The sequence below is a fragment of the Rhineura floridana genome, chromosome 1 (assembly GCF_030035675.1).
Source record: "Rhineura floridana isolate rRhiFlo1 chromosome 1, rRhiFlo1.hap2, whole genome shotgun sequence".
Taxonomy (NCBI): Eukaryota; Metazoa; Chordata; class Lepidosauria; order Squamata; family Rhineuridae; genus Rhineura; species Rhineura floridana.
This window is the reverse complement of record NC_084480.1, coordinates 212,625,047-212,697,135: the sequence shown is the minus strand read 5'-3', so window position 1 is coordinate 212,697,135 and position 72,089 is coordinate 212,625,047. Positions and strand designations below refer to the sequence as shown.

Genomic DNA, 72,089 nt, shown 5'->3' with positions numbered 1-72,089 from the left:
AAAGTAGTACATTTAACACACATTTAAAAGACATGGCTTTGCCCATAGAATAAGGGTGCTGGGAATTGTAGCTCTGTAAAAAGTAAAATACAATTTCCAGGATTTGGGAAGAGGATAAGCTATGTGCTTAAGTGTGTGTTAAATATGCTTTACGTGTATGGTATAGATGTGACCTGAGTCTATACCAGCTGATGCTTGCCTGATTGACATGAAAAAGAATATTGAAACAAGTTTGTGAATCTACACTGAGCCCATGTCCTAATCTACTTACTCGCACTGTACTTGTATGAAAGGTAATTCTTCAGAAAGCAGAAACTCAATGCAATGTGGCTGATACTGTCCATCTTCTCTGATAGTGTACAAATACATGGCATAAAGTCCCCACGTTTGGTTTGCATATAGTAAAACCCAAGTTCAAACCTATGCTCAGGTATGAAACTCACTATGTGTCCTGCAAGTGGCTATCTCTCAGCCTATCCTACCTGACTAGATTGTTGAAAGGATGAAATGATGGTCTATGTCTTTTAGAGGAAGCTTGAGATAAAAATGTAATTAATAATCAGGTAAATATTAAAATTCTACTTTGGGCGGGGGGGTCGGCTGTGAGGTTGGAAGAATCATTTAAGCTGTAATGAAACAGAAAAAAAACTCAACTAAAGTGAGGGCCCCATTCTGTAGCAATACCTAAAGTAATGATTAATACAGGCCAGCAGAGAATGTTAACTTTTCAAATGCTATCCAGTGAGACCATAACTGAGATGGATTGAGTGAAATAATTCCTAGCTCAGCACTCCATCCAGTATGCACTCTAGATCTCCATCTACTTTTAATCAATAAAACAGCAGTTAAAAACAAAATCTCTTCCCCCCCAAAAATGTAATTAAAATCATTTGTAATTTAACTGAACAGCAGTTATCACTGGCTATACACTCCTTCTCTCTGTAACTTTGGAAGAAACTCCTCTTTCCCAGAAATAAAGTGCCTCTTTCTCAAAATAAACAAAGGATAGAGATAATTTAAGATGGTGGAAAAGAAAAAGGTCAGAAACTCAACAGCCAAGAAATTGCTATGCAACTGTTGTTCTTGGGAAATCAGTGATGGTCATATGTATTCCTCCAGGCACCTACTTTTAGGAGGCTAGCTCTCTGGAAGATGCATATCAGCAGTTGACTGAGCTCAAAACATCTTTTTTGGGGGTGGGTGGGAATGAAACCAAAGGTTTGCCTAATGGCCCATGGTTCATTTTTCCCTTTGAGAAAAAGGAGACAGGGTGAGAAGGTGGAACAGATTGGGACATAACTATGAAATAGATTTAGCAGTCTCCGAGGAAACAAGTGCAATAAAAAGGGATTTCTTGGAAGGGCAAAAAGCTAGTAAGCTTGGATCTATACAAAGCCTCGGGACATGGTGCTTGCTGCAATATTACATAGTGGCATTTGCAAGCTACCATTTCTAAGGGCTATGTGAAAAAATTGGGTTTGAGTAATTGATCTGAGGCTGGAAGGTCATTTTGCTACATTCCATAAAAATACATTGCCTATTCAAGTTTCACTAGTGACCTTCCTAGAATGTCCTGCCTTGAGTTCACGAATACCAAATCACAACAAAGTTTCATTTTCTTGATTGATTTTCCCCTTCCCTCCCCGAGCACCTAAGGTGGAATGGATTCAGATAATCATTTCATAGTTAAGGACACATTTATGCATTTGCAATACTCCTGCTTTCATATCGAGGTTCCTGAAAATTGTTCTTGGCCTGGTGGCTAGTTGCATTTTTTTACTCCATAACGGCATGTCCTGCACTGGAAGGTGGGTCAGTTTCATAACAGTTTGCCTTTATTTATTGATTTGAAAAAGTTTAACAAATGTGTAACTTCACAAAAGACCTTGCTGTACTTATTACAGAATAGCTGCGACTCTGCATTGTTTACGGCAGCTGTGGGAGCACGGAAGAGAAGTAGTGCAGTGGACTCAGGAAGTTGCCTTACACCCAGTCAGACTTTTGGTCCAGCTAGCTCAATACTGTGTCCACAATGACTAGATGCAGCTCTCCAGGAGCCTTTCAGCCCTACCTGGAGATGCCATGGATTGAACATGGGATCTTCTGCATGCAAAGCATGTGCACTGCTACTGAGTAAATGCATGCACACGAGAGTCAAAATGTATCTGCTCCCCATTACTTGATTTAACTAGAAATGAGTGGCACCCTCTGGTTCAGCTCTGCCAATTTTGGTGGGAGGAGAGTGGAATGAAATCATTCCACTCTGCTGAAATTCTGGAGTGGATCATGGGAAAAGGAATGACTTCTGAAATTTACTCCGTATAACCATCTTGAAGCCTGTGTCTGTGGGCTCTACAATGTGCATTAAATGTACTTTAAATGCATTGTGTGGATGTGGCCTGTGACTGACAGACTGGGAAAAAAAGTGGTCTAGCTGCTCATCCTGGGAGATGTGCTAGACCCTCTGCCATCTTATAGTCTGAGATGTAGGCAGGAGAGCCCCCTCAGGGTGGCCACTTATGCATTGCCAATTAAGAGAAAATACATCACACAAAAAGGAGGGCAAAAGAGGACACAGATTTGCATATACAAATATATATGCATAGATGGAAATTCAGAACATTACTACAATTTAAAAGAAATATAATACATCACCATAACAGTGAAGACTGTAGCCAAGCGACCTGTGTTTGTGCTTAGTCTAGTTGTTAATGGGCAACTTCAAGATTCTTGGCCTCCCTATAGTTCTTTATCTTTAAATCTGACTTGGAATAGACAGCCCTTCAGAGTACTCTCTTCCAGAAAGTAGGACACAGGGCTCATCTACATAGGAGCATTTCTTCATAGCAAATACACCGGTTTTACCTTCACAATTCATTTGTACTGTCTGCAGTTCCTGCTCAATGGTAGCTGCCAATAGCTTTTTCCCATTCACACAAGTAGGCACTCCTCTGGGAAGGATTAGTCTCGCTGTTTCCTTGTGACCCCGCCCTCTAATTATACATTTCCACTTCCTCTGGTTGCTGGGTGACCAAGCATGCTCAGTCTGTTCTACCAGCTGCAGTAGAGTTCTTCAAAAAAAACCCCTGGAAGCACCAATATCTGTGCTTTCCCTGCCTATGGCTGGTAGGATACAGCTGAAATACAAATCTTTGTTTGAGCAGTGTTACGCTTTTGCGCACAAGTTAAGGGAAAAGAAAATAAAGGCACCATTTGTAGCACCATAAAAAAGGCCAGCAGAACAGAGGAGAGCAACCGGAAGTTGCTTGTTAGCTCACAGGAAACAAAATGAAAGAAGGGAGGAGATAGTGGGCATGGAGAGGGGAACGATTGACACACTCTTCTAAAAGCATCAGAGCAAAGTGTCTGCAACCACTAGAGCAGGCTTTCCCAACCAGTGTGCCTCCAGATGTTGTTGGACCACAGCTCCCATCAGCCTCAGCCAGCATTGCCAATGGTCAGGAAAGATGGGAATTGTGGTCCAATAACATCTGGAGGCACACTGGTTGGGAAAGGCTGCACTAGAGAAATGGAGTGGAGACTTTTTTTCCCTTCCCTTTTGGTATTATCAGTGGATTGGGTTATTACAGATTTACAGGGGGGAAACTGTTCGGTATTATAAAAATACACACACAGAAATGGGAACTAATTTGGTTCGGTCCTATTTCTTAGCAGAGTTGTAAAAATACAAGCAGCAGAATGAGAATGTAAACCAGCCCACCTTTCTCTATATAAATAACAACAGACACAATCCTTTAGGTGAAAGAAAAAGAATGTTTACTCACGACCTCATATGTTTAGAAGAACATAGGCTTTAGCTTAGAAGAAAGAAAATATAGGAGTCTCAGTCCATCCTGGTGTTTGGTAATGGATGCTCTCAGAAAGAGAGCATCTTGCCATGCAGCCTCTCTCAAAGGTAGGAAGATCAGCAGAATGGAGATTACTCAAAATCCCCAGGACAAAGGAGAAGGAAGTCAGGTAACTAAACCCCACCCATTAGGAAGTTACATCATGGTAAACAGGTACATGGGATATCCCCAAATATCCCTTAAAGTGACCATGCAATATTAGCCTATTCCAACAGAAAGTGTGATAGCTTCTGTTTGCAGGTAACATCATGTGAACCATGCATATTTAAGTAAGTAAATAAGTAAGTCACACAGTACCTTGAAAAATCATCCACAAAAATTAGAGCATATCTATTCTTCCCAAGTGAGGGTACTTTAAATGGTCCACAGAGGTCACTGTGTATGAGATCTAGCACCTTGGTACTTCTCTTTTCAGTCCTTGGTAGAAATGAGGGCCTAACACCCTTTTCCTCAATGCAATTTACGCACCTGCTTCCTTTATAATGGTTCTGTTGGTTTACCTTGATACCTGTGGCAAGGTTCTGCTTTTGTAGCTGTAGGATCGCCTTTGGATCACGATGTCCCAGTCGCCTGTGCCAAAGTTCTAGGCTGGTCTCTTCCTTGTCCACCATGGCTGTGTTTGCTTGTTCAGCTGTAAGACAGTTCATAAACACCATCGTTTTCATGAGCTAGTGCAAGCAATTCATCATCTTTGGTCACTGTACACTTTCCATCCTGCAAATGTATTGCAAATCCTTTCTTGTCTAAAGCTGAGACGCTCAACAAATTGCAATTTAAGTCTGGGACATATAAAACATGATCTGCCACATTTACTATGGTTTGATCGGATACCTTACACCTAAGAGCAATGGATCCAGATCCATTAATGTCCATACACTGACCATTGGCAGTCTGGATTCTTCCTTCAGTATCACTGTTTATTTCATCAAATAAATCTTCATTATAACAACTGTAGTTTGTACATCCACTGTCTAAAATCCAATTGTTTGATTTTTGTTTGTAATTATTTGCCACAAGACTTTTGTGCGTTAAAAGGAAATTTCTTCCTCTGGATCTCTCTCTCTGAGGTTCCTGCTTATCCTTAGATGAAGCATGCTGCTTTTGTTCTCTTTGTTTAAAATTGGGAGAGCTGCCATTGGCTGTTGAACTTTTGGGTGAGTCACAGTCCCTGGCCAGGTGACCACGCCTCCCACATGAAAAACAGCATTGTGATTGGCTCTTGGGAGGGGCTTTTCCCTTCCCTTTATCCCTGCTAGCCTGGTAATTTGATCCATTATCATTTAAGTCTCTCTGAATCAAACATTCTTCTCCGAGTTTCACAAGAGCTTGTTCAAAAAGAACCTCAGGATCATGGTTTAGAAGAGAAATGAAAGGATCAAATCTCTTTCCAAGGGATCCCAAAAGGAAACCAAGCTCCTGTTGATGGTTAAAATCAAGCCCAGCCAATTTCAATTTGTTAAAAATAAGCAACAAGGAAGTGATATGTTTTTCACAATTTTCCTTTGTCTGCAATTTTAAATTCATTATCTCTTTAATCAACATGGTTTGGCATCTAAAGCTTTGAAATCCAAAAGCTGTTTGAAGTTTCTGTAGCATCTCTTTGGCACTTTTACAGTCATTTAAATAAACAAGTTGTTCATCCTTCAGAGAATCATATATTATAGCTTTTGCAAGAGAATCTTTGTCCTGCCAAGCGCTAGCTTCTTGGTCATTCCCTTCTGGTTTAGGATCTTCAATACAGCAAATAACTTTCTCTGCTGCTAAAATAATCATTATTCTACTCTTCCACTGGTCAAAATTAATAACAGATAGTTCAGGCATTCTTCTTGAAAAAACTCTATTGCATCCGCCGGGACTTAGACTCCCAATTTATAGCAGTTGATCCTAATGAGGTGTCCGGAGCACAGTCTTGTCATGTTTTATTGGATGAGTTCCAGTTGGTTCAGCTCGAGGACGTGGACAAGGTACTTGGACAGGTACGTGCAACCACTTCGATACTGGATCCTTGCCCCTCCTGGCTAATAAAAACTAGCAGGGATGGAACAGTTGGCTGGGCCAAGGAAGTGATAAATGCCTCTTTACAAGAGGGAGTGGTCCCTGGCTGTCTGAAAGAGGCAGTGGTGAGACCACTTCTGAAAAAACCTTCCTTGGACCCAGAAAATTTCAGCAGCTACAGACCAGTAGCGAATGTTCCATTCCTGGGCAAGATCTTGGAATGAGTGGTTGCGGGCCAGCTCCAGGCGCTATTGGATGAAACCGATTATCTAGATCCATTTCAATCGGGTTTTAGGCCTGGTTTTGGCACTGAGATGGCCTTGGTCGCCCGGTTTGATGACCTATGTCGGGAGAGAGACAGAGGGAGTGTAACTCTGTTGATTCTCCTTGATCTCTCAGCGGCTTTTGATACTATCGACCACGGTATCCTTCTGGAGAGGCTTGTGGAGTTGGGAGTTGGAGGTACTGCTTGGCAGTGATTCCACTCCTACTTGGCGGACCGTCTCCAGAAGGTAGTGCTTGGGGAACATTGCTCGACACCATGGGCCCTCCAGTGTGGGGTCCCGCAGGGTTCGGTTTTGTCTCCCATGCTTTTTAACATCTACATGAAGCCGTTGGGAGCGGTCATCAGGAGTTTTGGAGTGTGTTGTCATCAGTACGCTGATGACACGCAGCTCTACTTCTCCTTTTCATCTTCTTCAGGTGAGGCTGTCGATGTGCTGAACCGTTGCCTGGCCGCGACAATGGACTGGATGAGAGCTAACAAACTGAGGCTTAATCCTGACAAGACTGAGATGCTGTTGGTGGATGGTTTCTCTGATCGGATGGTGGATACATACCCTGTCCTGGATGGGGTTACACTCCCCCTAAATGAGCAGGTTCGTAGTCTGGGAGTCTTTTTAGACTCTTCCCTTTCACTTGAGGCTCAAGTAGCCTCGGTGGCATGGAATGCATTCTACCAACTTCGGTTGGTAGCCCAGCTACGTCCCTGCTTGAGTAAGGAGGACCTTACATCAGTTGTTCATGCTCTGGTAACCTCGCGTTTGGACTACTGCAACGCGCTCTACGTAGGGCTGCCTTTGAAGACAGTTCGGAAGCTACAGCTAGTGCAAAATGCGGCGGCCAGATTGTTAACAAGGACCAAGCTGTCCGAGCATATAACACCTGTTCTGGCTCACCTGCACTGGCTCCCAATATGCTTCCGGGCCAGATTCAAAGTGTTGGTATTAACCTATAAAGCCTTATACGGTGCGGGACCACGATACTTGTCAGAACGCCTCTCCCGATACGAACTGGCCCGTACTCTACGTTCTACTACGAAGGCCATCCTCCGGGTTCCGACTCATAGGGAAGCCCGGAGGGTGGTGACAAGATCTAGGGCCTTCTTAGTGGTGGCCCCCGAACTGTGGAATAGTCTCTCCGAGGAGGTGCTCTTGGCGCCAACATTGTTTCCTTTCGGCGCCAAGTTAAAACCTTCCTCTTTTCCGAGGCATACTAATTTAAGTTAACTTAATTTTAAAATCTGCTGTGATTGATTTTAGATTATTTTATTTTATATGTTTTTGTTGTATTATACTATGTGATTTTATTGTATTTCTTGTGTTCACCGCCCAGAGAGCTATTGCCAGTCGGGCGGTATAAAAGTCTAATAAATAAATAATAAATAATAATAAAATAATTGCTTTGCTGATACATTCTTCCTGGTCTGAGAAGAGCTTTTCGTTATGCTAAACAACTCAAGGAAGTAACAGCAGCAAAAATAGTCTCCTTTAAAGTTGGTGCCTGACACAGAGCAAAGGGGGAAACAAAACACACAAAAAATACTTAAAATAAAACCCGAAAAATCTGGTTTAATTCTCAACTATTTCTGGGCAACATAACCTGTTAGGTATTATAAAAATACACACACAGAAAATGGGAACTAATTTGGTTCGGTCCTATTTCTTAGCTGAGTTGTAAAAATACAAGCAGCGGAATGAGAATGTAAACCAGCCCACCTTTCTCTATATAAATAACAACAGACACAATCCTTTAGGTGAAAGAAAAAGAATGTTTACTCACGACCTCATATGTTTAGAAGAACATAGGCTTTAGCTTAGAAGAAAGAAAATATAGGAGTCTCAGTCCATCTTGGTGTTTGGTAATGGATGCTCTCAGAAAGCGAGCATCTTGCCATGCAGCCTCTCTCAAAGGTAGGAAGATCAGCAGAATGGAGATTACTCAAAATCCCCAGGACAAAGGAGAAGGAAGTCAGGTAACTAAACCCCACCCATTAGGAAGTTACATCATGGTAAACAGGTACATGGGATATTCCCAAATATCCCTTAAAGTGACCATGCAATATTAGCCTATTCCAACAGAAACTGTGTGATAGCTTCTGTTTGCAGGTAACATCATGTGAACCATGCAAATTTAAAGGAGATGCGAGTAGCATCAATCACACAGTAAACCACCATGTAGATGAGCCCACACTGTTACCTTAATCTCTCCCCTTCTGCCCGCAAATCAGTTATCTACAGTTGCATTATGATGAGGGAGTAAGTAACCTCCTACCCCAGTGGTGGGGAAGCTTTGGCCCTGTGGGCCTAATTAGGTCCTCCAGGCTTCCCCATTTGTATGTTTCACCTAAGCCATGCCCACTTGCCCTACATTGGCATCATATATAACATCAGATGTGTGGCCAGTAAAGATGTGGTTTCTTTGAAAGGGTGCTTGCAGGCACCAATAATTTGATGGGGGTGTGTGTGTGCCACAGTACTGTGCAAAGTGCTGTGCACCTGGCTTCTCAAGCCCTGACATTTAGCTGATTGTTTTGTCTTGCAAAGTCCAGTGTACAGCACTTTGCAAGTCCGAATGACCAGAAACCACAGCTTTAGTATAGATTCCGGTGGGGACAAAATTTACCTTATCTTTTGACTTGACTTTCCAATGCCATGCAAAGATCTATCTCTCCCCCCCCCCCGGCCTTTTAATTGTTTTCAGTGTTTTAGGGCCCCTCCTAAATTATGTTTTATTGTGGGTGTATTCTGCAACATGTTCTGGACACAATAATAGTGCATTAATGGTGAAATTATTCTGGTTTATCAAGAGGCCATAGCGCAACCATAGCTGAACAACAACAAAAAAGAGAGAACATTTGGGGTATTAAAAGTTGTGGGATTTCAGCAGGAAATTACAGGATGATTGGAAATGAAATAGCTTGACAACCCCAAAACTGTTGCAGGTGCAAAGAGCAGTGAAAGCGGGATTGGGTATGACCATCCTGATATCTTCATGAGCACAAATAACCATGAATGTGCAATAAAAAGGATGTCTGGGGGGACTCCTGGTAGGTTTAACAGGCATTAGCAGTCAACGTTTTAATATTATTTATTGTGGATGTTAAATCTAGGTGGGGACTTGTGTTGTATTTTATATCTGTGTTTGAAGAGGAGATTTTGCTGATTTCTGAATATTAGCTATGTATTTAGTTATGTTGGAGAGCCAGTGTGGTGTAGTGGTTAGGGTGCTGAGTTATGACCTGGGAGACCAGGGTTCAAATCCTCACTCAGCCATGAAGCTCAGTGGGCGACCTTAGGACAGTCACTGTCTCTCAGCCTAACCTACCTCACAGGACAGTTGTTGTTAATCTGGTCAAAGCTGGGTCCGTATATGGCCTGTGTAAGATCTATATATGGTAGTCAAATTAAAAGTGGATGCACAGACTACAGCAATGCTGAAGCCATGATGAACCAAGATGGATGACACTTTTGCTGTGTGTGTCATTTTTGGTTGGAAAACTGCTTGGATGTCTGCAAAGCGTTGTCACTTTCTACTGCCAGAGAAGGGCTTCTGATAAGTTGCTGGTATAGAGTTGCCTGATAGACAAAACAATATCTAAGTGAAAGAATAACATATATAGTGTGCCAAGATAACGTTATGCAAAATGGCACTGCTTGGAAAATCACCCATGAAGAGGCCTCAGATGCTCCTCTTTGTCCTCCCAGGTGGATTGCAATAATTCATAGTCTATACATGGACTATGTATTATGGGGGTCCACCCATAATTATTAAAATTAATATAAATTTGTTGGATAATTCCAACTTCCTGATCCAGTTTGCTGGTCAGTATAAAAGATGTATTCAGATTTTGGCGAGTTAGATGTTCTTCGGGTGGGGGGGATTTGCTTTTGGATTACTTTTTTCTTCTTTTATTGCTGCTATATGCTCTGCACTGCTTTTGCATGCTTTGCCCAAGTTGAAAGCTTCAGGCCCACCCACTATGCCTTTCTTTAATATTCTAGAAAATTTAGACCTGAAATACAAAAGAAGTGGGACTGGAGGGAGTTTAGAGGAAAATACACGGTTTATACTGTTAGTTCATATTTTTATTGTTTTAATGAATAAACTTATACAAATATATATCACATTGCTTTAAGATATTTTCCAAGGTACTTTAAGTTGCTGTAATGTCAAAGTCTTACCTTTGTTTTATTTTCTATCAACCCCATAATGCCATTAAGATTTGTGCATCAATAAACCAGAGCATTCATGTCAGTTACGTTTGTGAGTCTGTGGTTCTCAGTCATGGATTGTGTCCTCCTCCCTGTTCTACTGGGTTGCTTCTGAACAAATAAAACCAGGATGAAAAATCCAGTGAAGGTTGCTGCATAGTCCAGAATTTGGCATGTTATGTGTTGTCCCTGATTGGATCCGCTAAGTGACATTTAGCAGAAAATTAACAGTTGTGAGGATAAAATGGAGAGGGGAGAACCATATACACCACCTTCAGCTCCTTGGGGGAAAGGCAGCATATAAATGAAATAAATAAAAATATTTTCAGGTTTGCATTTATTGTATATTGTTTATTTTGTTTTAAATTGTAAGCTGCCTAGAGGTCTTTTGCATAGGCATCTCAAAAAACAACAAAATATGGAGGAGGGGAAGATATAGAATTTCTTCAGACAAAACAACTCCATAGGGATCATGATCAGAGAGTGGTTTACAAAAATCACTGAGCAGTGGGGAAGTAGCACTAGGCACCTGAATGTCCATTCTGCTTACAGTATTTTTTTTTAGAGGCTTTGTGGTGACAGGGAGAAAAATTGCCCCAATCTGCCTGGCAGCCTACCAGATGTAAACGGCTTGCTGTGTGGAGAGTGAGACAGCTGATCTGGAGAGCTATTTGTATTGGACTCCTCCTGGGTTTGGTATAGAGAATTTATCTGGCAAGATATCATCTGGACATTTTTATTTTAAATTCAGCGAGGAGCTGCTGAGTTATGGCAATTAAAAAAGCATTTTAGATTTTGTTCCTGGTTGTGCTTTAGTTGTTCAGGTTTTAATTTGCTTTTGACTTCTTGTATTTTGCTATGTTTATATGTTGGTTTTCAATTGTATGCATGTATTGTGTGTGTGATTTAGTTTTTATTCATGCTTTTGCACAACACCCAGGAATCTTCTGATGAAGGCCAGGATAAAAAAAAATTAAATAATGTTAAAAGAATTGTTAATTAAATATTCAAATGAATAAATGCATATTTTAAGTAAATAAAAAATAATCTTTGGTCTACCCAAACCATACTTTCACTTTCTCCTTTTTTTGGTTTAGATTATATCAAATATTCAATATTGCAGTAAACCCTTTCACTGATTTGGTAAAAATCCAGTGTAAAGTGGAGCAGATTAAGTTACAATTTTGACCCTTTGTTTTTTTGGTGCATGAGTGGATTTGTAAGCACTTGAACTCTTCTCTTAAAACTGAAATTTGCTTGTTTTGTATACCTTAGAATCTTATATGCAAGAACAATCAGAAGTATGGGACATCACAGTTAAGGAGCACCTTTTTGTATTGGCCTTTTGTATTCCTGCTGGGCTTCATTCAAAGATTTAGATATATTACCCTCTATGCTGCTTTGTATGGGTACAATAACGAAGACAGAAAGCAAGCACTGCTCATAAACTTTTCCCTGTCTAGCTGAAGTGCTTTGATTCTCTAGGCATGCTTATTCCAAAGAACTAACATTGCTGATTCATTAGGTGGCAGTGAAGTTCTTTCTTGCTGCAAGAAATGCTGTGGATAAAGATCTTTTATAGGCCTTCCTAGGTCATTAAGAACCTAGGTCATTTACCTCCACCCCCAAGCACAATGCTGTTTGGTAATTATAGACTCTGGATTTTATGGTGTAACGTGCCCTTCCCTTTTTTAGATGGCAATTTGTATTACTTCACTTATTCAAAATATGTCAAGCCAGTCCTGCTGTGCTGGGGTGGGTGGGGCTCCTGCTCATTCTACTGAGTAGGGCCGTGGACCTCTGCCCCACAGTCCTGTGCCCTGAGTGCACCAGTGCACCCAAGTCTAATCTAGCACTAGTAGCACCCTCTTCTAACCCTATGCAATGCTGATGGAAGGGAAGCGTACCTTGCTTCAGGGGTTATCATATCAAGGCTGCTACTCGCCATGCATTTAAAGTATATCTACATCCCCCCCAAGGATCCTGGGAACTGTGGTTTGCCCCTCACAGAGCTACAATTCCTAACACCCTTAACAAACTACAGTTCCCAGGGTTCTTTGGAGGGGGATGTGTGTATAGTGTATACACAGCCTCTGATGCATTTTTAAAAACCAGATGAGTCTTAGGGTCCAGTTCTGGAGAGGAAACACAGGGTGCAATTGTAAACACACTGATTAGGGGAGAAACCTCATTGGTGTTTCTTCTGAGTCAACATGCATAGCACTGTGCTAGCAGTCTCCAGAGAACTTTAATAAAAGCAACATACACAAGGTTAATGAAAAGGAAGAGCACTCTGTTAAGGGAGAGCATAGGCTCGCTGATAAATTATACTTTATTATTTTCTCTTTTAAAGAGCTACAAAAGCATTTGTGTATTTGAGTGGTAAAGTGGAAGACTGCTCAGCTTCATTATTGTTGTAGTTGTTAATAACAATATAACAATAATAGCTTTAGTTAAAAAAAAGGTCACAAAATGGTGCATACCTGATGCATTAGGAAGTTAGAGGTCTGTGACAGTAACAAAGCCATGTTTCACAAAGAGCACACAATCACAAAAACGCACTAGATGAGATGGATGGGAAGTACGATATCTCCACCCACCCAAGTAGAGGACTTACACAAGTATGTTTCTATGACTCAAAGTTGATGACATCAGAGACCTTGCTTATACCATTTCAAATGAATACTCTGCTAATGAGAGATTTGTTGCGGTTGTCAGGTGTAGTTCTCAGAGCTACACAAAGTCTGCCACAGGGTTTATTCTAAACTTTTTTTCCTACTGCACAAGCAGCCAGCATACTGCCCACCTCGCAAACTTTCCAAGTAATGCCCCATAATATACTATTAGCAGGGCTTTTTTGTGACAGTACTTATCAATATGGAGTACCGGCATCTCTTTGTTTTGGTTTATTTTTGTTGCCTATGGTAACCATTTTGCTCTGGCACCCTCAGTACTTTTATAAAGAACTGAGTACCGGCACCTCATTTTTTTTTTTTACCAAAAAAGCACTGACTAGTAGTATAAGGTTATGAAGATTTGAAAGGAACCAGTATTTATCTTCATTTTCTATTTCTTTTTATCTTTTCTCATCTATTTCATGTTTAGAAACCACCTAACTCCTTATTAAATCCCCCCCTCGCTGGATTGTCACCTTGCAGTGGTGAGTGGGCTTGTGTGTTCCAATGTATCCTGTGAGCGATGCCGTCGGGAGTCATGTACTCCCAGCAGGGTCACCCATGGTGGTAAGGTCAAGGGAGAGGAACCAGACAAAGAATGATCCAAGAAAGTCCTCAACGGCAGAACAGGCAGAGGATAACAATGTGTATGTTACAACGGCTATGAAGACTGATGAAAGCTGCAGCAGATAAAAGACTTCCAATCGTCGTGGTATCCATGCCATTGGATCAAAGCCTTTTTCTGTCAAGACTGTGTGTTGATCATCGTGCACCAATCTCCCCACATAAAACAAATTCACGCATGCATCTTCCAAGCAAACCAAACCAAACCAAAAGTCTCATGGCGATTGGCGAATGGCGACGGGGGTGGAAATCTGAAAGCCCCTAGTCATGGACTGGCACATGGGTGGTGGATACAGACTCAGTTGTCCTGGCTCAAGGACCGAGGCAGTTGAGTAGTTTGGCAGCTATATCCACGACTGAGCACTCCTATTCAGGATCCACTCTGTTCACCCCATATGGAGAGGGTGTCCTAGAAAAGGTGTCCTAAACATAGTCCGCCTCATCTCTCTCCCTGACTGGATTACCGCGTCCAGTGGGGTCACCACTTAGTGGTTGCAAAAGACAATTGAATTTTGGAACATGGAATATACGGACATTGCTGGACAATACAGATAGTGAACGTCCTGAATGCAGGACTGCCATCATCGCAAGGGAGCTGAGACGTTTTAATATTGACATAGCAGCACTCCAAGAAACTCAAAGAGCAGGAGAAGGACAACTGAAGGAAGAAAAAGGAGGTTATACCTTCTTCTGGAAAGGACTGCCTGAACAAGAACGACGAATACATGGAGTAGGCTTTGCTATTAAAAATAATCTTGTGAGGCTCATATCAGAAGTTCCTATTGGTATTAATGACCGACTCTCAAATTTCCAGTTAAAACTTGCCAAAAACCAGCAGGCAACTATTGTAAGTGCTTATGTACCAACATTAGATGCTGATGAAGACATCAAGGAAAATATTTATAACCAGCTGGACACCATCTTATCAGAGATGCCTAAGGAGGATAAAATTATACTCTTGGGTGATTTCAATGCAAGAGTTGGGCATGATTTTGATTTATGGACAGAAACCATTTGGAAAGAAGGATTTGGCAATAGCAACCTGAAGGGCATTCTACTTCTGACTAAATGTGCAGAGCACAATCTTGTTATTACAAACACACTCTTTTGTCAGAAAAATAAATTTAAAACATCATGGAAGCACCCTCGGTCAAAACACTGGCATCTCTTGGATTACGTAATTGTCCATGCCAGAGATTGTCGTGATGTACTCCTCACTAGGGCCATGACGAGTGCTGATGACTGCTGGACAGATCACCGATTAATTCGATCCACTATGGCCATTAATATTGTTCCTCAACGTAGGCTCCAAGGAAGAAAACTAAGGCGTAAAATGAACATCCATGCCCTTCAAGATCCTATTAAGTGAGCCTGCTTTCAAACAACTCTCAAGAAACATCTACCGATGGAACTCCCTGAAAACGTCGAGGAACACTGGATTAAACTGAAGACATCCATTATTGCAGCATGTGAACAAACTATTGGATACCAAACTAAGAAACATCAGGATTGGTTTGATGGGAATGATAGTGAGATCGAACATATCGACAAGAAAAGGAAAGCCTTCCAGATATGGCAGAAAGACATTAAAAGTGCTGCTAAGAAAAAAATCTATGCCAGTGCAAAGGCTGAGGTCCAAAGAAGAACTAGAGAACTTAAGAATGCCTGGTGGATAAAGAAAGCTCAAGAAATCCAGCATTTTGCAGATGCTCACGATGCACGGGGCTTTTTTACTGCCACAAAGGCCTTCTATGGACCAAAAAATTACGGTACAAATCCCTTACATTCAATGGATGGTAGCAAACTTCTTAATGATAAAGAGTCTATTGCACTGCGCTGGAAAGAACATTACCATGACCCCCTTAATTGTAACTCTATTGTGGCTGATGAGGTCTTCTCGCAAATTCCACAACAACAAACTAGAGACGAGCTTGCAGTATCCCCTAATTTGGATGAAGTCAGTAAAGACATCAATCAAATGAAGAACAACATTGCTAGTGGACCTGATGGGATTCCTGCTGAAGACTTTAAAGAAGGTGGGCCTGAACTTACACAACAACTTCATAAGCTCATCGAAAATATCTGGATGAGGGAGGAGATCCTGGAAGACTTCAGGCAACCCATAATTATCACCCTTTTTAAAAGGGTGATAGAACAGATTGCGGGAACTATCAAGGTACCTCTCTTCTTGCTATTGCAGGTAAAATCCTTGCAAGGATCCTCGCAAATTGCCTCCTGCTGATGTCAGAGGATGTCCTCCCCGAATCTCAAAATGGTTTCCGCCCTTCTGCCCTTCCAGGGGGACAGTGCACAACAGCTTCAAGAAAAATGCCGGGAGCAGAATCAACGTTTATTGATCTGATCAAGGCCTTTGACACTGTGAATTGAACCGCTCTCTGGACCATCCTTCTGAAAACTGCATGCCCTGATAAAGTTGTGAATATTTTGTGACTCCTTCATGACAACATGACAGCAACAATTTTGGACAACAACGGCTTTCAGGGTGAACCATTCAGAGTCAGATCAGGCGTAAAACAGGGATGCGTCATTGCTCCGACCTTATTTGCTATCTTCATTGCTATGATTCTACACCTTATTGAGGGGAAACTTCCTACTGGCGTGAACATCATATATCAAACAGATGGAAAGCTTTTTAACCTCAGTAGGCTGAAAGCAAAAAGTAAGGTAATGTCAACCTCTGTCATAGAACTTCAATATGCCGATGATAATGTAGTCTCTGCACATTCAGAGAAAGATCTTCAAACTATCCTAAATGTCTTCGCAGAAGCATATGGAAAGCTTGGGTTCTCACTTAATATTAAAAAAACCAAAGTGCTTCATCAACAGGTGTGAACTAGTTCCTCTGAAGCACCATCAATCCAGCTTAATGGTGTGATGTCAGAGAATATTGATCACTTCCCCTATCTCGGCAGCCATCTCTCTGTAAAAGCTGACATTGATGCTGAAATTCAACATCATCTGAGCTCTGCGAGTGCCGCATTCTCCCGAATGAAGCGTAGAGTGTTTGAGGATTGGGATATTTGCAGGGAGACCAAAATGATTATTTACAAAGCCATTGTACTATCGACCTTACCGTACACCTGTGAAACATGGACCATTTATAAACGCCACTCCCAACTTCTTGAAAGATTCCACCAACGCTGCCTCCGGAAAATTCTGCAAATTACTTGGGAAGACAGATGGACTAATGTTAGCATTTTGGAAGAAGCAAAGACTACCAGTGTTGAAACAATAATCCTTCAACATCAACTTTGCTGGAACGGCCATGTTGTTCGAATGCCTAATCATCATCTTCCAAAGCAGCTACTTTACTCCCAACTTAAGGATGGAAAATGGAATATCGGTGGACAGCAAAAGAGGTTTAAAGATGTTCTTAAAGCGAATCTAAAAAAATGTAACATGAACATCAAGAACTGGGAAGTCTCGGTCCATGAACATCCGAAATGGAGGTCGGCTATTATCAAAGGTGCTGTGGACTTTGAAGAAGCACGAATACAGGATGAACGGGACGAACGAGCCAAGCGGAAGGCAAGTCAAACAAATCCTCATCGCGACCATCTTCCACCTGGAAACCTGTGTCCTCACTGTGGGAGGCTGTGTGGATCCAGAATTGGCCTCCACAGTCACTTATGGACCCACTGTTAAAGACCTTATCTTGGAAGACAATCTTACTCTGCCATGAGTGATCGCCAATAATATTAAATCCCATGTGCTCATTTGCACAAACACTTATTTCACACTATACAAATTTTTTGACACTGCACACAATATGTCTAGCTACACCTTAGAACAAACTTTGGTCTGCCATACAGCTGTCTCACTGTCCCTAGAAAGCCTACTCCATCATTTTAATAGTGACTAGTACCAAATGTCCTAGGGACGACACAAAGGTGCATATATGTAGAATTTCCAAAGGAAACATTTTTGCCGTGTTTAACCTACTTTTGGAGGTGTTGGGGGCATTTTGTGGGAAGTAGGGATGGAAAGATCTGTTAATTTTGGTTCTCTCAGTTTCTCATTTTTCTAATCTTAAATTCAGTTCACATTTCTGCAGCAATTTGCAAATATTCTTTTAATCCTCATGAAAATTCTTCTACAATTTAGTGTGATTTTCTCCTAATAAACACATTTTTGTAGGCAGTTGTGACTAATGTACACATTTTTTACAAAGAAGGTCTTGCCATATAATGCAATTTTGTATGTTATTTTCACTTATATGTTCATTTTTATGCACACTTTACCCTAACATATTTGTAAACATTGTTTGGTTGGCGAACTGCATTGCAAAATTCAAATAAGTGTGAATTTCAAAGGAAAGCTGTGTTTCTGTTCTCATATTGTTTCAAAAACTGTAAATTTGACAGATTTGATCTGAAATGCAAACTGAATTGAAATTCTCCCCTATCTCTAGTAAGAAGACACAATATCAAACAAAAGGTGTTTGGAACATGGGCTAACTTCAGAGATGGGACTATGCTGGACACAAGGGATACCAGTTTGTCAGCACAGTTGCAGATGGACACAAACCTCACATTAACAATGCTTCTGAGAAAATGAGAATGTATGGATGTGAAAGTTGGACAGTGAAAAAAGCTGATAAGAGAAAAATCAACTCATTTGAAATGTGGTATTGGTGGAGAGCTTTGCCAGTACCATGGAACGCAAAAAAGACAAATAATTGGGTGTTAGAACAAATTAAACCAGAACTATCACTAAAAATTAAAATTATGAAACTGAGGTTATCATACTCTGGACACATAATGAGAAGACATGATTCACTAGAAAAGACAATAATGCTGCGAATAACAGAAGGGAGTAGAAAAAGAGGAAGGCCAAACAAGAGATGGATTGATTCCATAAAGGAAGCCACAAACCTGAACTTACAAGAACTGAACAGAATGGTTTATAACAGATGCTGTTGGAGGTCACTGATTCATAGGGTCGCCACAAGTCATAGTTGATTTGAAGGCTCATAACAACAACAAAGGGAAATCATAAAGTAGGGTTTGTCAACCTGGCAACTGTGGGCACTGTCGCACCCATGAAGGCCTGCACTGCTGTTCCTAGGCAGGGGCTCCAGACTCTGAGCTTTTGTTTCTTTAAAAAGTAAGTCTTCAGTCCTCCTAGAAAGTAAGTTATGAAGCAAAATGTGCAGGCATCCTTCTAAGTGATTTCTGTGAAATGAGCCAGGCTGGCAACTCCCACCTGTCAATGTTTTTAGACTATGAGGGAAGTCAGAGCTGTGACTGATAAGTGAGTTGTTTGGGCACCAGATGGGGATCCTTGGGGTCCTAAAGAGCTTCGGCTAACTGCCTTCCCTTTAGTGCACTTTTCCTGCTTCTGTCTTATTGTCTAGTAGTCCTTGGCATCTCTGTAGTTTTTTTTGCCCTTAGCAACCAGGATGCATCTTTCCTGTATAGGCCGTCTGAGATCAGATACTCCCTAGAGTATTTCTGCAATACCACTATCCTGTAAGTGTACATGTATAGGATTGCACTCTACCAGGGTCTTGGGGGGTCTTAGACTCCTTATCTTTTGGGGGAGCAGGGTCCCTATATCTTCAGCACCCTATGAATCAATCAGCATGAAAGGGGAGCGTGTTAGCCACTGAGAAGAATCTTCTAACATGCTTCCACTCCTTTATTGCTAATTGGAACAAATCAGAGTGAAAGGAGGTGAGTCAGCCACTGAGAAGACTCTTCAGAGCTAACACTCACCCCTTTCATGCTAAATGGCTCCTTGGGGCAGTTGTTGTTGTGTGAGAAGGCACTAACAAGGATCTCATTCTCAACCCAGCATCAAAAAAGAAAACAAACAAACAGGGATGGGGTGTGGCTATGGGTGTGACTATCATAAAAGAAGCCTGCACTTCTGGGTTTGCCACTACATTACTGAAAGAGGTTTAGGTGTGTCTAATGCTGTGAATGACCTAAAGCCAGACACTCATTAAGAATTCACAGTACCATGGTATACATGTCTACTAGAAGAAAGTCTTTGTGTTTAATGGAGCTTACTCGCAGTTAAGTGGGTACAGGATGGTAGCCTAGGCTTTGGTTCAGGACTGGCATTGGAGGAAAAAAGGAGTCTTGTGCCATTAACAGCTGTATCTGCACAATCAGGACCAGCGGAACATGGCTGCCATTTTGTGACTGGCACCCACAAAACCATCAAAATTTGAAATGTGCCCCCGATCCAAAAAGGCTAGCGAGCCCTGCCATAAAGAAACAGCATTGAGACCTATAGGCCAGTAATACAGGGCTGCTGCATCAGTTAAAATAGATCCAGTAAAGAGGAATGACAGAACCATGTCCAGCAGAAGAGGGAAAAGGTAGAAAGTGCCATGATAAGAAGCATTTTCTAGCAGTATGCAGGTGGCCAAGAATGGTGGAAGCAATTCAGGAAGAAAGAGAATGAAGACTTCCTGTTTTAGTGAACAACAGCCCAGTACAGTAGGACCCCGCTTTTTGGTGGCCCGCTTTTTGGCATTCCGCTAATACGGCAGTTTTCAATTAGAGTAAGGCCCCACTCACGCAGCTCTTGTTCTACTTTTACTGCGTTTTTCAGGCTCCAAGAGGTCTTCTGTATCTTTAAAAGTTGTGCAGGGGGAAGGGAGAATTCCACCTTGTGGTTTTTCCCATTACAGGATTGCAAGAACACCTGCACTTGGCTGATTTTCTCTTCTCCTAAAGATACAGGATCAATCTCAGGCCCTGAGCCTGGCAACCCTAGCGACGGCCCTAGTGGGGCAGTTAGTAAGATATGACTTTATAGAAAGACCTCCAGCCAAGCCTAAACAGCCAGATTCAGACTCTAACAGAGCACTGTGAAGTAGGTAATGAAAAGTTCATCTCTAGTACCTCTACTTACCACCATATTGCCAGACAGATCACAGCAACATGTAGAAGGGATTTATTTTCTGGAAAGGTCATACAAATGTGTTACTTTTCTAGATACACAGAACTAGTCCTGATGCAGGAGACTCATATAGGTCATTCAGAACTTGTAGAGCAAGTTTGCTGCTAAACTCAGGCTTGTTGTTTATTGAGATCAGCTGAGAGCAAAAGGCTTAAGTGGAGTGCTTGAACAAGTGAAGGGACAGGTTTTAATCAGAAAGAACATGGGAGAATTCAGAACTGCTCAGCAAAATATTGATTTGCTAGTCCTGAACAACCTTTCTCCTTTGATGATTAATTCAGTGAATAAAAATCTATATCAACAGCCTGAATTTGCTGCTGAGACAGAATGTGATTAAGAAATCTAGGAATCCTTGAATACTGCACAGAACTCAGAATTCTTTGCTGGGAAATGAAAAGAAAATGAAAAAACTCTTTCAAAAAACTGGTCTCATTGCAATATCAAATGATTACATCGCCAACAACTAGGGCTGCAATCCAATACATACCTAGGAGTAAGTTCCATTGAAACCAACGGAGCTTACTTCTGAGTAAATATGTATTGGCTTGCAGCTTAAAGCTGCCAACTGGCCATTTAAGAACTGTGGAAATCAAAAGGCCAAGTGCCTTAATATCTGCACATCTTGCTAAAGACAAAGAAGTAGAGGCTATAAAGAGGTTGGCAACCTCTCCAGCAGTGCAGTGAAGTGCTGAAATAGAATGAAATTGTATGATTCATTCATTGTGGAATCTTATGTTGTAAAGGACTCAATGCTGAAATGAAAACATAGGACTCATTCTTCCATGTAACAGAACTGGCTATATTTAGACTTCACGTTGCTTCAATATAAGACAAGTTTTAAAATAACTCTCTATACAGCTTCCCCCACAGACTTGGGTCATATTATGATAAGTCTAATGATAGTACTAACCAGCTTCCGAAAACAGGGCAACAGCCCTTAAACAATGGAATGCATGGACCAGATTAGACTATACTGGATAGATATTGCTGCCCTGGGCAGCTTTGGGGAAGAAGGGCAGGATAGAAATGTCATAAATAAAAAAGTAATATTGCATTTGAGAATGGATTGGAAGGTGCTGTATTCCACTTGAGCATGGGGAAACATAATACATAAGTCAAGCAGATTACATCTAGTGGTTGTTGAGTGGTGTTTAAATGTTTCTGTTTTCAGCTTCCATTACAGGCATTTGAAATGTTTAGAGAAGGTATGCAGAGTTTATAGCTTTGGTAAGAAGGAGAGCTGAAGGGACTCCAAGGATCTAATTCCATGTCCTGATACCTAAAGGAGTATTGTACCTAAAGGAGTGCCAACAGGTAGATGGCCAGGCAGTCTTGTCTTGAAGTCTTCCAAGGAAGGAGATCGGACAGCCTCCTTAAGCAGCATGTTCTACTAATGAATGGTCTTAGAGCCAGATTTTCTTCACTTAGCAGAAGCCACCACTTTACCGTTCACGTTCAGGTATGAAGTCTACTCGATACACCCCTGTATTTCATGCAAGGGGATTTCCAAGCTCACCATCCACCTTTATAAGAGCTGTGCTGGATCCACGTAACCCAAGGGTAGCCAGTGTGGTGCCCTCTAGATGTCGTTGGACTCCAGCTCCTATCAGTCCTAGCCAGCATAACCATTGGTCAGATATACTGGGAGCAGGAGTCCAGTAACATAAGAGGGCACCACACTGGCCATTCCAATCTAGTCCAACATCCTATTTCCAGCATTGACTGGTTAGATGCCTATGGGAAGTCCACAAGCAGGAAAGAAAGGCTATATCCCTCCTCTTCTGTTAAACTCCAGCAACTGTTCACATTGCTTCTGAACATCTGTATTGCTACAAGCATAATCCTCTTTTATCTTTTTTCTCTGCCAACAAACAATGGAGGTAATATCCCTTCTCTTAGGTTGCCCTCCCCCCACAACTGTTCATAGGCATACTGCCACTAAACACAGAGACCTTAGATGAAATGACTAATAAACTGATTTATGTAGCTACACACATAAACCTGAATCTCTACCACAGCCTTTTTCTACCTTCTCTCTTCCATGGCCTCCAATGGTTGCATTATGAGCCACAGCTCTACCACCTTTCATTTCACAATTGTTTTAAGGGTTTTCAAGTGTGTGTGTGTATTACATAAGCATACAATCAAAAGTTAAAGGTGGGCCACATATCCCTTAAGGGATGCATCCCAGGTCTGAAAAGTCTGAAGACTTCTGGTCTAGGTTAACTGACTGGTATTCATGGTGCATGTGACAATTTTCTTTATATATCAGAACGTATTTAAAACTTAGTCTGCAAGGGTTCAATTTCAACTTGGGGCTTTTACATTACTAGTCTCTGAAAGGGAAGACAACATAGCAGCAGCGAGTCCAAGAGGGAGCTTTGGTCAGTGGTTGGTCCCCAAATTTGTCATGGAGCCACAGTCACAGACATATCCTAAGCATGTGAATTTCAAGAGATTTGCTTGGCTTGTTGCAATCTGACCCAATTCCACAAAGCATATCAGTTGCTCAAGAGAAGACAAAACAACAAATGTAGGAATACAAGTGAAAACAGGTGTGGGATCATCTTCCAGGCTGAACTCTAATCAACCTTACCAAATATTTGCAAGAAAGGAACTTGGAACCAATTTTGTAAATACATTAAGTGGTGAAGGCAATACAAAATGGGTAGCTGTTTTGCATAGAAGCAGCCAGTCAGTCAGTCAGTTTATTGCCGGACCATAGGTCATCGCAACAGTTATAAAAGTTTTATACATTCAAATACAAACACTGTAAGTAAAACATTAAAATTTTAAAATCTCTATTAACCCTAAAACCCCAGATCCGTTAGTTGCTTGGCCCTCAACTTTTGTGCGGCTAGGGCAAAGAGGGCCACCCTATATGTGACTCTATAATCGCTATCAGCTAGGAGGAATGAGATTATTTGTTCTACCCAACAAGGTCCTTGACACTTAATTATGGTGTCAAGGAATTTAGTTCTAGGATGAGCATAAAGTGGGCAATCAAGTAAATAATGGGGTAGATCTTCCACCTTTCCTGATTGGCATATGCACAACCGCTGACTCCACGGAATCTGATGATGACGACCTGACATGATGGGAGTTGGCATTGTCTGACATCTAAGCATGTCTTAGATGGACAGGTAGAGAGTGAGACAAATAGTTTGCCCTTAGGTGATCGGATTTGAACATGCCATACTACCTAGAGAACTTAGAGTTAGAGATTGCTAATCTGTCCATCCATACACAATGTCGCTCTAACTGTTCTCGGATTTGGGATCTATTCAGCGAGGGAGCAGGTTGAGTTGTGATATGGTAAAGATGGTATATTGTCAAGAATTTGGAATTCCAAGAACTATCTGTCATGGCCTTATCGAAACAGGCCTTCACCAATATCTTTGCTGGGGCATTTGATAGCGAGGCCCAATATGTCAACATGGAGTTATGAATTTGAGCGCTAACAGGGAGAAGACCAGAGTCAGCTCTCAAAAACGCGGCAGGGGTACCAGGTGGTAACCGCATAAGTTGTCTGAGGAAGTTGTTTTGAACAGCTTCTAAAGAGGGAAAAGAAGAAGCCTCCCATCCCCAAATGGCTGCCCCATAGAGGATCTGCGGTATGACCTTGTTCTGGAAAAATTTTAGGGCAGGGGCCACAAGATGGCCCCCTGCAGTCCTATAAAATTTAAGGATTGCCCCTGCAGACCTAGTAGCTATAAGTTTGATGGTAGCGATTTGTTTTTTCCAAGAAAGGGTATCTTGGAACTGGATCCCTAGATATTTATACGAACAACATTGTTCTATTAATTGTTTTCCGATGGTCCATTTATGGTTACAATGTCTTCTCCCAAAAACCATTGTCTTAGTTTTCTGGTAGTTTATTTGTAGTTGTTCCTTTTTGCAGTACACATCTAGGTTTGCCAGTAATCTCCTTAAACCTATGCCTAGTGAGAGATAAGAGAATCATGTCGTCCGCGTATAATAGCATAGAGACCTTCCTGTTTCCTACTGAGGGGGGAAAGAATTTTGGGCCCGCCAATTCAGCAACGATGTCATTTAGGTAGAGGTTAAATAAAATTGGTGCTAAAAGGCAGACTTGTTTTACACCCTTGTTTGTTAAAATAGGTTCTGTTAGATTGTTTCCTACTCTTATTCTCATGCTGTTGTTGGAATACAATTCCCTAATTAAATATAAGAGACGTTTATCGATGTTGGTGCAAGCAAGCTTGGCCCACAAACGTTTTCTATCGATAGAGTCGAAGGCAGCCACCAGATCGACAAAGGCGACATAAAGATGCTTTGTGGGTCCCATCATCGAATTTCTAACTAGGAAGTGAAGAGTGGCACAATGATCAATAGTACTCTGGCCTTTCCAAAATCCTGCTTGCTCCGGGTATATAACCGCATTAGCTGCTTCTCACTCTTCCAATTTAAGCAGAAGAGATTTACTATATAACTTAGCTCCCACATCTAGGAGGCTGATGGGCCGATAGTTATTTGAGTCATGTTTCTCTCCTTTTTTAAAAATAGGGACAACAATACTCTGCTTCCATCCCTCCGGCATAGTACCCGTGGAATTAATCTTAGTGAACAGTTTAGCCAGAATGGGTGCCCACCAATCTATAAAGTTAGTAAAAAGTTCAGATGGTATCATATCTTCCCCCGGCGCCTTACCCCTTTTTAATGAAGAGATAAGGGCCTCAATTTGTGATTCCGTAACCGGGGGCCAGTTGGGAAGGTCCGCCTCCTTAAAGAGCAAGGGAGAAACAGTGATGGAAACCGGAACTGAATACCACTTGGTAAAGTGATCATGCCACTCAGAAGCGGGGATTTGTCCAATTATGAGCTGTCTAAATGCTCCGGTTCCCCGTTACCATATCCCAAAACAAGCGCTCATTGCCATCCAGCATCGCTTGGTTAAGCTGTTGCCATTGTGCTCTTATTAAATAGGGCCCTTTTTTGTCTTAGTAAGGCCCTGTATGAGGAGCGGAGGTGGACAAGATGGTCATGACTGAAAGTAATTGGGTCCCTTATTGTTCTTCTTGCATAATTAGCTAACTGGCGTTTGGCAGTTTTACATTCGTGGTCAAACCATCTCGTACTCACAGGTCGAACAGCCCTGTGGGAAACCTTTTGAGTCAACAGAGGTTTGAGAAGGAGAATAATACGCTGGTAAGAGTTGTGGGCATCAATCTCCATGTCCCTAATTCCTTGCCTGAGTGAGAGCAAAGTATTGCTAACCAGGAGTTGCAAAGCAGAAGTATACAGGTTGGGGGACCATCGTACTCTGCGATCAGCTATTTGAAAGCCCTCCAAATTTGGTAAGACAGGGGGTGGCAGAGGTTGGCATAAACTCAAAGCTGTTAGAGTAGGGAAATGATCACTTTCGATTCTGTCAAGCACTGCAAACTTGCAAACTTCTGGGACTAACGCCCTTGAGACAAACGTAAAATCTATTGCGCTAGCTCCCCTGGGTGAGAAGTATGTCAATGCTCCATTGGTCAAGTCCACAACAGAACCATGTAAACACTCCATATGATGTACTTGGATGAGTTCTGCTAGCCTCAAGCCTTGTTTATTAACTAATTGGTCTTGAGAGACCCTAGCATTCAGGGGAATGGTGATCGGACCTTGGTTTGATGAGGGTCCCTCAATCCACCCGGGTCCCAACCTAGCATTAAAGTCTCCACAGAGTATTACCCTATAAGAGGGGAATTGGCAATCCAGGAATGAAAGAAACTCTGATAATTGGTCCCATATACAACCAGGTGCTAGCTTTTTGGCTGCGGTAGGGGGGAAATAGGCGTTTACGATAATTAAGGCACCAGTAAAAGGGCCTGTTATCCTCACATCTTGGACATAATGTGCACATTTTGGATCTAGGGTTTGAATGTCTGCTGATAAATCTGCAGAAATAAAAATGCAGAGGCCCCCACTACCTCTGCCTTTGGAATTGTATTTAATCGCGGGGAGAGTAAAAGCTCGGAAACCATTTAAAAACACAGGTAAATCTGATGTCGCCCAAGTTTCCTGGAGACAAATGATTTTAAAATTAGACAGAAAAGGGGTTAGATCTGCCTCTTTGAATTTGTTAGTCCATCCCATTATGTTCCAGGAGAGAATCGTAAAGTGTCAATCTGAATTAATTACGTCCACCATTGAAGTTAAGCTGTTACTACCATCCTTTACTCGGACGGTGGAAGACAGTATCAGGGGGGAACTAGCTCGATGTGATGGAGGCTGAGGAAGTGGCCCTGTTTGCGATGGGGGGATCCCCTATTGTCTGTTCATGGATAGCAGATAGACGCAGAATGAGTTGGACAAGTCTATCTAAAATACCGTCCCGTTCGTTCGCAGGCAGATGGCTAAATGACTGGAGTAAAGCTTGTTCCTCTTTCTCCTTAAAGTCGTCTAATCACCCTTCCCGATGGGTTACCTCACGAGTTGATATTTGTTCGTGGTCCAAGGACAATACACAGGCCGTTTCTCCTCCCCCAATTACTGCCTCCGGATAATTCAAATTAGTCGACCCGTTAAAGTTCAACGGAACTGTCATCCAGGAGTCATTGTTCGAAGTGGAGGTGCAAGCCCCCAAATCCTTACCCTGAGCCGCACTTTCCGGAGCTATGATAGTTTCCTCCTTTCCTCCAGCTTAATCCCAACAGTCCAGGTCAATCAACAGGCTAGGGTTAGTCCGGGCCGGAGGATACGTTCTTCTTTGGGGTAAGTAGAGATGAGTAGTTAGTCCCATAGGAGGTGCTAAATTTTCAAAAAAAATTGAAGTTACTATATCCACCTTAGACAATGATTCCTTTCTGAGCCATATTTGATTAGCTACCTCCTGGGAAGTAAAAGCAACCACCGCCCTAGCCCTGGTATCATTATAGTAGAAGTATTCTATCTGCGTGATATCATTTATTTTTAAGGGCAATGACGTCACTTTACTTATAATATCTATAAAATAGCGTCTTCTATTATCAGGCGAAGTATAACCCCACGGCTTAGGGTAATTACCAAAAACCAATTTGCGTCTATTCAGAACAAGATTCCATCGAGGCGTTGATATTGCTGGCTCTGAATTCTGTTTTGTCTGCCCGTCCTCTAGTACTTCTTGCCAAGGGTCCTGGAAGGGAGTAAAGCGAGTTAGACTCGGGATAGGGTCAATACTTAATTCTTTTGTAGTTGGCAGCAGAGGAGGGGGGTCAGGTCCTCCTACAATGGGGACCAAAGAACAGTCCTTGGAGGGATGTTTGTCCTGTATCAATCTTGACCTTGTTCGATCCTCTTCTGTGAGATTATTCAACAAGCTGAAAAGTCGTTTAAAATTCATCCTATTACTCCTTGGTATTTTATATGACTTTATATTTTTGCTCTTTTTTATAGAAGGCACTGGTCGCCTTTTTTTAGTCCGAGTAGACTTTTGGCAGGGTAGCTCTACAGATACAACGGGGTTTGCCGATTGAGCATGCACAGTAGTCGAATAAGGGGGATGAGATTTTCGTTGCAAAGAGACTAAAGTTGTCAAAAGTGAATTGCATTCATTCAAGTATGATTTAACATGCTCCAAATCTGATGTCAACATAAGCATCCAGTCTCTTAGGGACGGGCCTTGTCTGGAAAGATCGTCTCTCAAAGAGGGGTTGTCAACATGGTCTAGGGGCCGTCTGGGGAAAAAGCCCACCCCCTTATGATGAAATATACAGGCGCTCTGCTTTATGGAGGATGTATGTGGCAAGTCAGTGGCATCCTGTGAGGAATTATCAGTAGGCTGTTCGCAAACGTTTTATAGGCATTACGTAGCTGGCCTCTTTTGGAGAAATTCCATTTGTTAAATTCTGGCTTTCAGCCAACTCTATTTCATCAGCTAAGTTCACTGCAGGTGGATCCCTCCATGAGCTGTGAGAAAAGCGCTTAAGGGGAAGAGACCAGTCTGAGGGAGTGGCTGCAACCTGCCAGCTATCCCATTCAGTACAATACTGTGGCTTGTTTGGAAAAAAGTTCATGATTTTTTGCTGTCCCCTTAGTTCTTTAATTGGGTTATTAGCCAGCCTTGGAGATGAAGATGAAAATGATTTATCCTGAACCTTTTCCTGTTTCTTCTTTTTCTTTTCCTTTCCTGGCAAGCTTTCAAGGAGAGGGGGAAATCCGAGAGCTTTTCTCTCTTTCCTTGCTAGCACCATTATCTGGCTATAAATTCCCGATGAAGTATAAAGGATTAAAATGTAGTTCTTTGCTGTCTGGTATCTGATGGTGTGTAGAGTTTCAAGGACGCCAATTAATTAACAACCCCGCATGTTTCTTCAACCAGTTAAGTTGATATATTAATAAATTAGGAGTTGAAAGGCATTAAGTTATCATAAAGTCTCTCGATTTAAGCCAGGGTGAGATAGTTGTTTAGGGAAACTAAAACTAGCAAAAGCTAGAGACGAGGAGAAAAAGCTCACCCGACACCGTCAACTGGAACCGGATGGGTCCATAGAAGCAGCCATGATAACCACAATGCAATTTTTTAAAAAAAATCATCCTAAATGATTTAATAGATAAAAGATGTAATAATAACATTTGTTAGTTTGTAGCCCTCAGGGCCAAAAAGGTTGCCCACGCATGTTTTAAAGCATTTAATTGATTAAAAAATCAATTAATTGTTTTATTCAGTAACAGAAATGCAAGGTCCATTTTGTTAAAAAAATGTATGGATGAACTTCTATCTATCATTGCATGAGGTAACATGAGATGTAAATAGTCCATTTACAAGTTTAGTCTCCGTATGCATAGTCTTCATTTGCACAACCACGTCCTCCTTTTCAGAACTGTGCTCATGTAGCCCAACATGTAGAGCATTTACGGCACACATTCTGTGTGTGGAGAAAAAGAACACACACACTTCACCACCACACAAAAGGGACCTTTGACTACTATTTGAGTAATTGTGATTAATTGTCCAAAGGGATGCTTCAGCTTCACTGACCAACTAACTGCAATCTTATATAAACAGATCTGAGAATTTGAGTACTAGGAAAGTGTAAGACCATATTGTAAAACAATACACACTTAACACAGTGGGACTTACTTCTGAGTAAACATGCATAGGATTGTGCTGTAACCCACTCATGAGGGCACCAAAATGGTTAACAGTTCTGTAACAATAAAAAGTCAAATCACCCAAGACACCTTGATTACCAGAAACATCTGGAAATGAGTTGTTTTTATGCTATAAGAATGTAAGCCCTGCTGGATCAGCCCATTGGCTCATCTTGTCCAGCATCCTGTTCACAGTGGCCAACCAGCTGCCTATGGGAAGCCTGCAAGCAGAACATGAGCACAACAGCACTCTCCTTGTTTGCAATTCAGAGGGATACACTGGAGGTAGATCATGGCTAGCAGCCATTGATAGTCCTACCCTCCAGGTATTTGTCTAATTCTCATTTAAAGCCGTTTGAATTGGTGGCCATCACTACATCCTGTGGCAGCAATTTCCAGTTTTACTATACATTATATGAATAAGTGTTGCCTTTTATCTGCCCTGAATCTTCCAATATACTCTCATTGGGGTTGTACTATTATGAGAGGGAGAAAATCTCTCTCTCCCCACACCATTCATAATTGTATATGCCTCTCTCACGGCCCCCTTACTCACCTTTCTCCCAAATAGAAAGCCCCAAATGTTGTCACCTTTCCACATAGAGGAACTGCTCTAGATACTTAATGGGGTGAGTTTGCCCCTGAAGGACCAGGTCCGCAGTCTCGGGGTCATTTTGGACTCCCAGCTGTCTATGGAGGCTCAGGTTTCTGCAGTGAGCCGGGCAGCTTGGTACCAACTTCATCTAGTACAGAGGCTGCGACCCTATCTTCCCATACATCTGCTCCCACGAGTGATACATGCCCTGATCTCCTCTCGATTAGACTACTGTAATGCGCTCTACGTGGGGTTACCCTTGAAGACGGTCCGGAAACTCCAGCTGGTACAAAACGCGGCGGCACGCTTAATAAAGCAGACCCGCCGCCGCGATCACATCACCCCAGTGTTGATTGAATTACACTGGTTGCCAGTTGTATACCGGGCCCAATTCAAGGTGTTGGTTTTAACCTTTAAAACTCTATACGGTTCCGGCCCAGTTTATCTGAAGGAGCGCCTCCAGCATCACCAAATATGCCGCCAAACAAGATCAGCCTCACAGGACCTTCTCTCGGTCCCACCGACTAAGACAGCTAGGTTGGTGCGGACCAGGGAGAGGGCTTTTTCGATCATGGCCCCCACCCTCTGGAACTTACTTCCCTTTGACCTTCGGCATGCCCCCTCCCTACTGACTTTTCGCCGAGCCTTGAAGACCTGGCTCTTCAGGCAGGCCTATGGGATCTCTGGGGTGGGTTAGGTTTTACATTGTATTAATGTAAGATGGTCTTCAGATGAGATGTTATGATATTAATAATGTGATGATTATGTATATGAGTAGATTGTATTTTATATTGTAAGTCGCCCAGAGTGTCCGTTCAGTCGGACAGATGGGCGTCTGCTAAATAAAATTTTATTATTATTATTATTATAGATCCTTCATCCTTTTGATTGTCCTTTTCTGCACTTTATTCAGCAACACAGTATCCTTTTTTGTGGTGTGGTGATCAGAACTGTACACAGTATTCTAAGTGTGGGCACACCATAGATTTGTAAAATGGCATTATAATATTGGCAGTTTTATTTTCAATCTCTTTCCTATTGGTCCCTAACATGGAATTTGCCCTTTTCACAGCAGCCACTGGGCTAACATTTTTATAAGATCTCATTGCCCATCAGTCATGGCCAGTTCAGACCACATCAGCATATATGTGAAGGTAGGGGGGAAATTGTTTACACTGAAGTGGATTTGCTATTTTAACGCACATTCATCCAATTTAGAGGAATCCTTCTGGAGGTCCTTGCAATCTCTTTTTATTTTTACCACCCTGAACCATTTGATGTCATCAGCAAACCTGCTCACCCCCAACTCCAGATTGTTTATGAACAAGTTACAAAGCACCTCTTCCCTAATATAGATTCCTGGGGAACCCCACTTCTTAATCACTCCATTGTGAGAACTGTCAGTTTATTCCCACTCCCTGCTTCTTGTTCTTTTATTTATTTGATTTATAGCCCACCCTTCCTCCGAGTAGGAGCCCAGGGCTGTTCTTTAACCAGGTCCTGATCCTGAAGAGGTCCTCTCCTCTTATTCCATGGTTGCTAAGCTTACTCTGAACTCTTTGATGAGAGACAAAATCAAAAGCTTTTTGAAAGTCCAAGTACACAGTGTTTACTGCATTACCCTTATTCACATGCATACTGGCACATTCAAAGAAGTCTAAAATGTTAAGACAGGACATGCCATTTGCTTGCAACTCTGTACATAAAGTGTGCTTCACAACATCCAGCACTTTAGCAGACAGCAAACCAAGCTACTTGTGGACATAACGGGGGTCAGTCTGTGGGAGTTTTTTCTTTCATTTTCCCGTAACCAGTGGAGGGTGGGTGGGCACTGGGCAGAGAGGAAACCCCTTTCCTTTCCAAAAGGAAAACATTGTGAACAGTATCATTGCTTTTCAGGGTTTCCCCCACCTTATTATTCTAGAGCAGGCGCATGTAGTCTCTCACCCAAATTTAAACCAAAGCTGTTCCTGGCCACATCCACACCAGACCTTTATTTCACTTTAGACAGTCATGGCTTCTCTCAAAGAATCCTGGGAAGTGTAGTTAGTGAAGGGTGCTGAGAGTTGCTAGGAGATGCCCTGTTCCCCTCACAGACCTTCAATCAGAGCAGCTGACTGTTAAAGTCTCTGGCCACTGGAGCTCTCAGGGAAATAGGAGTCTCCTCTCAGCACAAACTACACTTCCCAGGTTTCTTTGGGGGAAGCCATGACTGTCTCAAGTGAAATCAAGATCTGGCTTGGGCGGGGCTCCAATTAGGGAAGCCAAACAGCTGAGAGTCTGGCTTTTAGAACATTGACAGTTGGTTCTTACTGAGCATGCCCACCATTATCATTGAGTTCAATGTAAAATTTCTTAAATTAATTAAAAATCAGGCAGGCATTTTTTAAACTTTTAAACTGCAGAAGATGAAGGTCAGAGTATGGGGCAAGGTCAGTAATAGGATTACAGGTACTTGGTGAACATGGCTGATTTTTAATTAATTTCAACAAATTATGAGAACTCTGACAGAAAAAAGTCCAGAAGGGGTCTGGGTTTTTCTTTCTCTTTTTACGCTTTGAACTCTTTGTTCTCTCTGTTTTGTGTTTCACCATGAAAATTTTGAGGGTTGTTAAACAAGTGCTTCTGAGTTCAGGAATGTAAATTTTGTAAGGTTTTGTTTTGAAATGAGCTTATGGGAAGCATCAGAATGGCATGGGGGTATTTTTGATTTAACATTATGGAATGCGAAAAATCCATGCTGGCAAAAATATACAGCCACTCTTGTGGCTGTATAATCTTTGCAGAAACCTAGCTCTGTCTACAAGTTATGCATATAAAAACCTGACACTTGGTACATTCATAGCATGTGCTCCATACTAAATAACCTCTGAAGCTAGGACTTTTTATAATACTAATCTCATACTCTGGGCACCCTCATAACTGCAGCATCCATTATTAGGTGTGCATGGATTTGTAGGAAATAGAATGCAACAGCTAACATTTTGGTGGGAAGGCTTTGACAGATTGCATGGTTAGGTAGTCCTTTGGCAAAGTCATTAAGCCATGAACAGTTGTTCCTAGTATGGAATTAATATGGTAGCGATGGCCTGCTTTTGTAAGTCTTTGTAGCAATACAATATGCAAGAGCTATTTTTTTTAGAGCACTCCATTTCTGTGTCTGTCAGCTGTGGACTGCTTCTCTCCACTTCTGCCCCAAACCCCAACTACTATATTCCTTTCCAGCAGCCACAGTAGGTGGTTAATATGATTAAGCAAACAAGTGTGTAAGTAGCAGCTGAGTGAAGAGCAAAACGTAAGCTATATTACCTACAGCTTTTGTCTCTTCTGTCTGCCCTTATATGTTTGCACCTGTTCAGCACATTCTAAAGACATGTTAATGACATATCAGCATGAACATTAAACGTGAAAGGAGATCTAACAAGGCACTAATTTCTTACAATTTCCACAAAGAATATTAGGCAAGTTTCCTCAGAAGAACTCCCACTGTCTTCAGTTGGGCTTACTCCTAGTCAAGATCTCATAAGATTGCAACCCCAAAACATCAAACCCTGTAATATTTGTCCAAGCCAAAAGCTGCAAACAGTATACTTCGATTCTGCATTCATAAGACGAAACCGTTATTCCTTCCGGCTTCCCTTCCGTCCAAAGGTTAGGGAATCAACAGAGCTCTCTAGTCCAGCTTCGGATAATGAAAGGAGGCTGAGCTTCTGCAATCCACTCTGTGGAAAGCTCATGTGTGAAAACCAGAGAATAAACCTGGATTTATAAGCACTGCCGAACGGCGAAAAGAAAACAAACAGAAGGAAAAGCACACTCGGGGCTGGAGCAAAGGTAAAGTCCTCTTCTGCATACGCAAAGCTTCCTGGTCTCCTTTGAACGGTGAACGCACCTCCGCCGGCGGCGGCGCTGCTGCTACTGAAGAACTGCTGAACGTTAAACGCGGGAGGAGAAAGAGGTTACTGTCGCTTTTCCGTCGCGCCGTTCCCGACCGCGCCATGAAAACTTCTTCGGTCTTCCTCTACTATTGCCTCGGCTTTGCCTGGAACGTGTTCCTAATTTATTTTCTCTCCACTTTATCGAGGAAAGGAGAAAAAAAGTCAAGCGACGTCTTAGCCTACGGTGGGCTGTGGAGGTTTCTGACAGTTCTCAATCTGGTAAGCGATGCAAAGCCGAGTCCTAGGTTACCCGAGCAACGCCGAAGATATCCGCCCGCCTGCCCTCTGCGCCTCTGGAAACGGGTGGCTTCTACTTCCTGCTGTTAAATAGCATTGGTGTGGCGAGGGAAAGGGGCGAGGGGCGTAGTTAGGCTGCTACTATCGCCAAGCGAGTGGGAGTCCAACCACGTTACGTTGACCGGTCACCGGCACCCAAGGCCTAATGAATTCTATACCTGGTTACTTTAAAGCTCTTTAGGCCCCATCACTAACTGAAATTGCAAAGTGTGTGTGTGTGTTAGAGGGAGATGCAATGCGGGTTGGTGAGGGGGGAAGCTGAATTCCTCTGCTGAATGTGAGTTTACACCAAAACAGCTTTTTAAAGCTGCCCCCCCCCCTTTTGCAGGAGTTAAATCCCGCGTCAAGAGACCACCAGGGGAAAATAATTGTGTGTGTGTGTGTGTACTGTACAGGGGATGTGCCAGCTTCCCCCATGATACAATTTAAATGACCCACACACACACACTACCACTTCATAGGGATTCATAAGCAGACCTGGGTCTTTCTGGATACAGGTTTTTTGCCATCAGGTCTAATTTAGTCCTAAAATCTGTGTAACTGTCTTTGCTCATTTTCATTCCTTGCCTCTCCTTTCCCTGAGCAATGGTCAGGGATGATGGGAATTGTAGTCCAGCAACATTTGGAGGGCCATAGATTCTGCCCCACCCCCAGTAAAGTTTCAGAGGGGCAACCATGTTCGATTGTTGGAACAGAAATCTACACTTCAGAAGGGGAAAGTCCTAAATACCAAGACTTCAGGCATACCTGTAGCAGCTCTTTGGGCCCTGGCCCTTTTTCTGCTGCTGAACTGATGCAAAGCTAGGAAGTTTCTGCTGACGTTTACCTTATTTCTGCAATTTAATATCTTGCTTTTTTACTTTGATTCATGCATATACAACTATAAAGCCAGGTTCATGATCTAAGTTGGGGGACAGAAATATACTACATCCCTCTATGCAGTCCATGTAGTTTGTTAAGGATGATAGGAACTGTAGCTCTGTTCCCAGGATGCTTGAGGGAAGCCATGTGCTTTATATGTATGACTGTCAATGGCGGCTCTCCCACCCACCCATTGATCCTTTGGACATCCTTGCTTTATGCTTTCAGGAATACCGCTGGAGGGTAATGGCTAAACTTGTCCTCTCTCTCAGCGGAGGTTTCACACCTGTGTTGTTCCTTAATCTGTAGAGTGTAGGCTCCCTGTGTAACTTAGAATATTTTTTCTTTTCTAAAAGTCTCTATGCTACAGTGCTTGTCTGGCTGTGTATTCACCAGTTTTCTCATTCGGACCATTCACAGATGGAAGAACCTGTCTTTGCCCTTGAGGCAGGAGCAAGACTCCGGTTTTTATGGCCTCTGCTAAGAGTCTGTCTATAGCTCTACTGCTACCTTACAGATGAACTATAATACTCCCTTGAGGTGGTCTTTTTATTATTAACGGATCTTTGCACATTCAGGCTAACAAAGCTGCTTAGTTCTCATAAAACCTTCTTATTTCAGTCCATGAAACAAGACAGTGGTAAAGTTTACCATCCAAACTAATTTATTAAAACACTTCCAGTAAATAAGATAGATTTAGCCAGGGGCAATTTCCGCAGTGCTGATTCATGGTTCACCCTGAAAACTGCCTTCTTAAGGGTTCATTGAGGTATGTACAATTAAATATGGATGAAGAACTTCTCATTAACTGTACCTGTCTTTATTGTTATTGTTTTTAGCCAATGGCCATTACAATATAAGTAACAATATTGAAAACATACAATAAAACATATTTATAAAACATTTGTAAAACCTTAGTTTTCAATCCAATGGTACATGAATAAAACCCTGGGCTTTCAAAAGCTAATAAAAGTAGTGATAAAGATGATAAAATTTGTTTAGATTAGGAGTGTAGTCGAGTACTCAAGTGGTCCCCCCTTTGCTGTTGAGGCTAATGCTAACTGTAATTAATTTAGGTTTTACAGGCTGTTTTCAATGGGGTCTCCCTGCTAGTCGATGCATTTGTACTAATGAAGCAACAGCAAATTGCTAAGTCCATGTTTCCCTTCAGAGACTTGCTCTATGCTGGCCTGGCTTTTCCTGTCTCCACGGTAAGTTTTGAATAAACATATTATTGTTGTTGTTGTTATTATTATTTATTACATTTGTATACCGCCCCATAGCTGAAGCTCTCTGGGCGGTTTACAACAATTAAAAACAAATATACAAATTGAAAAACACTTTTTTTAAAAAAAATTCAAAAACACATGCTAAAATGCATGGGAGAAGAGGAAAATCTTGACCTGGCACCAAAAAGATAACAGTGCTGGCGCCAGGCGCATCTCGTCAGAAAAATAATTCCATAATTTGGGGGCCACCACTGAGAAAGCCCTCTCCTTTGTTGCTAGCCTCCCAGCTTTCCTTGGAGTAGGCACCCAGAGGAGGGCCTTTGATATTGAGCGTAGTGTATGGGTGGGTTCATGTCGGGAGAGGCGTTCCATCAGGTATTGTGGTCCCAAGCCGTGTAAGGCTTTATAGGTTAAAACCAGCACTTTGAATTGTGCTCGGAAACATACAGGCAGCCAATGCAATAATTGTTATTATGCCAATACTTAGAGACAGCGTTAGTTATTGTAGGATTATTCTGAGCCAATGTTGATGCTTTAGGTAAATGATGATAATTCAATATTATTATTATTTTGTTGTTACTGTAAATGTAGTAGTAGTATAGTATTGCGGCGGATGCAGTTTAGTGTGTAATAGAATACAATCGTTCGGTGCTTTCATATACCAAGCGACGCAATTAAAACAAAGCAAGAGTGTTTGATCTCTAACATCTCCAGGTAGAGCTGGTAAGGTCCCTGGAGAGCTGCTGCGAGTCAATGCAGAGCTAAATGTACTAATGGTCTGGTTCCTGTTTTTACCTACTCGCTATAAGGCAACTTCCTATGTTTCCACTGAGTTTCTGCTGACTTCCAAAATCCAGATAAACACCTTCAGGGCCACTTAGCATGTTACAACCTGCAGCACAACCAGGGACGTGTGTGTTTGTACCCACACCTCTGTTTTCTGTTGTATGTTGTCATGTCCATACTGGTATCTTCTTATTACGGAAGTGCACACATTTTTTTCTGACACGATAAGTTAGGCAGAAAACAAACATGCAGCTGCACTTACCCATCCATCCATATTTCATTGCGTGCCATAGCACTGGATCCAGCCTAACAAGGACTAAACTAGATGTGGTGTGTGCTGTTAATCCGTGATTAGCCTTTACTCTGAATTTCTTCTCAACAGAGAACAGGGAGGGAGACCCTTTTGTGGGGACAGGCACCAATTATTTGCTGGGGAGGGGGGGAGGAAGAGAGAAAACCAAATGTATTCCATAATTCAGGTTCCTGTATGCCTCTGCCAAACTATGCTTGAGCTGAACCTCTGCCTCAGCTAAGCACTTTTCACTTGAAAAGTCCCATCTTTACGATGAATAATAATTCATGTGCAGCCATATGGTAGAGTGAGGACTAGACATCAGTACTCCAGCGTAAACATGTGAAATCGAGACAATTTTCCTTAGCAAACTCCAAAGGAGCAGAGTAAGCTGTTTCAGATGTCATTCTGTCTTCTTCGCCTTCTTCACCATTGTTTCTATACCAGTACCACGTAAGGGGCTAAATGCAGGGAAAGACTTGCTTCTTTTTATAAGCAATGCATACTGTTTTTAGCAGGACAACATCCTTTCTCAGCTCCTATGTCCCTCTCTGGTCTAGTCTAAAGTGGATTACTCGTGTTCAAAGTGAATACAAAGCCAAGAAAATGCGAAAAGAAAACCAAGAAAATGCAACTGATACTGGAATTATTTTTCTTGCATTGAAATACACGCACTGAAAAGGCTCCCTCAATAGATGAGGTTCACTGCTGAGGCGTTAAGCCTGTTCTTCATAAATGAGGAGGATGTTATCATGTCTCTTGGAGACTTGGTAACCAGAAGGTAGATCTGGTCATCATCAGAGGCAGAGCTGGTCCTGCTATTAGGCAAAGGAGGCAACTGCCTCAGGTAGCAGATACTGGGTGACGGGGCAGGGGGCAGCAGTGACCTCCTAAACCTTCCGTCTGTTTCCTTCTATTGAAGGACAGACCTGGGTATGCTACGCAGCCTGTCTTGGGCTAGTCTGCTACCTCAGGTGTCACAGAGGACTCTATCACATCACCAGTGTTGAAATAAGATTCAGTGTCTGGTCCAGAATGGACGGAGGGCAGCTTGTCCTTTGCCTCAGGGCCAGTCCTGTCAGCACAATTTGCCCTCCTTTCCCCGGTTCCTGTTTTTGCTTTTCTGACCCTTCTTGCTTTCTAAATTAGTGGGAGGGTCCCATGCTTGGTGATACTGTCCATGCTTGGCATCGTTGGGATCTTCAGTTTGAAAAGGATCTCAAACAGCACAGCTGAAAAAGAGACACTGCCTGTGGGTCCGAATAGATTGCATTAGGCTGGGTGGATCAGTGGTCTGGCTCTCTATCTAGAAGGCAGCTCCTAATATTCTTCATTGCTTTTCCTCTCTTCCTACTCATGGCAGTCTTTGCCAGAGAGAAAGAGACAAGAAAAATCTTTCAGAATCTAACATGGTGAAAGAACATTCCTATGAAAAGCAGTTATACTATTGCTTGTGTAGTTTTTAAAATGGCTGTTGTACTTTTAATCATGCAACACTCTTTGTATACAAGTAGAGGGCAATGAAGTTGATTTTACCACCCTCTCAAACACCTTGCCCAGGAAGTGAATATTAGGGATTGGAGAGAGGTTTTCTAAAGCCTCTGGATCCAGAGAGGACTTTTCAAGAGGGGTTGTAACACCGCCTCTTTCAAGACAGTGGGTATAATGCCCTCCTGTAGTGAGGCATTGACCACTCCCGGACCCATCCAGTCAATCCCCTCCTAGACTTTACCAACAATGATGGGCAGGAATCAAGAGGACACATGGTTGGCCTCACTGCCACAAGTGTCCTGTCCACATCCTTGGGCTGCAACAACTGAAATTGATCCTACAGGGTTTACTGAATCTGAGCACAGTTCTTGCATTTTCATCAAGTCTCTGAATTTAAGGACTGAGAGGAATTTGAGCCTTCCTGGAAGCCTGTCAGTCTATTGCTCTATATGTCCTGGCTGGCCTTGATTACTCAGTGCTTGGAGAATGACTCTTTGACATGCTCAGAGGCACTTTACATGGCCAGCAGGCACCCTCACGTGTTCACTGAACATGTGGAGAAAAGCATGTGACAGCCCCTCTACTCTGAGGCTAAGGACTGATACCTATGTTCTGTAGCTCAGTTTAGTTTCCATAAAATGATTTTTTAAATCATAAAACATACAGTGTTGTGACAAAGTCTAAAACCATGCATAAGTGGATTCCAACCACTATCCAGGTTGAAGTACTTTGCTGTTATACTTTTTTTTTAATGCTCTGTTTCAGTTTATCTTTACAAGCTTTTGGACATTATACCTTTATGATCGGCAGCTGATTTACCCCAAGAGCCTTGATCTTATCTTTCCTGTATGGATGAATCATGCTATGGTGAGTAAAAAGTAAAACAACAACAAAATGGGACTAAGACATTTTGCAATACATATTTCATCATTAAGCGATTGGTGCAAAAGAAAGTAGACATGATTCAGGCAATTATTTATTTATTTATTTATTGACTTATATCCCGTCCTTCCTCCAGAAGGAGCCCAGGGCAGCAAACATAAACATTAAAAACACTTTAAAACATCATGAAAACAGACTTTAAAATACATTAAAACAAAACATCTTTAAAAACATTTTTTAAAAAAGCTTTCAAAAATCTAAAAAAAAGATTAAAAAACATTTTTAAAAAAAGGTTTAAGAACATATTAAAAAGCAGTTCCAACACATGCAGACTGGGATAGGTCTCCACTTAAAAGGCTTGTTGAAAGAGAAAGGTCTTCAACAGGCGCCAAAAAGATAACAGAGATGGTGCTGTCTAATATTTAAGGGGAGGGAATTCCACAGGGTAGGTGCCGCCACACCAAAGGTCTGTTTCCTGAGTTGTGCAAAATGGACCTCCTGATAAGATGATATCTGCAGGAGGCCCTCACTTGCAGAGCACAGTGATCAACTGGGTATATAAGGAATAAGATGGTCTTTCAGGTATCCTAGTCCCAAACTGTATAGGGCTTTGTACACCAAAACTAGAACCTTGAACTTGGCCTGGTAGTAAATGGGCAGCCAGTGCAATTCTTTCAGCAGCGGGGTGACATGTTGACGATACCCTGCCCCAGTGAGCAGTATCACCACCGCGTTTTGCACCAGCTGCAACTTCTGGACCAACCTCAAGGGCAGATCCACATATAGCGCATTACAGTAATTCAGCCTGGAGGTTACTAGTGTGTGGACAACAGCAGTCAGGCTATCCCGGTCCAGAAATGGCCATGGCTGTCTTACCAGCCAAAGCTGGTAAAAGGCACTCCTGGCCACTGAGGTCACCTGGGCCTCTAGCGACAAAGATGGATCCAGGAGCACCCCTAGACTACAGACCTGCTCTTTCAGAGGGAGTACGACCCCATCCAAAGCAGGCAACTGACCAATTATCTGAACTAGGGAACCACCAACCCACAGCACCTCCATCTTGCTAGGATTCAGACTCAGTTTATTGGCCCTCATCCAGCCCACCACTGAGTCCTGGCAGTGGTCCAGGCCTTGCATGGCCTCTCCCAATTCAAATGTTACAGAGAAATAGAGCTGGGTATCATCAGCATACTGCTGACACCTCACCCCAAATCTCCTGATGACCACTCCCAAGGGCGTTGTCCCTGTATTTTAATATCTGTAAATATGGTAAGTGCGGGTTTATTAAGTGGTATATGGTAAGTGACTGAGTAAGAGGGGGGAGTACATGGGCTAGAATGCTGGAGAATGTTGGATGATGATTGGCTGAGTGTTTGAATGGCTGAAGGTATAAATGAGGATGACAGTTGAGTCGGGGGGAGTTGTGGGGAAGTTGTTGGCGGTTGGTTGTGGAGTGTGGATTGGAGTTGGTTGTGGGTTGGATTATATTTGCCTGGTATTTAGGCAGAATATATAAGACTGGAAACATAAAGAGTGACACTATATGAAACCATACGCTTGTTGAACATTCCTAAAGTAATCTTGTTATTTCCTGGAGTTTATAAATAAATATTTTATTGGTTTACCAAAAGCCTGATCCTTGGCTGGGGTTGATACAGACCAGAAGGGTGGGCAGGGTAATACCAAAGGCAGAGAAACAGTATCAAATGGTGTAACATTGTCAAGCATATAGAGCAACCCAGGGCTGTATACTTTATAAACAAAGTACAGGGGGGTTGTGGACAACAAGGGCACTCAAACACATAGTAACAAGAAGCCAGAAGGAGACTAAAGGCAAAGTCTCAGGCAGTATTGTTTACAGGAAGTGGCTGGTGGTGCTGCTTAGAAGTGGGATCTTGTGAGATCTGTGCTAGGGTGAGCTAAAGAAAAATAAAAAGTGTGATTCTGACTGCTGGTAGCCACGGGTGGGAGCCTGACAGGTGGTGCCAGTGGGAGGAGCATTACATGCGTCATATAGATGTTAAACAGCATGGGGGACAAGATGGTACCCTGCAGCACCCCACAGCACAACTGCCAGGAGGCCAAAAGACAGTCACCCAGTGCTATTCTCTGAAAACAACCTTGGAGATAGGATCAGAACCACTGTAAAACAGTTCCTCCAATACCCATCTCACCAAGTCGGCCCAGAAGGATACCATGGTCAATGGTATCAAAAGCCGCTGAGAGATCAAGTAAAAATAACAGAGTTGCACTCCACCTTTCCTTCTCCTGGTAAAGGTCATCCATCAGGGCGACCAGGGAGATTCAGTCCCATAAGCAGGCCTGAACCCAGACTGGAATGGGTCAGAATAATCTGTTTAATCCAAGAGTACTTGCAACTGCTGCGCCACAACCCTCTCAGTCACCTTCCCTAAGAAGGGGGTATTTGTGACAAACCAAAGAGTCCAAGGTGGGCTTTTTCAGGAGCGGTCGGATCATTGCCTTTTTCAGGGTGGCTGGAACCACTCCCTCCTGCAATGATGCATTGACCACACCCTGGATCCACTCGGTCAAACCCCCTTGGCAAGTTTTAATAAGCCAAGAGGGCAAGGTTCGAGAGGACATGTTGCTGGCCGCATCATCGCAAGCACCTTGTCTGCGTCATCAGGCCACATCAACTGAAACCATTCCCAAGTAGCTGCAACAGACGTTGCACTGGACACATCACTGGGGACTACAGTAGATGTGGATGGGGCATCAAGACTGCTACGGAGGTGAGCAACTTTACTCTCAAAAGTGCGTTGAAACAATTCACAGTGGACCTCTGAAGCGTCTAATACTCCATTTCTTGGAGTTGATGTCAACAGACCCCTGACAATACGGAAAAGCACCACTGGATGGCTACTTGAGGATGCAATGCAGGCAGAGAAGTGGGCCTTCTTCACCGGCCTCACCCGCACACAGTAGGCACAGTTATGTTGTTGCCCGATCAGCCTCGCAACATGTCTTTCGCCACTTGCGCTCTAGCCGTCATCCAGCTTGTTTCATTGCCCTTAGCTCACTAGTGTACCAAGGTCCAAACCGGTCTCCACAATGCCGGAGAGGGCGCTCGGGGCCAACCATGTCAAGAGCCCAACATGTCTCTGTGATGCCCTTCCCTGGCTCTCCCTGTCAGGTTCCTACCTGCTTGTGGCTACTGCCTGTCACTAGGCACCACCAGGGACTCCACCAGTCCGGACTGTCCTTTTTTATGGTTTCTCTCTCCGCTCTAGCACAGACCTCACCAGATCCCCCTGCTAGGCAGCATCACCAGTCACGTCCTATAACCAGTATTCCCAGAGACTCTGCCTGAGTCTCTCTCAATCAGGTTACCTCTGTGACTGCGTGCTTAAGCTGTCCCAATCCCTTTGATCTATATAGAATGCATATAATTCTGGTTTGCTCTGGATACTTGTGGTGTTATATTCTTCCCTTCACCGCTGCCACCAATTGTTACAGTTTCCCTTCAGCCTTGGTAAGTACCTTGCCCTCCCCTCTGGTCTGTATATTCCCCAGCCAAGGATCAGGCCTCCGGTAAACCAAAATAGTGTTTATTAAATATTAGAAATAACAAGATTACTTTATAAAGGCACATAAGCATATGGTTTCATCTATTCCTGTGATACTTGTCTTAGTATTAATCCGAACTCCACACTCTCCCCACATCCACCAACTCTCCACACAATCTCCTCTCAAAAACCCCACCAAACACCTCTCAGACAACCCACCGACGTCCACCCAGATTCAACTGTCATTCTTCCTTTTATACGCTCAGCCATTCTAACACTCAGCCAATCATCCAGCATTCTACTGCTCATTTACTCCCCCCTCCTCTTTCATTCCACTTACCACATATCTTCTATACAAACAGCACTTACCATATATACATTAATACAGGAACATCACAGTCTCACTGTTCCACAGCGTGACAAGGGCTTCAACAGGGTCCACCTGCTCTATCTACTTGGAAGTGTTCAGTATTATAAAAATACAAACAGAAATAGGAACTAATTTGGTTGGTCCTATTTCTTAGCAGAGATATAAAAATACAAGCAGCAGAATGAGAATGTAACCAGCCCCACCTTTCTCTATATAAATAACGACAGACACAATCCTTTAGGTAAAAGAAAAGAATGTTTACTCACAACCTCTTCACATGTTCAGAAGAAGATAGGTTCTGGCTTAGAAGAAAGAAAAATATAGAAGTCTCAGTCCATCTTGGTGTTGGTATTGATGCTCTTAGCAGAGAGCATCATGCCATACAGCCTCTCTCAAAGGTAGGAAGATCAGCAATGGAGAATATTCAAAAATCCCCCAGGACAAAGGAGGAGGAAGTTAGGTAAGTAACCCCCACCCATTAGGAAGTTACATCATGGTAAAACAGGTACATGGGATGTTCCCCAAATATCCCTTAAAGTGACCATGCAACATTTGCCTATTCCAACAGGAACTCTCCCTGGTCATTCAGGAATCCTGTGCATTCCATTAGTCTCTGGACTTAGACCATCTTAATCTGTCCACCATCCCTGCAGGGAAGGATAGGAGCCATAAGTCTAAACTTCACCAGGAAGTGGTCTGACCATGACAATGGGGTGACATCCACCCCCTCTATCTCCAGACTTCCCCTTCCTCCATCTGGAGCAAAGACCAAGTTGAGGGTGTGCCCTGCCCTATGCATTGGGCCATTGACAACTTGAGACAGCCCCATGGTTGTCATGGAAACCATGAAGTCCCAAACCGGAACACTAGAGGGAGCCTCAGCATGGACATTGACATCACCCAGCACTATTGTTCTGGGCTCTTCCAATACCACAGCTGAGACAGCCTCCGCCAGCTCGGTCAGAGAAGCTGCTGGGCAACAGGGTGGGCAGTACACCAGCGGCAACCCTAGTTTACTGTCTCCTTGGCCCGACACCAGGTGCTGCCCCTCACAGTCAGCTCCAAGACAGAGTGGTTTCCTGGTGACAGAGATGGAAATTCTGTAGACCACAGCAATTCCTCTCCCCCATCCCTGCAGCCTGTGCTGGTGTTGCACCGAGTATCCAGGTGGGCAAAGCTGGGTCAGATCAACTCCTCCCAGCTCACCCACCCAGGTCTTGGTAATGCACACCAAATCGGCACCTTCATTCACGATCAAATCCTGGATGAGTATGGTCTTATTGTGTACCGCTCTAGTATTAAAGAACAACACACAGGCATTGGGCACAGCAGATGAGCAATGAGGAACCCATCCATGAAAGGAGTGTCAGCAAGGAACAAGGCGCAGACAGCCTTGCCCTCGTCTTCTATGGCAATTCACCACCTCCTCATGGCTATACTTCCCTCTACCTGTGATCACTAAAATTGGGGTGGCATCACCCATGTTCCTCCTTAGTGAGATTCCTCCTAAACACCTGATATGGATCCAAGAAGAACCCACCAACAAAACCTACCTGAGCCAATTATCCCAGTAGGCATCTGCAAGAATTGGGAACAGTCAGACCCATTCAATTTTTTCACACAGGACAGATCTACTCCCCCCCATCTCACACCCGGGGGGGGCAGCCTTCTGCCAGTTACAGACTCTCACTCTGAAGGCTTCTGGCGACTTTCTCCTATCATTCAGTTCACTGCACAGGCTCTCACCCTGTGCAGGAACTACACATGTGCCACACACACCCCCTACCACCAATCATCTCTCTAGATTGGTTTAAAAGAAAAAAGGGGAGAAGGAAATAGAAGAGAGTAGCACCCCAACTCTCAGGGCTCCTCCCTAAGAGCAGCCAGGCTTTTATGCTTCTTGACCCAGCCAGCAGCTGATGCTAGAGGCTGCAAAATTAACTGCAGCCTCTCTCTGGAGCCAGGGTCAGGCAGGGGGTCCCAGTCCTTGCAGCACTTACCAGGGACGTCAGCTGTCTCAAGAGACAACAACGCAGAGGAGCGAGCAGCAAGCACCCAGATGCTCAGATACTCACTCCCAGGGCAGGTCTTCTTCAGTCCCCCTAGTGCTGCAGCTTACACATTTTTAACTTCAATTGAGCTCAGTGGGAGGGTCAAAAACATACTTAATCTCTCCCATGAATTAAAAGTGCTTAACTTTGAAAGGCTTGTGTCCCCCAGACTTTGCAAATTTTCTTTTGTTGCTTCTATGGTGCCTCTTTAAGGATACATCAACAATGAGTGGGCACCTGACTTGCCAAAAGAAGCCTTAAAGCATGGGGGCAGGGGGCAGGGATGTCAGTGAATCATTGCTTGCCAAGTTTAAGTCAATGGAAAGATCTGCAGTCATTAAATGGAGCAGGGATGGAGGCAGTGGAGAGACACTTTCTAGGATGGTTACTGCAGTGCATATAAAAGAATGAAACTGCTGTTGGTGTAAACAGAATGTTATACAATGTAGAACATCTGGGAATACAAATGAATGTTTGGCAGTTTTTAGAAAGTAGTGAAAGAATCCAAAAAGGTATGTAGCAGGACCTCTCCAGCCGAGCCGCGAATATGTGTGGTAGCATCAAGCAGCATAGTGAAATGATGGCTAATTGATTTCTGTGTCTTATATTCTAAATTTAATTTAACAAACAAAAAAGAAAGGAAATGATATGTTAAAGCTCCTTGCTGGTTGAGGGCTAAAATACTGTCAGGAAATAGAAGCTGTGGGTGTGTGTGAAATTCATGATGTGTCCTCTTGGGAATTGGTGGGTGGAAAAGTTCAGTATGAGACTGAGTCATAAGAGCCAAAATGAATGAAATAGCCATCATATCCAAGACTCAAGATTGATTCTCTCAACCTTCCATTCTCAGTGCGTATTAGGCTGCTAGCTGTAACACAGGGCAGTGCTACAAGATCAGTGCTCTGTGCTGTGAAACTCTACCCTCTGAACTCTGGACATCCTATTGGACCTTCCTGTGGCTTCAGAGATTTCACCTGGCATTGCCCACACACACTTTAAAGCTCATTTCATGAGAAGCTGGTGTGGTGTCGTGGTTAGAGTATCAGATGGGCGGAGCAATCCAACTCAGGGGCAGCCAGCGTATGTTGTGCTGGAGCAAGAGAAGCCAGCATAAAGTTCTGCCACATCCAACTGTTGTTCAGGATCCTCTGGGTTGGCTGAACACCAGCTCAGCTGGGGGCTGCATGCAGGGACAAGAAAGTAAAGCCTGCTCCCCACAATACCATCGGGAAGGAAACCTTCTCCGTTGACTTCCATTGTAATTATTTTCTTAGATCAACCTTTTTCCCGGCCTGGATTGGGACCTGCAGGAACACTCCGAACACGAGTTGGATATGGCCTAAGTCTCTTCATCTCAGCCCCTCCCTGACATGTCCTGACACGCCCCTTTTTCGGGCCTTATGCTGGCTCCACTTGCTTCAGTCTCAGCTGAGCTGACTGGTCCCAGCTCAGTTGGACTGGACTGGCTGCTCCAGGCTGAACTGGGCTAACTTAGGCAGGCGTAGCCCAGCTGAGCTGGGACCAAGCCAGCTCATCTGAAGATCTGCCACATCCAACCCCCCTCATCCCAGTGTAGATGCAAGTTGAATTGTACCTTAGGACAGGGAAGACCCAAATTCAAATCCCCACTCAGCCAGGAAGGTCACTGAGTGACATTTGGCCAGCCACTGTCTCTCAGCCTAGCCTATCTCACAGAGTAATGTGAGGATAAATACTCTGACTTTGTCCCTCTCTGTGGTCACAGTCTGGATCAGAGTTCAAACCTGTTATTTCATTGGAAGGAAAGCTTCCTTTGGCATGTATTGAAAGTAGGTGCAGGACTGTAGCCCAAAGCATTATGAACTGTTTTAAATGAAAAATGGCATAGCCTAAATATTTTATGTTGCAGAGAAGTTAGAATGAGTTGATTTTTCAGAACTAGTGTGATGCTCACTCAGAAGGCAAATCATTTTGCATTAATTATTCAACTTAGGCATGGAGCTAACTGATGGACCCTTTTGGCTAACATTTGTTATGTCCATGTTTTCCAAGAAAACCAGCATTTTCTAAGTAATTTAAGTTCACTTATGAACAAATGTGAGAACATTTCAAAATGCCCTTGTATCAGCAAGCTGAAGTAAAAGGAGGCAAAAGAGTTGGGAAGAGCTAGGCACCACCACATTGTCCAAAATTTGTTGTACTACTGACTGAGGCTACCACCATGAGTACTGCCTCAGTCATGTGCCAATGAAGGAGGAAGTAAGACTGAACATAACTCCACATAGCAAGGAATTATAGTATCTTCCCTATTTATTTTTCTGACTGAGTATATTGCTAAACATGAATCAGTACATGCCTACATATGTGGATATCAGTAATATTTGTACAGGGAAGATAGCGGGAGGAGGAAATGCCTTTACCTTCTACTGCAATGGTGTCATTAACTAGCTAACTACTTACCTATTTCATTTGCAAGGACAGGAAGTGTAAGACCTACCATTTCCTCATCCCAACACAAACACACATGCACATATGAACATCTAAGGATGTGAATATCAATGCTTTTCTTTTCTTTAGTTTATTTGCTGCCACTTATGTTTTTGTGGTGGGTGGTGGTAACAGTGTTCCACTCAGCAGTCACAAGCTGTTAGCCACCATTTTGGTTTCCTGAAAACCCCCTTCTACCTACAACCCCCTAGTAAGAAAGCTCTGTCCTTGCTATGTTGACCCATACCCCCAGTTGCTGTATCTGCTGGGGTGGAGTGAAGTTGCTCTTGTCTGTTTTGATAATGAGTCTATGGGATCTCAAGCATAGTAAGCTCTGTTTCATGTCCTCTTTCCTCTGGAGGAAATTGGATGATCTGATCAGAATACCGTCTAGACAAGGGAAGACCAAACACTTTGCAGGTGAAGATGAGCTACCAGGGCCACCAGGATAGCCTGAATTGGGAGGGCTGGTAGTGATGTTTTGTGCAGATGAAGTTCAGAAACCTGTGATAGATTAACTGGGATATGCAGATAGTCCTTGGGAAGGTCTGTTGAGATCACAAACTAGTCCTTGTTTATGGTTTCTGGGATTGATAACAGAATCTCCATTCAAAAATGGTACTTCATTATCCATCAGTTTGGCCATTTTAGGTCTAATATTTCACGTCTCCATTCTTTTTGGGGTGTAAGGAAAAATGTAAAGCAAGCCTCACATCAAAGTTAGTTCCTTGGGGCTGGTTTGACAGCCTTGATCTACTAAATCTCTGCTAGTATACATTTGTGCTTATCTGAACATTTTGCTTTATATGAGGCCTCAAACCTGTTCCCCTGGATATCTTCCAGTTCCATCATGTATCCCTAAGATACTGAACCTGTTATTAAGATCCGATGAAATATTTTCTGCTGCTGACTTGTCTCATCGCACCTTCATTCATGTGTATATCAGACCCCTTCAGTTGAAACGTATCTGTTTATGTTGCTTCTAGCTTCTGTGTTCTGTCTTCCCCCATATCATACATCCTTCGTCATCCTTCTGAGCATAAAAAAAAAATCATATCGTGGAAAATTCCATCTTGTTTGGCCTTTGCACACTCATTCCTCTTTCTGCCTCGTGGACAAAAGATTGCAATCAACATTCCTAGCCAAAGCCATGTCTTTGTACATCAGCGGGGCCAAGATCCACGAGCACTGCTAGGCCTGGATGGGTGGTATTCCAAGGGGAAAGGTGTTGAAGGGGACAATGAGGAGGCTAGGTGGCTTCACATGCATTATTTCACTAATCATTCCAACAACCTGTAAGGCAAGTCGGCATCATTATCCCCTTATGGGGGAGGGGAAGGCAAGCTGAACGATAATGGCCTCATAAAGGCCAACTTTTTGACTTTATGGCTGAGGCAACCTGGCACTTCTCTGCTCACGTTCTGTTAGCTTCAACATGACAGCATTTTTTCCCCTGAGACTATGGAAGTACATAAGTCCTTGTTTAGCTCCATCTGGTAGTAATGTTGGCTAGACATTACTTCTCCAATTAATAAACGCTTTAGTTTTCCAAGGAGAAGGGTGACTTGTAAGATTGAGGCTCTTTGTTCTAATCTCTGATGATATTTTACTTCCTGAGACGGAGCAACAAATGGCACCCGCTACCTCCTCTCCCACAAATCAAGGTATATAGTACCCAAGGCCAGCCAAGTTATTTTGGCAGTTGAGACAGAAAATCTCACAAGTGCCTCCCCCATGTCCCTAGCAGTAAAAATATAGAAAAACAATACATTAAATAGCTGACAATTTCCTGACACCCAGTATCTGCTGCTCGAGGCAGCCACCTCACTCTCCTTAATGAAAGGGCCATCCCTGGTGGCAGCTCGGAACCCAGTTATCGTAGTGGGTCAAAAAACATCCCACAGGGCCATGGTTTTCAAATTGTGTTCCAGGAAACTCCATGGTGCCATGGGAGTTCATTGATAAGGAGATGTGATGACAGAAGACAAATTCCTCGAAAGACAGCTGGATGGCCACCACCCCTCTTGCAGAATGTGCTTTCTGTTTGTGAGAGGTGGCAGTGTGGCCCAACAAACCATTGCACTCTAAAACACCCCCTCCCCAGAAACCTTTGCAAGGGTGTAGTCACCCAGAGTTTTGGGGGGTTGTACACCCCTTACTTTTTTGGGAATAGGGTCCCAGCAGAGTCTCCATGACTCCAGCATCCTGTGAGCCTATCAGCATGAAAAGGGAGTATCTTAGCCACTGAGAAGAATCTTCTAACATGCTTCTTTGACCTTTCCTGCTGATTGGAGCCAATCAGAGTGAAAGGAGGCAAGTCAGCCACTGGGAAGAGTCTTCTCAGTAGCTAACACTCTCCCCTTTTATGCTTATTGGCTCCTAGGGATGTCTGTTGTGGGAGAAGGCATTAACAAAGATCTCATTCTCAACCCCACAGCAAAAAAGGGGGAGGGGCATGGCTATGACTAACATGAAGGGACCCTGCACTTCTGAATTTGCCACTATACTACTGATCCTTTGCGGCACGTAGAGGTTCTATGGCAGACATGCAGAGATACCACCAGTGCAGGCAATTCCATTTGGAAACTGTTCCCTAAGGGTAGAAAGTTCACTTCCACAGAGAAATGTAGAATTCCACTCCCTAATGGAAATGAGTCAGTGTTTCCAGCCAATTTTGCCAATCCTCAGAGATTGGTGTCAATCCAGGCCTAATTTTGGGGAGTTGCTTTTTAAACAGTTCTCCCCCCCCCAATTTGCTTAAAAATGCTTGCATTTATTTGAATGAATGCTAGATTAAACAATACATTATAGTGGCAATGAAGTTTAATTGTCTCTAATGGCTTGTGGTGTGTGGTGTGACTAGAGCTATATTAAAAATTGCTATGAGTAGAGGCCACTTTCCCTGAGAAGAAAACCAAATTCATTCAAAGGGCTTTCAACTAGTTTTAAGTTGCAGTATATGGTCCATTACTAATGCCAATGCTACAGTTAAGTTTCCATTGTTTAGCAAAAAGAATTCATTTGGAGAGCTAATTGAAAGCCAGTGGCAAATGGGAACCTTTGCAATAAGCAGCCATGCAATGCTTTTGTATTCAACTTTATCAACATGAATTTGTCAAAGATTGCCCCCCAGAGTCCCTTGACCTCAGCACCCCAAGGGGGTTCTTTGCTTCCGAGAACAGCCCCAATTCCCCGGGGTCGCTGCTTCCTGGGCAAACTCTTACCTTCCCAGGATTAGTCACACTCAAATACCAATCCTGGAAGGGGTACACTGCCACCACCCCGTTTTTTAGCTTCCACTCTGATTAAGAGGAATTCAGAGCACTAACGGAGATCCTAGAGCAGACCTATTGTTACACCCTCTGCTGTAGGGCATTAACCCACACTAATCGACGGTAGTCAATAGTGACCAATGATCAAGGACTGAATTTAGAGTCATAAGCCCCAAGCAATACACACCATTACTAAAAGGGTAGTTTGTTTAAAAGAAAAGAAAGGAACATACAAAAAGAGAGCAGCATATATTTCCTTTAAAACTGATTGCCCTCAGCCAGGCTAAACAAGAGATACATTTGCATGATACTGCGAGAGATTCAAACATACAATCAAGACAACAAACCTAGCCTAACCTATACTCACTTCAGTAAACGCCTGGTTCCCAGCAGTGTATCAGCATTGGCAGGCAGGTCAAAGTAGTTGGAATAAGGGACTGGGAACAAGTAACTGAAGCATCACCCTTCGTTTTTATGGGGTTTAGCTGGCAACAGGGAGGGGGCCAATTAGCCATCCTAGGTGCCCCTTCCATGATGATCTCCTTTGAAGATAAGGGGGGCTAGACAGTCACACCAAGGGGTCCTTGATCTGGATACCCAAACTCCTGACTTTGTTCTCAGGAAGCAGATAAGAGATAACAGATAAGGTTCAGTTGCATCTTCTTGACATTAGCAAATTGCCTGTCTGGCACTTAAGCCTTGGACTTCTCCAGCAGAGTATCCCAGGGATCAACAAAGCTCCCAGAATTCCCTCTGGCTGAACCATTTTAGCTTGACCAACCTTAGCTCAAAGTTAGCTATTCTTGACAGAATCGACATAGACTCATTTACTCTTGTGAATGTATTGTTCTTTCACAGTAACTTGCTATGTACTGAGAAAATAGAAATGGAGGCAGACTTAAATGACATTTCTGAACTCAAAGGTTGGCTCAGATTCAACACCCCAGGCAGGACCTGTCCCTCAGCCACTCAAAACTTGAAGTCTTTAATTTGGTGGCTCCTCCCCTGCCCCTGGATCTCATACATGCAGTAAAAGGCAAAACACAGAAAGGTTCTATAAACAGCACAATTGCCAGTTGCAAGTGAACCTAAAAACATAGAAGACACACTGTGGGATTACAGAATGTTATTATTAAAATGCACCATCTATTTATATCTGTATAAACTAGTGCTCTGGCCTCTGCTATTTGATCATGGTGACTTTAGGTGAAGCATATCCTCCTGTTTTCTAAGGGAAGTTAAATAGGATCATAGGAAACTGCCTTATATTGAGTCAGACCAGTAGTCTATTTAGCTCAATATTGTCTCAGGCTTGGCCAATGTGATGCCCTGCAGATGTTGTTGGACTCCAACTCCCATCGATCCCAGCCAGTATGGCTAGTGGTCAAGAATGATGGGAGTTGTAGTCCAACAACATCTGCAGGGTACCACATTGGTTACTGGATCTACAGTAGCTGGCAGGCCTCCAGGATTTTAACCCAACCTGGAGATGTGAGGGATTGAACCTGGGACTTTTTGCATGCAAAGCAGATGCTTTGCCATTGGGCTACGACCCTTCTCCCATGTGCATGCTGGAAGGGCATGAGCAAGAGATGGATGTAGTAATAACAACTTTTGCTGCTTGCTTTTGCTTAGGTTGAAGCATCAACTAATCACTTGATGCTGGTGTGTGTGTGTGTGTGTGTGCTATTTCCCATCTCTTCCACACACTCTTACTGAGTTGGCAGCACTGCTGAGGAATGAAGGCTCTCTGTCTTCAGCATAGGATATCCTGACTGTCAAAAGCAGGACACCTCAGTGGTATCATGTTTTGATGTCAACATATTGATGTAAGAACTAGTAGACATTGTCTAATTGTTAGGAAGTTATTAGGAAAGTGTTAGGAAAGTGTAATTTGTTATTGTATTTTCATTGAAAGTTGTTATTGTTGCTTTTAATAACGTTATTGTCTTGTTATTTAATTATTGTAAATTGTGTTGGGTCCAAAGCTCCCCCTCCTTCCTAGAAGGGCAAGCTAACGCACCCCTCAGCCCTGAATAGGGGTGCAAGCCTTAGCAAGTTAATTTACCTGTCAGTGGTCCAGCCAGATACCAAACATAAATAGACACACACACACAACTTCATCAAGAAGGGGTCTCTAACCTGCACAGACAGCAGTCTGCCAGAGTAGAGAGCAGTGTTTATTTGAGAGAAGCCTCATTATATAAGTTTCATAAGCAAAACAAAGTACAATATTATTAAAATTATAACAAAGGGAATACAATATTACAGAGATATGCAAGCGCATCTGTTTCTCCTTGTTACGTTTCTTACGCTTCTAAAAAGCGAGAGATTGATAAAGAATTCATACACTTGTCAATCTAAGAAAACTTATTTTGAGATAAGAGGCGAGGAAGAGAGTTAGATTGACACCTATTAAGAGATAAGGATGGGTCTAGTGTGCCTGTGGAAGTTCTCAACTCAGCAGTATGACGTAAAACTATGGATGCAATTCTTAGTTAAAGTATTTGGGAACACTTCTTCCTTTGTGCTGAGTCTGTTAATATGCACAGGATGGGTAAAGTGAGGCAAGATAAGGGAAATATCAACAATCCAGAATGGGATACATTTTATCTCTTTTCCAGGAGATTACAGTCAGTAAGGCGCCTCTGTGCGTTCCTTCTCACAAGAGAAGAAACGAAACTTAGAGCCTTCTGTTCCCCACCCACTCTAAGTTCCACAATTCATTGCGGTGAAAGTTCTGGCTTCAATTTAGCATCTCTGAACAACTCTTGGGGCCTGGAAATAAAATATTCTTAACAATTGTACTGTTTTTATTTACAGTAGGGCCCCGCTAATACGGCAGGTTAGGGACCAGGCCCCCGCCATAAAGCGGAAATTGCCATAAAGTGGGGCCCCATAGACTATAATGGGCTGCATCACAAAAAAATGACGCCAAAACATAGCAAAACGACAAAATCGGCTTTAAAATGGGGAATTTCCCCTGCTTGAAAGCTGCCGCATCAGTGGAACGCCGTAAAGCGGGGCCCTACTGTATATGTATTTCTATATTTGTGTTTATTTTTTGTAAGCCGCCTTGAGGGCCTTTTTGCCAAAAGGCGGCATAGAAATAAACCATAATAATAATAATAAAAAGCAAGCCAAGGTGCAAAAGGTCTGGCCTGGCCAGGCTAGATCACCCATTGAGTGTCTCCTTTCTATCATGTATTGTTTACTGTTTGTGACGCATCCTCTGCTATCAGAGATTCATTACGAAAGAGTGGAGGTGTAAGGTGTGTTTATGCAAAGAATCTATATAGATGAGCTGCAATCCAGGCATTCCGTCAGCTTCACAAGCTCTGTCTCCTTCCTTATAATGACTGGCGTACAGTAGGGCCCAGCTTTACAGCATTCCGCATTACGCCGTTCCGCTGATGTGATGACTTTCAAGCAGGGGAAATTCCCCATTTTAAAGCCGATTTTGCCGTTTTGCGATGTTTTGGCGTCATTTTTTCGTGACACGGCCCATTATAGTCTATGGGGCCCCGCTTTACAGCGATTTCCGCTTTACGGCAGGGGCCTGGTCCCTAACCCGCTGTATTAGCGGGGCCCTACTGTAGTAGTATATAGGAGGAAGCAATCATCAGAATGAAAGGATATCCCTTAAAATAAGCCATAAAAAATCTGTAGCAAACTATCAATGTCTTTTTGCTTTTATGCTCTGCTGAAAGAACAAAAAACAAACAGCCCATCATCAGTACCCCCAGAAACTTACCACTTAGCACATTCAGTCAACAGGTAAGAAGGATACAGTAGGGCCCCGCTAATACGGCGGGTTAGGGACCAGGCCCCTGCCGTAAAACGGAAATCGTCATAAAGCGGGGCCCTATAGACTATAATGGGCCGCGTCATGAAAAAATGTCACGAAAACATCGCAAAATGTCGCAAAATCGGCTTTAATACGGGGAATTTCCCTTTCTTGAAAGCTGCCGCATCAGCAGAACGCCGTAATGCGGAACGCCGTAAAGCAGGGCCCTACTGTATTGACTTTTACATCGATACAGCCTGTCTCACCCAGCAGTCAGGCTTGTGGTACTTCAGAAAGGCCAGGACAAAGTTTTGTACACATGATAACTAATGAGGAGTTTCGTAGATTCACAGTGAGTACAATTTTGTTGTGTTTTCTTCCCAGCACACAGTTATATTTCCATTGGTCCTGGTGGACCTCTTTATTACTCCTCATCATTATCCATCAAAGGGGAAAGGGCTCAGCTTATTAGGAATTGCCTCTTCTGCCTACCTCTGCTGGTAAGAGCTTTTGTTTTTTAATGAAGAAAGTCTCTTTCACATGATGCTTTTACATCTTTCTTTAACAGGCAAGAAGCCAAGAGGGAATTCCTTCTCTCACCTAGTAATTACATACAGCTACAAAGACCTCAGTTGAAAAGATGTTCTTTTCTTAACCCTGCTGAAAGAAATCCTGACTATTCAGCTACAATAGACTCCTGATCTGAGTTTAGAGAAGTTTTGGAGTTGTTGAACAACTGCATTATACAACCAAACATTAGGCCTTATGATGGCCTTTTTAGCCTAATCAAATCCTAGATTTAATGAGATTATTCACACTGCTTATTGAAATTCCTTTCCCATGCACGAGCTTGCTTGCTCTCATTTGGCTATTGTGAGCTTGGGGCAGGCATCCTTGGGATTCCCTCAGAACTCTTGCTTTAAAGGGATCCATATTCCAGGAGGAATGGAACTTCTGGCCCATAGGTATAACTCATCCCAATGCAGTATGGCAAGCTGTGATGAGGGAGAACTATAGGAATGGTGAGTGTTCTCTGGATGGAAAGCCTGTCCCTTTTAGAATATGATTAGCCTCTGCTAGTCCCTAATCCCTCTGCCATTAATGTCTGGTATTTTTAGATCCCAGAAAAGAATATTTAGGGGCTGAATCACCTCTCAAAAACATCCCTCAAGCCCCCAGAAAGGCCTCTTAAGAGAAATGTTGGATTCTAAGGAGTTTAGTGTTTATGGTTCCAAACATTTCCTAGCCACCAAAGAGCACCAACCTCCAGCTCTGCCACCTTCCTACTTTTTTTTTTTTATTCTTCAGTAAAGGAAACTAGATGGGCCAGGGCTAGCCAAAGAGATGGTTGTAGCTGAGGTGCTTGCATACCCTTTACACCCTATGTATAACCTTTAGCATGATCTATGGCCTGCATTCATAAATAACTTTGCAAGTTTTAAAGCGTTTTTAGTTCTTTTGTTTGCCACCTTGGGCTCCTTCTGGGAAGAAGGGAGGGATATAAATCAAATAAATAAATAAATAAAAATAAGTGGCTCCTGTTCCCCCAATCCATCTACGCTTTTTAATAGGTGGAAGGATCAACCACGCAGAGCTTTCTTGCAGAGGCTTCTTGCTGCTTCTGAAAGGCTAACTGCTGAGTGCGGATTGAGTTCCTGCACCCTGCAACAGGTGTATCTCACATCTGGGCAGTAAACACGCATAGGAGTAGGCTGTTAAATGAACATCAACCACATCAGACTACATGTATTGAGGGTATTTCTGTTTCCTGTTACTTGCAATGGCCCCACATGGGCATCTACATAACATGTCTGGCTACCCCAACTGCCAAAACATCTCCTAAAAGTTTGTGTATCTGTGAATAAATGCATGTTTGTTTTTTTAAAAATGTATTAAAAAAAAGCCCTACCCCATTGATTTGCTCCCTCTAAGGTGCTGTCTATTGGGGGCAAATAGCAGCTGGGACAGGGTGGTGATTTTTGAGAAGAAAGTGGCATGGGCTCTGATTGGGAACATATTCTGGATTGGGACCCCATGGTTGCTTTTCTTTTCAAAAAATGAGCGGCCAGTTAAAGGGCACTTTTTAAAAAGTGTGTTTATCATAACATTCACTTTGCCCCTTAGAAATCATATTATTTTCACCTGAAGTGCAAGCAGAGTTGTATAGACTATCTGAGTGGCTGTGTTTTAAATTGAGATGTTCTAACTAAAATTCTTTGCTAGGATCCTGTGGATTTATTCAGTGACTGGAAAGTGGGTATACCCTGTCTTTGAGGCTCTAAGTCCACTTGCAATAGCAGCCTTTTTCTTTGGGAGTGCCGCCCTCCTCCTCTTTATCTATAACACAGGAGAATTCCTCTGCCACATGATTTGGGGTGAGTTCCTTCTTACAAATAAATTCTCAAAAGTTACTAGCCCACAGGCTTTTTTTATTAGCCTACACATTCTTCTGTTGTTCAAAACAAAACGGAATGAAAGAAAAAAACTATTTTAGCTTTCCTCAGTTCCCTCCCTGGTCACTTGGTGATTCTTATTCTTCACAGGTAAATCAGGCTAATAGAACTTGTAGATTCACTTGCATGCCAAAGTTGTCATTTTTTTTCTTTCGTGATCCTTGTCGTGGAATTTACAACTAGTTTCTTTTCGGAGGAGACTCAATAACGAAGCCAAAGCCTGTTTTAAGGTTATTTATTCAGCAAAGCGCTTTACTGGAGGAAAGTACATAACTCGACTAAAAATGGTGGGTGGGTACAAACATATATATACCCCTCCCCTCGCTGGATCGTCACCTTGTAGTGGTGAGTGGACTTGAGTGTTCCAATGAACCCTGTGAGCGATGCCATCGGGAGTCATGTACTCCCATAAGGGTCACCCATGGCGGTAAGGTCAAGGGAGAGGAACCAGACAAAGAACGATCCAAGAAAGTCCTCAACCGCAGAACAGGCAGAGGATAACAATGTGTATGTTACAATGGCTGTGAAGGTAGATGAAGGCTGCAGCAGATAAAGGACTTCTAATCGTCATGGTACCCGTGCCATTGGATCAAAGCCTTTTTCTGTCAAGACTGTGTGTTGATCGTGGTGCGCCGATCTCCTCACATAAAACAAATTCACACACAGGCGTCTTCCATAACAAAAGTCTCATGGCGATTGGCAAATGGCGACGGGGGAAGGACTGTGAAATCTAGAAGCCCCTAGTCATGGTCTGGTACATCAGCGGTGGATACAGATTCAGACGGATCCATTGTTAAAGACTATATTTTGGAAGACAATCTTACTCAGTCATGAGTGATCGCCAAGAAGATATATACCCCTACATTCTCATAGCCATAGCAACGGTCTCATCCAATTATTCTATGCTACTGTGATGGTCTGCCCCCATACTAGCTACCCTCCTCTATGCTTTCCTGCGATATCAGTATCCTTGGCACATGTTCAGTCTGCTACAGCTTTTCTGTTCACTATTGTCTATGTGACTCCCCTGCTCAGAAGGAATGGTGGCCAGAATCCTCCTCATCCAATATGCATGACAGGGATAAGATGCATGGAACAAATTATGAACTTTGGCATGGTATGCAAATGTGCAAAGGCATCCCAAAACTACATTATTATGGGCCATGTGACGGCCTGAGGCAGCACCCCACCAACATGGATGTGATGTGGCAGGTGGTCTCTCATTTGTGGCTGAGGATGCTTGTTATTACAGTTTGTGGGTAGGTTAGACCTTTACCCAGGTCAACAGTTAATCTTGCAACAAAGCCCCTTTGAGATGGGAGCAAAGGACACCAGTGCTCTGGCTGTCTTGTGGCCCACCAGCAACTCTTACTCAGACAGCTCACTTTTACCTATAGTATGGCATTGCAAAATGATAGGTAGCACCATTCAGGGGGACAGAGTTTGCCCAGGAGCTGTCAGTTGCTGACCCCTAAGTTAGCTCTCTGCTGTTCTGTGGTACAGAACAAAATCAAAATTGTTTGAATTTCTGTCATTTATCTTTCCAGCAAGTAATTACTGTTGTTCTATGCCTTTGCACAGGTGATTCCATAGTCCGTCTTGACGTTTATAGAAGCAAAAGCAAATGAAACTGTGATGGTGCCAGAGAAAGACCTAGATGAATTAAGAATGAAACCAATGAAGTCGAGCAGGAAGATCTCTCTGTGTGGAACCTTCTCTCATTGCTGTTCAGCATTTAGTGTCTTCCAATGAATCTAAATTCTAAAAAATACCTGGGTTCTGGGAATGGATTTAGGGGTCTGGTTGGGCAGATCTCTTCCAGGGTTCTGGAGGGATTCAGTGGATTCCAAAAAGCTCTAAATAGATCCCCATATACATCAAGCCATATGCCTTGTGTGCCAATTAAACAATGTGTGCCTGCCATGGCACAGAATTCTCCAAGGCTGCTGCAATCTTTCTGGCATAGATTGTACCTACCGTACCACCCTTGCAATTCCTGTGCAGTAATTTGGGGAAGGGGGGGTCAGTGGGCCCAACCTGCACTTGTCTCAGGCCTTTAATGTTCATGCCAGTGTGTCACATTGCTATGGAAACTATAACCCCTACAATGCCAAGCAATGCTAGATGCTTGCTGCAGCAATTCTAGTGCAGATTAGACCCTCCTCGCTTCTCCTGAACAGGAAGAGATGGGGGAGTGCCTACACTGGGAGGACTGCTGCAGGCTTGGAAGGCTTTTGGCTCTCTAGATGACTTCAGTGTGCATATGGCCCTTAGGAAATATGGGTGGGAAAGTCCTAGACCCCAGTCCGTAAAGAACCTGATCCAGAACCAGTACATTTAGATCAAATTGACAATGGACTTCCTATCTTTAAATGAAACTTTCGTACTACATCGTGAAGAATGATGGACAAAATTGACTGACGACATTTCAGATGATTAAGGAAAAAATTAATTATTGCACATTTAAAAAAATACATTGTGTCCCATTTTGAATTCAATGCCATGGGATAAGTATTCATCCTTAATTACTGAAAGAACAGATCTGGAAGTGTCCAATATGGCTACAGCAAGAAATCTGGAATATTAATATCTGAGAGCGGGGGAGAAGGAAAGAGAGGGAGAGAGTTAATGAGATTCCTGACATTTACATGGCTTCCTCTTTCGGGTTTCAGATATGGTAATCCTGAATCAAAATAATGTAATGATGTTTAACATGATGTTAACATTAGGGTTAACACAAATCTCTCTGCCCCATTTTACATTAATTTCCTAACCTCACTTGCTAGTTTATTTCTGTTATTATTCTAAGTGTCTTATTAAGCCTTGGAGAACTGGAACAATCATTCTAAAAAGATGAATAAAGAAATGAACTTGACCCAATGTGTCCTTTAATGGTCAGCATTCTCAAGCATAAAAGGCAGTACCGTCATTTTAATGGTATAATGATTTTAGCTTTTTTTGTTATCATAAATGTCACTATGATTGGCCTGACAAACTTAGTGGGCTGTCAGGGATGTGAAAAGGGGTTATTCAGTGAACTGGAATTTCTCTCCTACTTTAGAAATGTGATATCAGAATTTGGGGAGGAGGCACCTGAAGTCTGCGATAGACAGAGGTAGAGACAGCTGAGAATTTTTAGCTAGCCTGGAAGTTATGGAGAACACATTGTCGCTTTGGAAAATCAGGTGCAGAATCAGCAGTTTTGCTGCCTCTTTTTATGAGCCTGCTTGCTTTCATTAGACTTTGCTTGTATAATTCTGAATAAAGCAAATATTACAAAGACACCATAAATATCCAGTACTCATTCACTCTCCTCCAAAGGAAACTAAACCCTGAAGTGCTGCCCTGGATTTCTCACATCTTAGGGAAGTGGAGAAAGCTTAACAATATTGATTATAATTATGTTTTTTCTCTCTGGATAACAGTAAATATGTACAAGTGCACGTGCATCCTGATTTCCAAATTGGCTGAGGTGAGGTTACAGGGACAAGAATTGCTCCCTAATTCCAAAAGCATTCGATATCTCTATTGCAACAGAATAGGTGGATTGGAAAAATATGTTTAAGAAATCTTCATCCAGTTCTGCAGGATTTCACGGGGGGGGGAGGATTCACCCAAAATAGCACAGAGGTACCAGAGGGAGAGAGAGTGAGTTAGTTCAGAGAAGTACCAAGAAAGTCCAATACCATTCAAGGGGTTCAGATTGTGATTCATAATGTTCAAGAAGAACTAGGGGTGGGATTTAATTATATAAACCATTAATAAGATCTTACCAGCCAAACTCCTATATATGAATTTTAAATTTTTATCAGCTGCAGTTCTAGATTTCTTTACATTTATTTATAGCAATATTCTTCTGTGTGTGCACATGTCTGTATAAATAAGGTTTTATTGAATAAAACACCCATACACTCACCCAGCTGTGCGAGAATGCTTCCGTGATACTTGGCTACCTACAGTATGAAATCTTAGATTTTTTATAAAAATGTTCAGTATTAAATTAAATGATAGATCTGAGAGCCCAGTGTGGCATCTGGGATTCAACTGACTGACCTTACAGGGTTGTTGTGAAATAAGATGGGATAACCCCATGCCTGCTCTCCTGACCATATTAGAGGAAAGGCAGTATTATAGAATGATTAAAGAATCAATGTTTATGAAATTGTTTCAAACAGTTCAAGGTTTCAAATGCTTTGCATACAATCCATGTGTCCTGCCAGTTTAAGAGGAATAGTAAGAAAGTTTGGGTCTGATTTGTGATTTATATATCACATTAACATTTACTTTTAGATCCTTGGATTGCTTGCGTTCAGCTCAGAGGTGTAGTAATCCAGGGTCTTGGAGAGTCTTGGACCCCTCACTTTATTGGGGTCCCTATGTCTCCAGCATCCTATGAGCCACTCAGCATGAAAGCAGAGTGTATTAGCCACTGAGAACAGTCTTCTAACACACTTCCTTGTTGTTTCCTGCTGATTGCAGCCAATCAGAGTGCAAGGAGTTCCTGTTAGTTCCTACTTCAAAAAGCCCAGTTGTGGAGAGTGAGAATTCTGTAATTGCAGAAGAGATAGTGAATCCTGATGATAGCATTGCATCTACATCATCAATCAGTTTGATACCAGCAGGAGATTAACTTGTAGATGCTGAATTCAGTAATTCAAGCAATATCTCTGACAGTGAGAAAGGACAGTCAAAGGGTGACAGTGATAGAGAAGCAAAAATCAGTATTCAAGTCTGGTCAGATTATTATATAATCTTTAAAGGTTATATAATCTTAGAAGGGGGTGTGACTGTGACTTATTATGAAAGTACCCTGCACTTCTGAATTTGCCACTACACTACTGATTCAGCTAATGTAAATGTACTGCCTTCAAGTCTATTCCGATTTATGGCGCCCCTATGAATATGGTCTTCATGAGGCTGAGAGGCAGTGACTGGCCCAAGGTCACCCAGTGAGCTTCATGGCTATGTGGGGATTTGAACCCTGGTCTCCCAGGTTGTGGTCCAACACCTTGACCACTAGTCTACCAAAAATACACTGCTGGTAGGTCTACATAACGCAAAGCTTAAAGAGGTCACTTACCCTGTTAAGAAAACAGGCTCTAATTTCACTCCATTACAGCTCTCTAAACTTTACATGATGTAGACTTACCAGCAGTTTATTTTTAGTGGACTAGCTCAAGCAGTAGTGTAGCGGCAAATTCAGAAGTGCAGGGTCCTTTCATGTTAGTCACAGCCATATTCCCTCCCCCACTTTGAGGGGTTGAAAATAAGATCCTTGTTAACGTCTTCTCCCTCAACATCCCTAGGAGCCAATAAGCATGAAAGAGGAGAGTGTTAACTACCACGAAGAGTCTTCTCAGGCTGACTCACCTCCTTTCACTCTGATTGGCTCCAATCAGCACAAAAGGACAAGAGAGCATGTTAGAAGACTCTTCTCAGTGGCTAACACTTCTTTCATGCTGATTGGCTTGTAAGATGCTGGAGACATAAGGACTGCTCCCAAAAAAGGGTCTAAAACCCCCTGAGACCCTGGATAACCACCTGTTTCAGAGTAGCAAGTATGATGCCACATGCCATCTTTGTCTTCACCAGTCAGTTCAGTGCAGTCAGCTCTTTGAATTACTGTATGTTTTGAGATGCAGTGTCTCTACACCTTGTCCTCTGTAATGGTGCCTCTTTACCTTTGCAACTTGTTGCTAACTTGTCTCTCTCACACGTCACCTCAACAAAATATGCAGAGTTTAGCATCATAGGCATCAGCAGAACTCTTAGGGGACCGACAGGATCTGTTGCTATTCACGCACAAAGCATGTCACAAGTTGTTCTTAGCAGCAAATCTTGAAATGCATGAGAGAGAAAATAAAATAACATTATTCATTCATTCATTCACTCATTCATTCAATTTCTATCCCACCCTCCCTCCCAGAAGGGGCCCAGAACGGCAAACAAAACAACAAAAAGAACTTAAAACAAAAGACTTTAAAACATATCAAAACAAAACATATTCAGAAAGCATCTTAGAAAGCATTTCCAAAATGTAACACAGAAACACAGGAAGCTGCTTTGCACTGAGTGAGACCAATGGTTCACTTAGCCCAGTACTATCTATACTGGCTGGCTTCAGCTCTCTAGGATTTCAGACAGGAGTAGCTCCCACTTCTACTTGGAGAGATAGAACCTGAGATCTTTTGCATGAAAAGCATGTGCCCTGCCACTGAGCTACAACCTGTCTTCTCTCATAAACTGGTCACCTCCCTTGCTGGTTGCTTCCATTCTGCAACATGTACTCTTACCCCAAAGCACCTGACTGCCTTTTCCTTCAACCATCAGATTCCCGTCACAGGTAGGGTTGCCAGGTTCAGGGCCTGATCCTGTATCTTTAGGAGAAGAGAAAGTCAGCCAAGTGCAGGTGTTCTTGCAACATTGTAATGAGAAAAACCACAAGGTGGAATTCTCCCTTCCCCCTGCACAACTTTTAAAGATATAGAAGACTTATTGGTTGCCAGGCCCAGCCTCCAAGAGGTCTTCCGTATCTTTAAAAGTTGTGCAGGGGGGAGACAAGACAAGACAAGCACATGATACTTCACTCTAAAAACAAAAGAAAGGGAAAAGTTACAGCATCAAGGGAGGAAATGGGGGGCTGGGTCCCAGTTCTACCTTTTCCAGGGTGTCACTATGTGAAATCAGCCCCTCCCCCTTTAAAGTCTGGGTATTAGTGATCTACTGAGTAGGTTGGCTGGGAGGGTGGATGCCATGCAGATAGTAAAAACCTTGCAAGTGGAAATATCTGTATAGGAACCAGCAGTAGCATTCACACACCAGCCAGCTCCAGCAATTCTCCAGCACATCATGCTTCTCTGGGATTTCTCTGCTTTTTGATTGTGCTTCATTGTGATCTCTCCTTCCTCTCTTCTCTCCCCTCTTTTTTTCTTCCTCCTACTCTCCCTCCCCACCTTTTCTCTTCTCATCTTAGCAAACCCCAGGGAGGTAAGAGCACCATCTATAGGCAGCTCTGGCCCCTGCAATGTAGCTGCTGGAGTTTGGAAAAGTTTATGTTTCAAGCAGCAGACCATTAACAACGACAACAGTTGTATTGCACCTCTGGATTTAACAGACGAAAGGCTTATAAAGCAAGAAACATTCCCAAAGTTTTCAGACCGTGGGCTGTTAAAAAGGAATAAAATGACACCTTACTATGGGAGTATTAACACATTTCTTTTAGAGCAAGTAAGTATTCTTGCTGAAAATAATTCTCCAGGGGAGGCCACCACATTTTTTCACACTCCAGCTGACATACCTTAGGATCCATAGGGCTAGTTTAGGATTAGGGATCCAAGTGGAGCTATATCCAAGTGGGCCTTTTTAGGTTACAGAAAAGGTGAGTATGAGGAAACATTATAAAAGCGTATAAAATTATGCAGTGGAGGCTGGTCCATGAGGGCAAGTGGGGTACAGCCCCACCAACCTCTCTCTGCCCTCAGTCAGCCCTCACCTGCCTGCCTTGTTCCTTATATCCAGTCCAAGGGGTGGCCCTGGGTGTCACCTTCCTCCTCTGTAGGCCTCAGCAGGGAAGAGGAGGAGGAGGAGGATGAAACTATAATTAATTGGCTGTGCCTCTCATCAGCTCTGGCTCCACCTACTGTTGGGCTCCTTGCCTTCTGCCCCACCAGTCCCAATGGTCACCAGCCACCACTGAAATTATGCATGGCGTGGAGAAAGTGGATAGAGAATAGTTTTTCTCCCTTTTTGATAACACTAGAACCCAGGGCCATCCAATGAAGATGAATGTTGGAAAAGTCAGGGCAGACAAAAGAAAGTACTTTTTCACACAGTTAAACTATGGAATTTGCTCCCACAAGAAGTACTGATGGCTGTATACTGTACTTGGCTTGGGTGGCTTTAAAATGAGATTAGACAGATTCATGGAGGAAAAGGTCATCAATGGCTACTGTTACCTTCAGTATTGGAGATGCCATGCCTCTAAAATACCAGCTGCTGGGACTTACAAGTGGGGGGGGGCGGCTGCTGTTGTACTCACATCCTGCTTGTGGGCTTCCCATAAGCATCTGGTTGGCCACTGTGAGAACAGAATGCTGGAGCAGCTGGGCTTTTGGACTGCTTTATGGCTCTGCCTATGTTCTTATATCTAGGGTCTGGGAAACTGTTGGAATCTGGATGATTTCAACTTTGGATGTGATTAGAAGTGGATCATCATGTTTTCACTCACATATTCATCACTTTGGGCATGGTTTACAGTGTTGTCTCCACCGGGAAGTCCCATTGAAGTGAGGCTCCTGTTCAGTTCAATGAGGTTTGGAAGCTTGTGTCTGGTTTGCATACAGTTATTTTGGCCAGGATTTTAAAAAACAATGTAACATTTTAATCCATTTACATTTTGCCCAAATGGCTAGATCAGTGCCTGCCTCAGATAATGAAGTCTAAAATGCAGCTTATTGTTCAATAAAAAAAATCACTAGTATTCAAAGAATTGGCTGCCTTTAATATAGCTATATTTATAATAATAATATTAATAATAATAATATTTAATTTGTGTGTCGCCTATCTGGCAGATAGCCACTCTAGGCGACGTACATTAAAATTATCTAGTTATTATTATCTAGTTATTATCTAGTTATTATTAGAGTAGCCACAGAAATAAATAACTATGCACTTACTAACCCCAGCAGTTAAACATTGCTTTCACACCTAATGGCCCTCTACAATTAATCAACTGCTTTAACTTAGTTGATTCATCTACTAGAGTATTGAACTAGGACCTGGGAGACCAGAATTCAAGTCCCCACTCAACCATTTGAACCTACCATATAGAGTTGTTGTCAGGATAATAGAGAGAGCGAGGAGAACCATGTGCACACCATATTGGGATCCTTAGAGGAAAGGTAGGCATAAGTGTTGTTGTTAATAACATCAATAATAACAACTAAATGTTGGTATCCATTTTTGTTTCGTTGCTGCTACCACATAGTTTAGATGAAAATCAGACCTGGTCTGATAAGAAATGTCTTCCACATTCTTGACAGCTACTTATTCTAAACAGTCCTTTGTTGCCAGTAAGCAAAACAATGGCCCTTGTGCTCTTTCAGAGAGCTGCCAAAACCAATATTTAGTGCCACTGTGTGTGCTCCCACTCCTGGCTCAGTGACAGCTCTTGAAAACAAACAGCTTCTAGCGCTGTGTGGTCCTTTTTATGGGGGCCACTGTACATCTTGATCCACACACAAGTCTGTTTTTCAAAACCCTGGTTATTAATATTCACAGAAGCAGGGGGAGGAATTCAGTGGCAACCAAAATCTGTGGGAAGTACAGTGTTATTTTAAGCGAGATAACATTTGGTTTAGAAAGGGCAATGAAAATGCCTTCCTTGGCCCAAAGAATTCCAGTTTTGTGCTCAAGCATATGCAGAAATTTCCCTGCTTGCACAATCACTTTGCACTTGATTCTGCAGCCAGAGGCTATAATCTGCATATCTAATCCATGCAAGCCTTAAAGTGGCTATGTAACCATTATTATTATTATTATTATTATTATTATTATTATTATTATTATTATTATTATTATTATTATTATTATTATTATTATCATCATCATCTCCTGCCCTTCCTCCCAGTAGGAGCTCAGGGCTTCAAGTCTACAGAGTGGAACTACTAGTCCCAAATGGATCTGTAGAGATTTGTAGAGATCTGTAGCTCAAAACAATCTCCCATGAACCCAGACAGGGTGTCTCTGAAATGGAGCTTACAACAACATATAAGGAGAACATCAGGGTGGAGAGAGAGGGAGGAAGGCCAGAATGTTATCATTGCACTCAGCACTCTCCAGTCACAGTGCTTGGAAAGGATAAAGTCTTAAAATGCAGAAATCTTTTGTAAGTTCTCTCTCTTAGAAATGTTTGATGGGGGCTGGGCAGCATTTGTTCAGCTTGTGTATGTTTTCTGTTCTTTCCCAATCAATCCCAGTCCAATCCTTTTTATATACAAAATGTTTGCTGTCTGTGTTATATTTTTATTTTATTCTATTCTCATTGCTAAGGATTATTATTAAACCTTGTAGGCATATTTAGACACAGCTTTCAACAACAACAACAGCAACAACAACAAATTATTATTATTATTATTATTATTTCCAGATGCTATCCACAAACAATAAGAAGCAGCCAGCTTGTGTGGTTCCCCTTTATTATTATTATTATTATTATTATTACTCAGCCAGCTAGCCAATTTTTTTTTATTGAAAAAGCAAATTTTAAAGATTGTTAGCATGAAATACCCTGGAGCTATCCACCAGATATTTGGCAGGGTTCACCCGCTATATAGCAGTTATTCCAAATTTCATGTCCCTAGGTCACAATACAAGAACTTCATGGCTGTTTTGGGTCTGGTGAGTAAGTCAAGGAGATTTCAAGAGATTTTATATATCCAGATTGTGATCTGGATTCTGATCTGGATCGGGTTGGATTGGGTCCAAATCTGTGTGGACTGGATGGGCCTGATCTTTATGTACAAATCAGAGCCACAAATTGGATCGAGGGGGTTGTGCACAGCCATAGTGTGAATGGGCCCTCAGATTCTCATTGTATCTATATTGGTGCATTTTTAAAAAATCTTGTATCAATGTTAATCAATGTTAGTTCTACCTAGAGTGAACATATTGAAATTAAAGGACATGACTAACTTAGGCCCATTAATTTCTATGGGTCTTCTCTGGGTAGAACTTAGTTGGATATAACCCACAGATTTGTTCCTGAGTCATTCTGTGCTCTCTTTGTTTCGATCTGTTTTGGATTCTGAGCCTCTCTGAATAAAATGAAGCTTTGTCTTCTCCTATTCACTATAATGGGAATTCTAAACAAGTCTCTTTGACCAAAGAACACAGAATTAAGACTACCAAATTGCAGACAAATAGGTCCAGGGGCTTTTTGTGGGGAAACAGCAGATAGGGCTCTGCTTGCAGGCTTCCCGTGGGCATTTGGTCAGCCATTGTGACAGCAGGATGCTGAACTAGATGGACTGTCAGCCTCGTCCAGCAAGATTCCTCTTATGAGCCTACGTTATGTTCATTTACACAGGGAAATACTGCACTGCACCTCATGCCGTGTGGCATTTCCTTTGTCCCAGGAACAGTTTCCCACTTCTCCCACTTTAACCCCATTGGAGAGAGTTAAGCACAACACTCACATTGAAACAAATAAGATGTTTAATATGTGTAACTTTGTCTTGATTTTAGCTTCCATCACATTTCATTCCATCTCATTTCCATGGACACAATCCAGTTCACTTTAAGCATTTTCTGGTCTCTTTGGGTTGAAATCACTGGGACATATCCACACAATGAATTAATATATAATCTAAAATAATATAAAATAATTCAGTTAATTCAGAACCCTCGTATGTAATGAAGGTCTGAAGTGAGATGTTTTGTCCTCCTCCTTTAAGTGGTTTTGTATTAGAAGTCATTATTGAAATATGGTTATTTTTCTTTTCTGAAGCGCTGGCACAGAGTTGAATCCAGTGCTACTCCTATTTATAGTAGACCTATTGAAGTTAATGAGCATGACTACCTTAGAGTCATTCATTTCAATGGGACTATTCTGAGTAATAATAATAATAAATAAAATTTTATTTATTAGTCGCCCATCTGTCCGAATTAACGGACACTCTGGGTGACATACAACAATATTAGTATTAGTAATATGAGTAGGACTAGCTTTATATGAAACCCACAATTATATTCTTTAATAACATGCTAGACCATGCATGCTATGCTGAAACTTATTTGTAAGATGGCATATTAGCGTTGGCCTTTCAAGTATTTAATAGCTCGCTCACTCTGTGTGTATTTGTACATATGTGCATATTGTGTGATATTTATGTAATCATGATAAATAAATTTGTATTTTCTTTATGCATGTTTTCTTTAACTCAGTTATTTGCTTATGAAGATGTGTGGAAGATGTATTGAATTATAATTTTAAAAAAAAAATTGCTTGATTTATCATACCCTGTATGAAGGTTACCATACCTCTGCAAGTGTACTAGTATGTCACATATTTTAAACACAAATTATGAATATCCAGGGGATTGGGACAATACATTCAAGGATTTCTCATTAAAACAATACATTTCTGTGTTCTCTTTACTAATATGTTACCAAAGTATAAAGTATGACCTTGACGTGATGCTTCAAAGTTAGAAGATGAGCCCTGCCTGAATCATTCATTCTTAACCTGAAGATTCATTTCCACTGGAATGTGTAGGGTCGTTCCACAAATATGTCTTGTGTGTAAAACAGCTTCTTCCTGTTTAAACATCTGCTGTTGTTAAGAAATATTTCCTGCACGTTAGTTGCAACCACCTGAGTTCATACTCAGTGCTGCCTGCAAAGCTAAGCAAAAGGAAAATACTTCTGAGGAAACACTCCATACGTCATTCCTAGAACACATTGTCATCTATGATGGAAATGAGATTTTGACCACCTGAAAATAAAGAGAAAAAGAAAAGAAACTTCTGTCCCACTGCCATTTTTTTAAATCAGGGAAGGGGAATCTTTGGCCTTCCAGATATTGTTGGACTCCCAGCTCCCCTCAGACACAGCCAGCATGGTAATGAGTAAGGGATGATGGGAGTTGTAATCCAACAATGTCTGGAGGGCCACAGGTCCCTTATCCCTGTTTTAAATAAACACTATTTTGGCTGCAGTCCTATATCTTCTTACCTATATCTCCCATCGACTTAACAAATGTACTTCTGAGCAGACTTGTATAGGATAACTTTATGAGAATCCCAGGGGTGCTTTAATTCCTTTATCAGCTTTTCGGTGCCGGATGAAACACCTTTTATTCCAGAGGGCATTTGAGATCCATCTATTGAGCTTTATTTTCTGCTTAACTGCTGTGACTTTTGTTAATTTTATTTTTTGGTTTTAATTATTTGTCTCTGTTTTTTATTATTCATTGGAGTAGTTACTGTTTCTAGCTGTTTTGTGGACCTGTATGGGTCAAAATGTGGGATGGAAATATCTTCAATAAATTCTTCTTTAATGCAAACTCCACAACAGAGATATGAACACAGAGGGAGACAACTTGCAGGTGCAAAGGCCTTTTCTGCATTCAGGGCTGTACATGCAGATGGATATAGATGTGCATCTGAGCAGATGCATTGTGTGATGTGTATTTGTATGTGAAATACCTGATACAACCCCCATTCGTACTTCCCAGCTTGAATGAGGATGTCTGTATTTCTATCTGCATTTTGATGTGGATGGGAATGAGCATACCCAACCAATGTACACCCAGGACAACCTCCAATACTCCCACATTGCATCATGTGATAGAAAACGTTTTTTCAATTAGTGTATTACTGCTGTGCTGATTGTCGTATTCAGGACAGCGTTTGTGTTGTGATTTCATGCGAGTATAGCAAACATGGATGCAGAATTATGCTTGCTAAGAATCTTAACATAAGAACATGGGCTCCTACTGGGAGGAAGGGTGGGATATAAATAAAATAATAAACAAACAAACATAAGAAAAGCCTGCTGGATCAGGCCAATGACCCATCTAGTCCAGCATCCTTCTCTCACCGTGGCCAACCAGATGTCCATGGGAAGCCGGCAAACCGGATCTGAGCACAAGAGCACTCTCCCACCTCCTTGCAGTTTTCATCAACTGGTATTCAGAAGCAGACTGCCTCTGGCAGTGGAGACAGAGCATAGCAATCATGGCTAGCAGCCATTGATAGCCTTATTCTCCAAGAATGTCTCTCTCTTTTAAAGCCCTCCAAGTTATCACTGTCTCTTGTGGGAGCAAATCCCATAGATTATGTATGTACTATGTGAAGTACTGTCTGTCCTGAATCTTCAAACATTCAGAGGCATAAAATCCCACAAGCACCTCTCCTTCTCCCAGCGCATTAAATAATTCATTATTTGCTGCCCTTTCATGACATCCAAAATCATGTGGCAGGCACTGCACTCTGACTGATAGTAGGGCTGGCCTTGTAAGCCTCTCATCCAACCATTTTTGTCCTTTGCACATTTCCCAAAACATTGCAGAAAACTGTTCAAAGAAGATCGCATGGGTAAGATGTGCCTGCAGTAGTGGAGT

The 72,089-nt window shown here is 42.5% G+C and overlaps 1 protein-coding gene across 2 annotated transcripts; it reads left to right on the top strand.

Annotated features, from left to right (window-relative positions):
* Window positions 1–33,901: 33,901 nt before the first annotated feature.
* ADTRP (androgen dependent TFPI regulating protein) lies at window positions 33,902–60,842 on the top strand. 2 transcript variants are annotated; one of them, XM_061592008.1, is made up of 6 exons: window positions 33,907–34,422; window positions 36,438–36,572; window positions 39,925–40,026; window positions 55,899–56,014; window positions 57,738–57,889; window positions 59,549–60,842. In XM_061592008.1, exons 1-6 carry the CDS (start codon window positions 34,264–34,266, stop codon window positions 59,593–59,595), a joined length of 711 nt encoding a protein of 236 aa, XP_061447992.1. In that variant the 5' UTR covers window positions 33,907–34,263; the 3' UTR covers window positions 59,596–60,842. The 2 variants fall into 2 exon arrangements, with proteins under 2 accessions (XP_061447999.1, XP_061447992.1); XM_061592015.1 differs by lacking the exon at window positions 39,925–40,026 and having other exon boundaries at window positions 33,902–34,422.
* The last annotated feature ends 11,247 nt before the right edge of the window (window positions 60,843–72,089 follow it).

Bases quoted from the DNA above. Each gene is read 5' to 3' on its own strand.
- ADTRP (XM_061592008.1), top strand. From the start codon at position 34,264: ATGAAAACTTCTTCGGTCTTCCTCTACTATTGCCTCGGCTTTGCCTGG. The intron at 36,573-39,924 runs GTAAGTTTTGAA...GCTCTGTTTCAG, and splicing joins TGGCTTTTCCTGTCTCCACG to TTTATCTTTACAAGCTTTTG. The intron at 56,015-57,737 runs GTAAGAGCTTTT...ATTCTTTGCTAG, and splicing joins TCTTCTGCCTACCTCTGCTG to GATCCTGTGGATTTATTCAG.